The following is a 60948-nucleotide window of genomic DNA, read 5'->3' on the forward strand; positions in this document are numbered from 1 at the left end:
TGTATTAAATAGTCGTGGTGTTGGATCTTGGGGTGAGGGTAAGAGTGACTGGCAGTTCTGCAGGGTAGAGGGCCGCAATGAGATTAACTTCCACTCTGAGTCTCATTTAGAAATGTCTCTTGATTGTGTGGCTGCCCCCCCCACTTCAGCTGTTGGGTGTAGTTCATCACCCCAGAAGCAACTGCTTAGATAGCTGCCGTGTCTCCCCACAGACCCCTGACAGCACGCTCTTCCGCCTTCCTCTATCTGCCACAGTGCTGGTAGAACATGGTTTTGAAAAGGTTGAGGTTGTACTGTTCCGTGCTCAGAAACTGCCCACGACACCAGGTTCTTCAGTCTGGCATCTAAAGTTGTCCATTGTGCAGCCTCAATTTTCTTTTCCAGAACCATACACACACTAATAAAACCCCACACCAACACGCGCACACACACACACACACACACACACACACACACACACACACACGCACACGCACATGCACACACACACACCAGTACAAACGCCATACCAACACACCACATACATACCACATCAACACACACTAAACACACACATCAACACACCACATACACACACACCAGTACAAACACCACACCAACATATACCACACATACACTACACACACACACACCAATACAAACACCATACCAACACACACTGCATACACACCACACCAACACATACCACATACATGCCACACACACACACACACACACCAATATAAACACCACTAACACATACCACATACACACTGCACACACCACACACATATACTAACGCACATGAACCACATACATACCACACATACTGCATATATACACCACACATACCAACACACAATACACATAACAACAACACATGTACATCACATATCACATATAACACATAAACATCACACACCACACTCACACACCAACATATAGCACACATAACCAACACACACCACACACATACCCTACCATATACCACACATACACTAACACACACCACACAATACACTAACGATATACTACACTGCTGTGGCATGATGTGAAAATGTGTTGCTTTGATTGATTAATAAATAAAACGCTGATTGGTCAATAGCCAGGCAGGAAGTATAGTATAAGCGGGACAAGCAGAGAGGAGAATTCTGGGAAGAGGAAGGCTGAGTGAGGAGACTCTGCCAGCCGCCACAATGAGAAGCAACATATAAGATACCGTTAAGCCACGAGCCACATGGCAAGGTATAGATTTATAGAAATAGGTTAATTTAAGATATAAGAACTAGATAGCAAGAAGCCTGCCACAGCCATACAGTTTATAAGTAATATAAGCGTCTGAGTGATTATTTTATATTTGGGCTGCAGGACTGCTGGGGCTTGGCGGAACCTGGAGAGAAACTCAAGCTACACTACACACATGCCAACATGCAAACACACTCACACACTTCTTTTCTTCATTAGGTTAGGTTAAGAGGGACAGATGTATCTCTCAGGTAGATTTGGGTCTGTGACAGTTAGCCTCAAAGATGGTCCCCAAGAGTATTGTTGCCTGGTGTTGATGCTCTTGTATAATTCTACTATGTTCTTCCATATGGCTAGGTCTGATCTATACAGCCAATCAGACATTGTGAAAAATGGCGGCATGTGTGCCATGTTTCATTCCTGCATCAACTTGGCCTGGCAATGGGTTGCCCAGATATAGGTGAAACACTATTTCCAGATATGTCTATGTGGATGGAAGATTCCAGATGAGGTTAACACTTGGAAATGGTGGGCCCATAGAGTGGAATGCTCTCCCTCACATGAGTAGCTGCAATCTACTCTACTCAGGACCTTGATACAGAAAAGTCAGAGGAGGGACAAGGGAGACTTTAGGCTCTCTGCCTGTTCGAGATGAGATGTTGCTCTTCTCATCCTCAGCCTGGACTCACAGGGCTAATGTGCCTGGCTTGAACCTAGACTTGGAGGAGAACTCACACCATTGGTGTGGACAGAAGCAATAGTTTTTCCTCAGCGCAGACAGCGGATCGGCGCTTCCAAGCTTGCAGTCATGTGGCATCGTGGGAGCCATTGCTACGCTCCTGCTTTGGTCTTTTGGGGACCAATCATAGAACATTTATCCCTTTGATCTGATTCTCTTTTTCTCCCCTTACCTTTTTCCTCTGGATTTTAGGAAAAATTTAAATCCATTCCTTAGGTTCACCAGCTTGACGGCATTGACTAATCTACTCACTATAGCTGCTGCTTCTGGGGCTGCATGAGCCCCATCTCCAGATGTTTTCACGTTCTAGGGATTGCTTTTGAGACAGAGTCTCCCTGGGTGGCCCTGGCTGGCCTGAAACTTGATCCGTGGATCACACTGTCCTCAAATTCAGAGAGATCCATCCACCACTGTCTCCTCGGCGCTGGGGTTAAAGGTGTGCATCACCACACCTAGTGGGTTCTTTTCTCGTTAAGAACTGCTTTAGGGATTTAGTAGTCTCACATCTGGGAAGACTACAGTTTAGTTCACCTCACTTAAATACTGTCCCCTGGGCAGGAGCATGAGGTATCAGGTACATCTGCTCTAATTCTTCCATTCAGTGTCCTTTGCCCTGCTTTATAAATGATCCGGCCCTCCTTCTCTGTTTGCTCGTCTTTACAGAAGGAGGCCCGTGTTTGTTCAATGCTGGCTGTTAAGATGGGCTAAACTCTGTTTAAATATTTTTTGCCCTGCAAAGGAATGAGGGAAAGGTTTATATTTACTGTGCTTTCACTTTGCCCTTTTAAAGAGTCAGCAAGCTGCAAGGGGAGGGAGCTTCACACCCGCAGACGCGGGGAGGCCTTTGTGCCGAATGTTCTTTTTTTATCTTCATGATTGTTGAAGGACTCAGATTTAGCTGGAGCAATGGCACCTTCCTTACCACAGCCATCTGGCTTTATTGGGGGCCATGCTTCATGTGGCCCTATTTTGCTTCTTATGACTCGTGGCTTGAAAACACTCAAGCTTTACTTCTCCATAAACTGTACTAGCAATGTGTCCCTGGGAGAGACCATAGAGATATTTTGGTCATTGTTTCTTCTTGGTGAGTGTGTGTGTGTGTGTGTGTGTGTGTGTGTGTGTGTGTGTATGCACTCTCACATATGTGTAGGACAGAGGTCACCCCTCTGGGCTTTCCACCTTACTGTGTGTGTATATATATCGTGTATGCTCACAGTGGTGTGCAAGTGCACGTGCCTATGCATGTAGATACAGGCAGAGGACACCAAATATTCTGTCCCATCACTCTGTCTTACTGTTTCCGAGCTAGGGACACTTGCTAATCCTGAGGCTCTCTGATTCTGCTAGGTCAGCGGGCCAGCAAGCCCCAGGAATCCTCCTGTCTTCCAAGCTGGGGTTATAAAAGCTCATATCACACCTAGTTTTTTATGTGGGTGCTGGGGATTTGAACTTAGGTCTTCACCATGCACACTACTTCCTGACTGAACCATGTCCCCAGACTCTCATCTCTCCTTCCCCTTTGACCTTTGACCTTCTTGCTTCCTTTTCTTTCTTTTTTTTTTTTTTTTTGTGACAGTCTCACTATGTAACTAGGCTGGCCTTGAACTCACAGATCCTGCCTCCATTGCCCCAGTGCTGGGATTACAAGTGTGGACTCCCATACTCAGCCTTTACTTCTTTGAGGGCTTATCTTTTGCCTAAAGTAAGCCATGGTTTGGCATCCTCTGTCCTCAGTCCGACCTAAGTTCCATGTACTTTACAGGGATTCCTTCGTGGTTCTAGACTGTTGTAAACTCTGTTTGCCCCATTTTCCATTGTGAGATGGAGGCCTTCCTCTCTTCAGAAACCTACTGTCTCTTTGTCCTCATTTTTCTTGGCCTTAGACTCCAGCTCAAGCCCTGCTTCCTCCAGGAAGAGTTCCAGGAAGATTACCCTCATAAAATCCAATAGTGTCCTCTTAGAAAATGTTCTCTGCTGATGGTGGAGCTCATCACCTGGAATTCTATCGACTTGTCTTCTAGACTGTAAGGTACAGAGCATGGGCAGTATCCACGTACGCACCCATTCTTTAATTCATCCATTCAATCACAATATAGGCAGAGAGAGTGAAGCGCATGTAAAGCACAGTGCTGAGTATTTTCACCTCCTTTCTGATGTCTGTCACAGTTTATTATTATTCCTTTGAGATAAGGTCACATGTAGCCCAGGCTGGCCTTGAACTCACTATGTAGCCAAGGATGACCTTGAATCTCTGATTCTCTTGCTTCCACCTCCCCAGTGCTGGGATTACAGGTATGCAACACTACCCCTGGTTAATGAGGTGCTGCCAATTGAACCCAGGGCTTCATGCACGCTAGGCCAGCACTCTACAGCTGAGCTATATCTCCAGTCCTGTCATAGATTATTTAGTGAATAAATTTATAGCCAACTTCAGGGAACTATGTCTGCAGAGGTGGTCGATGAAGAGAAAAGAATGTTGGGACCCTAGGGGGTGGGATATTGCCACAGGCCCAGGGAGCATGATAGGAGATGTCATGAAATGAACTGTGCTTTCCTAATCAGAGCTGGTGTTCTGCAGCTGGCCAACAGGAGCCACTGGGAAGTCACTCAAGAATGCAAGGCCAAGGGCAAGGAGTGAGCCAGGGACGGGTAATGGCCAGACTGTCTGATATTTATTGTTGTTGTTTCTGAGGCATGATCTCACCATGCAACTCTGGCCAGCCTGGAACTCTCTACGTAGACCAGGCTTGTCTAGAATGAGTGGAGATATGCCTGTGTCTGGCTCCTGAGTGCTGGAACTAAAGGCATATGCCTCCATGTCTGGTGTGATCTTCTTTGGTTGTGCTGAGCAATCTCAGATAGGCACAGAGAAGCAGTGTGTCTATGGCTGGATGCTCTATGGCTGGAGCTGGGCGCAGATGAGTCACTGTCAAGTATAGTGAAGAGCTAAGGCTCTATAATTTGGGTTTGGTCTCTAAAACATATGGAACTGAAGTTCTCAGAGCCTCTTTCCTTTCTCTCTCTCTCTCTCTCTCTCTCTCTCTCTCTCTTCCTTCCTTCCTTCCTTCCTTTCTTCCTTTCTTTCCTTTATTCCCCCAGCAGAATGGGATGAAGATAAGGGCCAAGGTGAGGACTGGATGTGATCCTGAGCGTTTGCTGACACGGCCTGCATAAGATCACAGCTTAATGTTGACACTTACTCATCTCAGAATTGAGAAGAACAAACTTTTGCTTCACTTTGGAGGTAAGAATACAATCACTTCCTCCAGCCCCTGGTATGTATCAGCCAACAACAGCACATTGCAAGGGTCTTCCATTTCTTTCCCAAATGTCCCTGTGGCTTGGTTGCAGCTGTATCTTCTCCAACATGCCATCTCTGTAGATGAAGCTCAAAGCTGCTATTCCCCATGAAGAAGAAAGAAGCTCGGTGGTAGTGTATCTCCTCTAATTGCAATAATTATCCCAAAGTAACAGGTGATTCCTAGATAGCTTTTTTAAATAAAAATCACAAATACATTTATTAAACACACTGTGAGTCTGAGTGTATTCATGCCTGCAGCTCTGCACACAGGAGGTTGAGGCAGGAAGGCTGTGAATTTGAGACTAGCCTGGGCTACACTGGGAGAGATACTGTTCCAAAACAACAACTCCCAAACCAGTCACCAATACAACACCAAAACCTGACACATGGTGAATAATTTCAGTGTTGTTTGTTTGTTTGTTTGGTTTTTTGTTTGTTTGTTTGCTTCTGTTGTTTTCTCAAAGCAACAAATCTCATTCTCTAGAACTGAATGTCTTGGGAAACATAGAAGTGAATTCCCTATCTGACAGCAATAAAGACATCTTTCCTGAGGCATGGTTTACTCATAAAAATCCAGTTTTTTTCCTGTAAGTGGGAGAAGACATATTTTGGATAATCTTTTAAACATAATACTAGGTTTAGCTAGTGAGTAGTTGTCTCGGGGAACCAAGTTGAACAGAGTATAGCCCAAAGGAAAGAACCACTTACAAACAATTTGAGATGTCTTTCCACAAACCCACATGTCTAGATAGGGCCATAGTTCTAACCATCAGGCCAACTCTTTTTGAAGCTGCTCAGCTCCTAGGGGTTGGTGACTATGATGCTCAGCTTTCTCTCGCTATCTCCTCACAATACCTGAAGCATTCAACTTATCAAGAGAAAAGGATTATTTCGGCTCATGGTTTTAGAGACGCCACTCCATACTCTGATGGCCCCAGTGCTGTTGGTGGCGGTAAGACAGTCCATCACAGCAGGAGCTCATGGCCAAGCAAAGCCACTCACTATATTGCCAGGTGAAAAAAGGATGGAGTGGGCTTCCACCGTCCCCTTCAATGATATGCCCTCAAGGATCTCCCCAAAGCCTCTCTCCCAAAGGCTCAGTCACCAACCAGGAACATCCTCATGGGGATCAAGCTTTTAGCATCTTGGTCTTTGGGGAAACAATGAGATCTAAATTATAACAGTGACTGGGTTGGGGTGAAGCTAGAGTGACTCCCAGGTTTTCTGCTTTACTAACTGGGTGAATGAGGGGCAGGGTCTCAGCTGATACTTAGAGAGGCTGGACAAGTTTGCGAGTAGGAGATATCAAGTCAAGACTAGAGACTAGTTTAAGACAGCTGCAGGGTGCTGAGGGGGATGTGGATCTGAGGCACCGTAAGAGTTACTTAAAGATGCAGAATGAGAAGTCAGAAATGCAACCTATAGTGGAAGGCACTAAAGGTCAAACCACAGAGCATTGCCATTTGGAGAGGGAAATGGGGCGGGGCGCCAGAAAAGGTGACGGAAAAGGGAAAATAATCAGAAAAAGATGGTAAGATCTGGGAGTTGTGTGCTACATTGGCCATGCCAGGGGAAAGTTTAATCCATTGAAAATGCGATTGAATTCCAAGCACCAAAAGTGCACCCAGCCTCATTCATAATGGAGAAATGCTTAGAATAAAGAGGTGCTGTGATTTTAGGGGGAATGTGCCCAAAATACACTATATACTTGTTTGAAAATGTCCCAATGCAACCCAGCATAATATATTTTTAAATAAATCTTTAAAATATATAAAATATATTTTAAAAGAAAGGGGGAAAATTAGGATATTTTCAATATTTCCCTTCCAATAATTTTAATGGAGAAAAATAAAATAATGAAAAATGAAATACTCGGAGAATAGCAGCAAACAAACAAAAAACAATGAAGAGGTATCAGTTTGTGTGTGTGTGTGTGTGTGTGTGTGTGTGTGAGAGAGAGAGAGAGAGAGAGAGAGAGAGAGAGAGAGAGAGAGAGAGAGAGAGAGAGAGAGAAAGGGTTTCTCTGTGTATTCCTGACTATCCTGGAACTCACTCTGTAGACCAGGCTAGCCTTGAACTCAGAGATCTGCCTGTCTCTGCCTCCTGAGTGCTGAGATTAAAGGTGTGTTCTACTATGCCCGGCTTAAGAGGTATCAGTTTTTGAATATAATTCTTATAGAGTAGCTTTGCATTCACAGAGAAATAAGTGGAAGGGAGAGGGACATGGGTTTGTCATGTGCATCTGTCCCCCACACATGCACTGACTCTTTCCCTCCAGTGCCTCAGCCAGCACTGTAGTTGCTGCATCTGGTGAACCATGCTGTGCTTCCTCACTATCACCTAAACCTGCAGTCATCATTAGACACTTGGGGGTTGGGACAAGTATACGATGGTCTTTATCCACAGACAGGGCAGCAACCAGAGTCTTCACCACTGTCACAACCCTCTGTGCTCTGATATCCCTCCCATCTCTCCCCAAATTCCCCAGCAACATCTGTCTTTTCCTGTCGACAGAGTTTTGCCTTTCCCAGCAAGCTACACAGTCGCAGTGTTGAAAGGCTGCCTCTCCCACTTAGCCAAATGTGTCTGAGTTTCCTCCATGTCATTTCATGGCTTGATATCTTGTTCCTTCTCAGCTCTGAACACTGCTCTCAGCTCTCTCTCTCTCTCTCTCTCTCTCTCTCTCTCTCTCTCTCTCTCTCTCTCTCTCAGCTCTGGACACTCTTCCATGGTGTAGCTAGGGAAGGATATCTTGATTTCTTTCAATTTCTCTTCCAGTTTGGCAATTATGAATAAAGCTAATTGTTAATACACTTGTGTAGATTTTTGTGCAGATGTAAGCTCTCAACTCATTCAGGCCACTTTTCTCAAAAGACCTACCAAGTTGACAAGAGTGAGAAAGTTTAACACTGTGTGTTAGAGAGTATGTGGGGAAATGGGCATTCTACAATGGTCAAGACACACACCCCTTGGCCCTGGAACTCCCCTTCTGGAAATATATTGAATAGAAATGCTTACACACATGTATAAAGAGTTTGTTCAAAGATACTGTCATGGTCAGAGATTGGAAACAAATGTCCTTCAAGAGGGACTTGCACGGTGGCACAGGTCTCTCATCTCAGCTACCCGGGAGGTAGAAGCAGGAGGATTGCAAGCCGAAGGCCTGCCTGGGCTGCAGAGTGAGTCCACGCCTGGCCTGTGCAACTCAACAAGGCCCTTCCAAATATCACACCGAGTGAAAGAACCCAGGGATTTAAAAATTACCACATAATTTCATTTATAAACAGTTCAGAAAGGGCAGAATTACAGGGATAAAATAGATGAGTGCTTTCCCAGGATGAGGGGTGGGAAGAACTACCACAGACCCTCAGGGAGCTCCAGGGAGAAGACACTTCCTCCATGACATAGGAAGGGACTGGTACCTGGTTTCCTTTGGTTACATTTTAGTTAGCATTCAAAATAATGGACTTCATGGCATCTTCAGAGATGTAGATCATTGCATTCTGCTAATATTTACCCCAATTTCTTTCTCATGTCCCATTCCCCTCCTTCTGTCCCTCTTGCTCCCCCAAATAATCTTTGTTTTCATGTGATATATAAAATATATGTGGTGATTTGGATAGGAATGGACCCCACAGGCTCATATATTTGAATGCTGGCCACTAGGGAGTGGCACTACTTGGCAGGGGTTGGGAGGTGTGGCCTTGTTGGAGGAAGCATGCCACTAGGGGTGAGCTTTGAGGTTTCAGAAGCTCAAGGCAGACCCAGTGTTTCTCTCTTCCTACTGCCTGAGGATATAGATGTAGAACTCTCAAGCTCCTTCTCCAGCACCATGTCTGCCTACATGTCACATGGTTTCCACCATGATGATAATGGACCAAACCTCTGAAACTGTAAACCAGCCTCAATTAAATATTTTCCATTATAAGAGTTGCCATGGCCATGGTGTCTCTTCACAGCAATAGGACACTGACTAAGACATGTGTATACAATTTATTCATATAATTTAAGCTCATAATTTTTATTTTGTGTGTTGAGTGTATATGCATGTATATGTGCAGATGTGGACGCCTATGCATGTGTTTGTGTCCACACATGTGTGCAAAGGCCCAATGTCAACATTGGGAGTCTTCTGTCTCATTGTTTTTTGAGACAGGATCTTCTACCAAATCTTGATTTAACCATTCAGCTGGACAACGTGGCCAGCAAGCCCCGGGGGATCCACTTGTCTCTACCCTCCAGCACTGAAGTTACTGATATAGCTCACCAGACCCTGCTTCTTTGTGAATGCTGAGGAGCCAAACTTAGCCCATCATGCTTGTCCCTTAAATTAAATGTAGAGTCCACATATGAGAGAGGATATACTATAGTTCTTTTACTTTCCTCCATCACTCTCTCTTCTGTCCCCTCCACTCTTCTCCACGACTGTGCTTGTCAGCTGAACACCTTCCAGAAGAAGACCACATATCCAAGAATATTTGGGCAGCTTGTCTTGAAGGATTTTTAAAAAATGACACAAAGTTGGGTGCATAAAAAAGGAGAGGACTAATAGAGACAACTTCATTTTATAATACATTTTACATTTTGAGCAGAGCATGGGGGCACATGCCTTTAATTTTAGACTTTGGGAGGCAGAGGCAGGTGGATCTCTGTGAGTGTGAGTTCGAAGCTAGCCTATCTATATAGTGAGGATTTTTTTTTGTTGTTTGTTTGTTTGGTGTTGTTTTTAAACAATGTTAATTCTATAACAGAGCTAGATTTAACAACAACATATTCAATTTAACAGCCATAAAAAGTCTTTAAATAGGCTGGCCTGGTCTGCAGTGCTCAGGAGAGGGGCCTGATCTGGTCAGTGATGCTCAGAGGCAGGAAATTTAATAGGGTGTGGCTGGAAAGGGCTCATCTGCCTGTATGCTTACAAAGCAGCTCTTGCTGCCGAGTCTCAGTATGAGAGGGACTGAGCGAGGACTACCTGTAAGGAGTTGAAAAGTCAGTGGGGAGTGAAAAGAGGAGGAAAGGCTTATTCCCAAGAAAATGGTCTATAATGCATATGGAATAAACATGTTCCAACCTTTCTGGTTACCAAAGAAATGCAGAATAAAATGCTAATCCCATGGTTCACGTGCCTGCTACAATCTGATAACCCGAGTGGGTCTGGATGCTTGGAAAGAATGTGCAGTCTTCACAGAGAGAAATTGAAACCAAAAGCCTAGACACCTACTCTGAGAAAATAACCAATGAAGGGCAAGGAAGGATGCACACTGTGTGCTAAACCAGGCCTGGTTAAATAGCCCAAGTGTTTAGAAATCAAGGGCTGACTGAGTAGGATAATAGTTTATCCCCAAATTTGCCAATTGCTTTAATTTTTTTAAGATAGTATCCTATTATATACTTAGGCTGGCTTTGAACTTAGGGTCCTCCTGTCTCCACCTCCTGAGTACTGGGGATTATGGAGGGGTGCTACCATCAACTATTTCTGGTCTTTGTAATAGTGTAGGAGAGAACTAGGTGAGTGGGAAATAAGGATAGGAGGAAGATTTTGACTAAATTCCTTTGTCTACCTTTCGAATAGTGAACCCTGAAACTAACTCTATTATCTGTTCAAAGGTTAAAATTTTAAAGAGATTTATTTATTTATTTATTTTCATGTGTGAGTATGTGTGTCTGTGTGCATGTGTGTGTGTGTATGTCTGTGTGAGTTTGTATGTGTGTTTGTGTGTGTGTTAGAGTATGTGTCTGTGTGTTTGTGAGTACATATCTCTGTGTGAGTATCTGCATGTGAGTGTCTCTGTGTGTGAGTGTGTCTGTGTGTATGTGTGTATGAGTGCCTGTGTGTTTGTGAGTGTGTGTGTGTCTGTGTGTCTGTATGTTTGTGAGTGTATGTGTGTCTGTGTCCTCAGACGCTGCAGGAAGGCTTCAGGTCCTCTAGATTTGGAGTTAGAGGTGGTCTTGAGTATCCTAGGAGTGCTGGGAACCAAACTCAGGTCCTCAGTAAGCACTCCTTACCTCTGAGCCCGCTCTCCAGCCACAAAGGTTTACATTTTAATAAAATGAAAACATTTATTTAATAAATAAAATACTTAGTTTTTAGTAAAATGAAAATAATCAAATAAAATTGATCTACAGCTATAATTGCTATTTTGGACAGCAATATAGTATAATTTTTTTTTAGTGGGAAAAATAGATTGCAGGACACAATGAATATATTTTTGCTCTATAATTGGGTGAGCGTGTGTGTGTGTGTGTGTGTGTGTGTGTGTGTGTGTGTGTGTGTAGCTTACCCAGTGTTATGAGAAGCAAACAGTTGTATGTTGTTGATCTTTTAACTTTTTGTTAGATTTATCTATTTTTTTATTCATTTATGTGTGTGAACACATACACTCCTGTGCCACTGTGTATATATGGAGGAGAGAAGACAACTCAATTCTTTCCTTCTATCATATAGGTCCTAGAGATGGAACTCAACCTTGACAGCAAGCAGCCTCATCCACTAATCCATCTTGTGACCTTAGATAATATGTTTCAGTGCCCATAATTTTTTTTTTTTTTTTTTTTTTGGTTTTTCGAGACAGGGTTTCTCTGTGTAGCTTTGCGCCTTTCCTGGGACTCACTTGGTAGCCCAGGCTGGCCTCGAACTCACAGAGATCCGCCTGGCTCTGCCTCCCGAGTGCTGGGATTAAAGGCGTGCGCCACCACCGCCCGGCTCTTTTTATATTTGTACTTTCTAATTATTAAATTAATGAATGCAGTCATTGTAGAATTAAAGACACACACTTTTAAGACATTGGTGGGGAAACCAGTAAAATGTTCAACACATAGTATTGTATCAATGCTCATTTCTGTAGTTCAGTCTATATAGTATTTTATCAACACTCATGTCTTAATTCTAACAAACATTTCATAGTTTCAGGAGATAATAGCATTAGAAGAAACTGACTACAGTGTGTATGGGGATCCCCCATACTATTTTTTTGCAGCTCATCCAAAATCTCAAATGATTTCAGAACAAAAATGCTTGTGTGGGGTGTGTATGTGTGCAGGTGTGTGTGCCTGGAGCACGAGCAGAGACCCGAGGAGGACACTGGGTGTCTTGCTCTAACACACGCCACCTTATTTATTTGAGACAGGCCTTGCACTGAACTTGGAGTACATCACTGTGTTTTTGGTAGGTTGGCTAGCCAGAGACCCCAGTGTTCCTCCTGTCTCCACCGCTTCCCTCTCTCCCTCAGTACTGGCGTTACAGGTGTGTGTGCAGCCACGTCTGCCTTTTTACACGGGTCCTAGGAATTCCAAGTTATGTCATCGTGCTTGTGAAGCAAACTCTCTTGCTCACTGAGCTCTCTCCCCAGCTCCCCAAAAGGCTTAAAAATATTTAAAATGTGTTTTTACTGATGCGGTGATAGCACTTTTCAGTGATAGTATTCTAGGCTATGGAGAGATAGGGGAAGAAAAGATAAGCTTGGTGGTGAAGGAAGAGAGAAGATGAGACACAAGAAGGGAGAAGTTTAGGAGAATCTGAACAGGCAGAGGATGGGCCAGCTATGGAAGAGCTGAAGACCCCATAGAAGCAGAGCTGTCGAAGAGCAAAGGGACTGAGCAATGTAGACAGGATGAGTTCAAGTAGACAAGAAGTCTTTTTCTCCAGTGTTGGAAAGACATAAACAAAGACAAGAGGGCTTGTAAGTAATGTTACAGGCAGCCTTAGCTCTTTCATGTCAACCATTCTGAGTTTGCTTTACAAGGTGGGGGTTGATTCACCTCCTGAGAGTTAAGGAGACTGGGAAAGTATGGATCTATGGACAACAGAGAACTCTGTTGGTGAGTCACACAAACCAAATGACATGAGAAAGCACTATTTCCCCACCATCCCAAAAGATAAGAATCACTTTGAACTTGTTAAAATTACATATTCTATTAGCTTGCAGGATACCCACTGATCAGAAACTCCATGGAAGAACACTGATAGTCTTGGCATCAAATTGTCCCTCTAGTAGATTGTACCCTTAGGATTGCCCACAGAGCGCTGAGCTGAAGGGGTGCCAAGCCCTAATTGCTCTAAGAATCTCTGAGGACAGCAGCTTTGACCTCACACAGAAGCTGCCTAGAACTGCACATCTCTCTCCTCATCTACCAGATTAGAGCCTGCATTTCAGGCTTGAGTCATATCAAAGTCTGAAAAGCCATATGCTGTCATTGCCCTGGCCAGAATAAGTAATTGTTGGATTGGTACCATTATGATTGTCCCCCGAGTGGCTGACGAGGACACTAGCAGGAAGACAAAGTCTCCCATTTGTACGGATCCAGAGTTGTGAGGTTTGAAGGGTGAGGAGGTATTGAGGGAAGAGTGGAATGTTTAGACATTGGGTCTGGAGCGTAAGAAGCCAGTGAGGAGGGCTGATGAACAGGGAAGGCTAAAAGACTGCCAGATTCAGAGTGGGTCAAGCACAAGGGTGGAGGGGAGTGAAGGAGGGGAAAGAGAGGGGCTGAGAGGTGTTTCACATTCCAGGTAAGCCTTAGGAGTAGACACCTCCTGAAGAATGAGGGGGAAACTCGGGGGAGCTGAGGAATGAAGAGACTTGGGAGGTCTCCCGACTGAGTGGGTCATTCAGAGTTCAAGTATGGTTTGCTCAAGATGAGGACTTGGACTTATTTGCTCAGTCACTATTCTTTGGGGATCCATGTGACTTGGGTGAAACTCACCCAGAACAAGAATGGGAATATGATAGGGACATGGCCAATCATAGTATCCCATCCTCTGACCAACTGTGATTGGGTCACAGCTGGTCACATGACCCAACTGGACCTGGTAGAGTCGCTCAGTGAACCTGCTAAATGTATGCTGGGAGGAAGGATCACCTTTTCTTTGACATGAATGAATTATGAAAGCAATGTGGACTGGGGTGTGGGGCCAGGCTTTTCCACCCCATGGACTGATGTGATCTGAGACAGACTAAAAGTCAAAATCAGAGAAACTGGGAAGAGAGAGTCATCCTGTTATCCCATGGCTCACTGACTACCTGGTCCATATGATGACTAAAGCTAGTACATCTGCACATTTAATTTAGCTGACTACTACGTCCTCTGTGCTCATTTACCCAAACTAGTATGAGTCGGGGGTCTGCTGCCCCAAGACGCTTAATACAAGGGAAAAGAGGGCAGTAAGAGCTAGAGTCTTCAGTGAACCTGGGTCCTGCTTGACAGGGGATGGGTGTGGGTGTGGCTGGAGAGTCATGTGAACAAGAATCAAAGGAAAGGTTATCCAAGCCCAAGAGGTTCAAAGGAGGGGAGATTCAAATAGCAGAACTGGGGTGGCGAGCGCCCCGGAGAGAATGTCAAAAGCCATCTGGAGAGACACTTGCAGGTAGAGAAACAACCTTCACCTGAAGCCACCAGGACCAGCCACCTGGACACCAGTGGGGCCTGGTTGACCTCTGACCCAACAACAGAAGGATGAGATCACCACCAGAAACACCTTTATTATTTTATTTTAAATTAAAGATAATTAAATATTTCCTTCCTTCCTTCCTTCTTCTCTCCCTCCCTTCTCTCCTCCCTCCCTCCCCTCCTCTCCCCACTCTCAAATCAGGAAGTCCCAGAATACCTTGTGGTCCCAACACTTCTTATAGCCAAAAACTGCCTGCAGGAACACAGAGAGAAAACAGTGGCCTGCCCCAAACAACCTGTAAGTTGCTTTACCAACACCTGGCGTGTGGTGTTTAATGTTGAGAAACAACAACAGAAACTCAACACTAAAAAAATTCTGCCAAGGGACTGGAGAGATGACTTGGTCGGTAAAGTGCTTGCCACTCAAGCATGAGGACCTGAGTTCGATCCACAGCATCCACATAAACATCCAGATGTGGAGCTGGGGAGATGGCTCAGTGTCAGTGTTTGCTGCATAAGCAGGAAGACCCCCAAATCTATGTAAAGAACTGATGTGGTGGTATGTAGCATGAATCGCTAAATGGTCTTTTTAATAAAAAACCTGGAGCCAGACATTGGGGTTAAAGCTGAAAGATCAGAGAGACAGAATAATCCACAGCCAACCTCACCCCGCCAACTCCTCAGCTGACCCTGTTTCCTCAGACTGAAAGCCTCTGAGTCCTCACCCCTGAGGGTCTCTGTTGAACTGCTGCTAAAAAGCCTCTAGTTCCTGGTCCTCACACCTTATATACCTTTCTGCTTCCTGCAATCGCTTCCTGGGATTAAAGGCGTGTGTCCTTCCCAAGCAAAGGCATGAGATCTCAAGTGCTGGGATTAAAGGTGTGTGCCACCATGCCTGGCTCTGTTCCCAGTGTGGCCTTGAATGCACAGAGATCCAGATGGATCTCTGCCTCCTAAGAGATAGGATTAAGGGTGTGTGCCTCCACTGTCTGGCCTCTATCTAATCTAGTCTAATCTAGTGGCTGGCTCTGTCCCCTGATCCCCAGATTAAGTTTTATTTGTTAGAGCACAAATAAAATATCACCACAGTGGTATGTACCTATAACCCAGGGTTTGAGGGGAAGGTTGAGATAGGCAGACCCTGGGACTCACTGGTCAGCAAGACTGCCAATAGGTGAGTCAAGGTTCAGTGAGAGAGCCTGTCTGGAAAATTAGGTGGAGAGCAATAGAAGAAAATATTTAATATTGACCTCTGGGTTTCACACACACATGCACTGGTGAGTGTCCCCTAACACTGATACACTGATGTGCACACACATACATAGGCTACACACACACACACACACACACACACACGAATAAAAATAAAAAGTCTGATACGGTGGTGCCTAATACCAGCACTGGAGAGGCAGAAGCAGGTGGATCTCTGGGGATGACTGGCCAGCCTAGCCTAATCAGTGAGCCCCAGGTCAATGAGAAACACTGTCTGAAAAAAATGGGGTGGATGGCACCTAAGGAACAACACCCAGAGTTGACCTCTGGCCTCCAGGTGGATATGTGCACACATGCACCTTCACACGTGCCTGCACCAACCTGCAAACACACCCACACCCACATCTCTCCCACACGCACAAAGAAAAACTCTGCCAAAGATCTTTCACGGGCCCTTCCCTTAGCAAAGAACTTAGTAACTGTCTTCTTCTTTATCATATATGTGTATGTATTTTTATCTGTTATTATGTTTTTGAGGTGCTGGGACTGGACCCAGGGTCTCATGCTTGCTAGGCAAGTGCTCTACCTGTTAAGTTGTATTCCCATGCCTCTTCACACTCTGTCTCCTTCCTTCCTCCCTCCCTCCCCCTCTCTCTCCCTCCCTCCTTCCCTCCCTCCCCCTCTTTTTCTTTCTTTCTTTCTTTCTTCCTTCCTTCCTTCCTTCCTTCCTTCCTTCCTTCCTTCCTTCCTTTCTTTCTTTCTTTCTTTCTTTCTTTCTTTCTTTCTTTCTTTCTTTCTTTCTTTCTTTCTTTCTTAAATACATGTCTCTGGCATTACCAAAATTGGCCTTTAACATATTTTGTAGCCCAGGCAATCCTTGAGATTGCAACCCTCCTGCTTAGCCTCCCGAGTGGTGAGCATTAGAGGCCTGAGCCACCAGATCTGGCTCAAAACAATCTTATATAGCAAAATTGGAGTCATGTACTGATCAAAAATTTTTCCCAAAGTCACATATCTGTAAGTGCTATTACTTGGATTTGAACTAGATAGTACAACTTCAGAGTTTAAAAGAAGCCGGGCGGTGGTGGCGCACGCCTTTAATCCCAGCACTCGGGAGGCAGAGGCAGGCGGATCTCTGTGAGTTCGAGGCCAGCCTGGTCTCCAAAGCGAGTACCAGGAAAGGCGCAAAGCTACACAGAGAAACCCTGTCTCGAAAACCAAAAAAAAAAAAAAAAAAAAAAAAAACAGAGTTTAAAAGATAATTTTTGGATAGGTGGGTAGTTGGATATATATATATATGTATATATGTGGATATATATATATATATATATATATATATAAACATGTGTATGAATGGATGGGTGTAGGGATACATAGATGGGTATGTAGATGGAGAGTTGAATGGGTGAGTGGATAGATGGATGGATGGATGGATGGATGGATGGATGGATGGATGGATAGATGGGTTGGAAGATGGATGGACATATGGATAGGTTCATTGATTATGGATGAGTAGCTACAGGTAAAATTTAAAGTGACCTTAGAAGTTGGATCCAAGGTTGATGAGACCTGGTGGTTAACTGTCTTACAGGGCTGTCAGGGAGCCGTGGTCAGCCTCATTTCTCACCCCAATGTCCTCTGCTTTGCTTTCTCATGTTTACACCTCGGTCACTTTCAGATTCTTGGCTTGGGAACCCCTCCAAGCTGGACTGATATGAAAAGATGGCCAAGGTGACATATCTTGGAAGCCTGACATCATAGAATAATAATGGCCTTTGTTTTCTTCTTCCTGCTTTTCCCCCACTTCCCATTCTCTATCTGTCACCTGTATCTATTATCCGTGCTGAGTGCTGGAGGCTCCTGGAGAATCACTCTTTACCCTACTCTCTTTCGATGCTGCCTTTAAAGCCCAGGCTGCTCCCCCAGTTCACAGAAATAAGTGCAGAAGCCAGGCCTGGCAGGTCACGGTTTCATCCTTTGGCTGCACTGTTTGATTTAGGAAAGGGCTGATGGCCCAAATACGTGAACACAGCTCACTCGGTAAGTCAGAAATCATTTAAGGAGAGAATCTTCTTTTCTCTTAGGATGCTGAGAGGTGGGGCACATGCTAGGACTATGACATCATCTTGACAAACTGTGGGGGGGGGGAGTATGTCTAAGAACGGAGCTAACATCACAGACGAGAAGGAGAAAGTCCAAGTCCTGAGCTCATGTTCTGGGCTCTGTATCCTGCAACACCTGAAACTACAGACCACTGGGCTTTTCAGTGATGGGAGCCAAAATTTATAGCATTTATTGTTTCTCAACTCAAACTGAATTAGGGTTTTGTTATTTTTCAGAACAGATTTCTAATATATTATTTATTATTTTTGTGTAGATCAAGGAAAATACTTTTCAATAATGTTATAAAAAAGAACAAAAGGTGCCTGTCGCTCCCTGAGTCCAAGCAGGCAATTAACAAACAGAGCTGCTAGATAGCAGAGTTTTTCAAGCTCTTAGCTGGTTTGGCTGGAGCTATGAGGAGAGGAGGCTGGGAAGATCCCTCGGGAATGTTCCAGGAGAAGGAGCAAAGTAACCAGCGGGGCGGTTTCACCTGCTCTTCCTGCTCCTTGATTCCAGCTGGGCACAATGAGGCTCCTTTAGCTGGTAGCCTGCAATTAGGGCACGTGTTTCAGGAATCCTGCTGATCCAGGCCCTTCTCCACCCTAGGCTGGCCCTGCCTTGGGATCGAAGGGATTTGCTGGGATGGACTGGCGGCTGCGTGAGCCAGAGCTGGAACACGCAGGAGATGTTCCCAGGGCCCAGAGGATGGCTATGCAGCTATTTCTCAGGAGTGCTTCTCTAGAGGAGGAGGGGGTGTAGCAGGGGGTGTTTATCTTCAGGACATCTCATTCACTGTCAGCTACATTTAGGGGTGTCAGGTTGCTTTTAGGACGCATATAATGCCTGCATTATCATCCACATAATTTTCTTTCTTTTCTGAAGTGTGTATGTGTGTTGTGGTTTGTGTGGTATGTGTGTGTTGGGGGGAGGTGTCTGCAGGTGTGTACTAGTATACTTGTTCATGCACACCTGAGGCTAGAGGACCAACTTTGGGTGTCATTCCGTTAGCACCATCTACCTTGTTTTTTGAGATAGGGTCTCTCACTAGCCTGGAGCTCTTCAGCTACACTAGCCTGACTGGTCAGTGAGCCTCGGGGATCTGCCTGTCTCTGCCTCCCCAGAGCTGGGGTTACAAGCATGTGCCACCATGCTTGGCTTTTTCACACGGGTTCTGGGAATTCAACTTGAGTCCTCACACTTGCAAGACAAGCACTTTACAGACTGCGCTTTCTCCCCTGCCCTTGAGACCTTTTAAATGGTGTAAATTCATGCTCTATAGCAGAATGCATAGAAGGTTTCTGTGTTATCTAATAGGAAAGCATACACCCATATGTGATGCCATTCAGGATGAGAAGCGGCCATTCAGCAGCCCATGTCCACATGCCCTCGGTGCCGCTGAACACCTTTGCACCCCTTATCCACCCAGAAGTTTCTACTGTCTTGGCTTCTGCAGTTGGGGCATCTTGCCTTTTTTGCATTCTCATTTGTAGTTTTTCTTTATTTTTATTATTTTATTTTTTCGAGATAGGGTCTCACTTTGTAGTCCTGGCTGTCCTGGAACTCACTCTGTAGACCAGGCTGGCCTCGAACTCAGAGATCTGCCTGTCTCTGCCTCCCAAGTGCTGGGATTAAAGGGGTGTGCTGCCACCACCCAGCAAGTCATCTCACTTTTAAAATATACATTATATATATATATATATATATATATATATATATATATGATGAGACAGGACTTTGTTACATAGCTCAGCCTGGTCTTCAACTTCAAGATCCTCCTTCTTCCCGAGTACTGAGATTATAGATGTGTCTTTACGTCCATTCTTAAATTTACTTTGAAATTTTACTGGAGTAAAATTCACATTCTATAAAGTCAACCCCTTTGAGGTTCAGTGGCATCCAGCATATCTGCAATGCTCTACAAGTGCTGCCTCTGTGTAGTTCCAAAATGTTTTTATATCCGCGTGGGAACCCCAAGTCCATTCAGCCACAAGCATTCCTCTGGGGAGCCATCAATCTGCGCTGATTCTCTGAGTTTGTCTCTTTTTGAGTCTTTGTTGTAAGTGGAAACAAACAGTTATGGTGATCTTTTATGTCTGCTGGCTTTTCAGTTGGGATGATAGTTTTGAAATTCATCCATCTGTCAGTACTTGATTACAAATTACATTTATTTATTTATTTATTTATTTATTTATTTATTTATTGTGTTTGTGTGTGTGTGTGTGTGTGCATGCACACAATCAGCATGAGCATGTATGGAAGACAGAGGACAACTTGAAGGACACAGTCCCCTTCTCCTACCACGCGGGTCTTGGGGATTGAACGTAGGTCTTCAGGCCTGACGTCAAGCGCCTTCATGTGCTGACCCAATTCACTGGCCCCACTTCGTTACTTTTTAGTGACTGAATAAAATCCTATTATAAAAGGGAGTATTTTTGCCATTGCTGGTGTTTCCTTCTTTCCAGAACATTCTTCTCCATGGTATATCTATCTGCATGAATGACTACTTCACTACTATACTTTGAAGATGAAATGTCCTCCCTGGGCTCACATGCTGAGTGAGAACTTGGTATCCAGCTGGTGATGCTCCTTGGGTAAAAGGTGAAAATTCTAGGAGGTAGGGCCTGATTGGTGAAAGTAGGTCGTGGGCATAGGCTTCTGAAAGTCCCACCCCTCCCTGCTTCCTGTCTGTCATGAAGTGAGCAGTCTGCTCTTGCTCCACCCCAGGCCCAAAGCGATGGATCCAGTCAACCTGGGAAAGAAGCCTCTGAGACCATGAGTGAAAATCTATCTTTCCTCTGGTAAAACTGCTTGTCCAGGTTGTAGCAGCACCTGGGCCAGCTCCTCCCCGACAGCATGGTGGTGGTGGGGGGATGGTCTCTTTTCTCACAGCACTGGCCACTCACTGCTCTGCCCCTGACTGTTGAATGGTTTCTGTTTGTTTCCTTTGTTTGAGACAGGATCTAGCTATGCAGCCCTTGATCTCCAGGCCTTGGATTGCAGACACTCACCACCACAACGTGATGGAGCACGTGCCCCAGCCGTGAGCCAAGATGCCTTCTTACTCCTGGGAACTGCTTCATTTGTAATTAGTGAAGTCACAGGTTCCAGTGATCTCTCTGCCCGTTCCACCTCTGGGGTCCCCCTTTCCTTCTGATGGCTTGTCTTCCCCATCTCATCCTTTTACCCCCTTTTCTCCAGTCCCGAGGACCACTTCCTAGATTCCTGACCTTTGCCCACTTGCCAGCCTAAAGCCTAAAGATTTGACAGTTAGAGGCAAGATCCCCACATGAGATGGACATATGGTGTTTGTCTATGTGAGCACAGATCACCACACTCAATCTGGTAGTTTTTCAGTTCCATTCATTTTCCTACAAATTTCACCTTTCTTTATGGCTTAGTAAAATTCCATTGTATATATGTACCACATCTCCGTTATTGACTCATCCATTTTGGACCCTGTCTCAAAAATTAGAAGGAAAGCAGCTGAGGAAATCACTTGGCCATCAGACAAAGCAATCAATAGCATCGAAGTGCTAAAGGCCACGTTCACTAGCCTTGGTTTTTGCACAGTTGAAAATGGAATAGTTTGTTTATTCTGAGTCAACACCACATGGTATTCCAGCGTGCTAGGTCAAGGGCACGCTGTGTAAGACTTGGCAGCATCGTACCTATTCTTGATGGATGGATGAATGAGTAAGTGGGGAATTTGTAGAGGTAGAGAAAGGATGGTGGGTGGCAGGTGTGGCAGTGAAGCCCTCCTGCCATTAAACATCCTCACCCTAGAGCGAATTCATAAACCCGGCCAAGGTGATGGGGAAACATCTAAGTGGGAACTCCCATGTGCCACATTTGTCCCGTGGAGACATCCTCTTGGAGGATCCTGGAGTGGGGATGAAAAGGAGAGCTTTGCAGGCAGGAAGCCTTATGTTGCTTTGCCTTTTGTTCTGGGAACTTCCAGTGCTGCTGCTGCTGCTGCTTTTCTTCTGACTGAGGATGTGACCATTTTCCTCCCTGGTGACCCAGTCCACACTTGACCGCCAGGTCATTCATGCCTCCCATGTCTGACTCCATTCTCTCTCTTGAGTTTCAATCTCAGACAAACTTGGGTCTTAAAAAAATTTTTTGGAGCCGGGCGGTGGTGGAGCACACCTTTAATCCCAGGACTTGGGAGGCAGAGGCAGGTGGATCTCTGTGAGTTTGAGGCCAACCTGGTCTACAGAGCAAGATCCAAGACAGTCAGGACCATTACACAGAGAAAAGCCTGTCTCAAAACAAAACAAAACAAAACAAAAAAAGCATTTAAAAGTTTTTCTTTTCGAGACATGGTCTCATATGTCCCAGGCTGGCCTTGAATTTACTGTGTAGCTGAGTGTGTCAAGGGCTATAAGTAAATGCCTCCATGCCTGGCTTAAGCAATGCTAGGAATTGAACCCAGACATTCTTGCATGCTGGACAAGTGGTCTACCAACTGAGCTATATTCCCAGCCTGGAAAAACATAAGTCTTTATTTAATATCATCCTTTGGGATGCAGGTTCCCAGGGAGTCTCTGAATCATTAAGAAATGCTCGATGGGCCATGGGGTTGCCCTCATTCTTGTCTTGATGTAAGAAGTTCTCTGGACCTAAAGCCAGAGGACCAGTGACAGTTTCCTCCTGGGCAGACAAGCCTGACCTGTGGGGGAAGCTTCTGAGTGAAAGGCACTTTTCAGGGTGGCTGGTTGCTAAGCCCACAGGCTCTACTATTGGGTGGGGCTCATGAATTACCAGCTGTGTGGTTAGAGGAGAATTCTGTGTGCTTCAAAGAGTACCCAAGGGGCTAGCACTACAGAAGTTGATGTGTATGAGACACTTCACAGAATCCCTAGCAAACAATAAGATCTGGAAAACTGCCATTCTTATTGTTCTTTTTTTTTTAAATTACATGTATTTGTTTGCTTTGTATGGGCACACATGCTGTGGTGTACATGTGGAGGTCAGATGAAACTTGAGCGAGTTTTTTTCTCTCCTTCCACATGTGTGTTCTGGGGATTAAACTCAGGTCATTTAGCTTGGCAGCAAGCTCCTTTACCCACCGAGCCACTTTGCAAGCCCAATTATTATTGTCCTTATAAGCTTCATACAATTAAGTGTCAACAGTGTGTTCAGTCCTATCTCAATCTGAGTACAAAGAAGTAAGACTTTATTCCTGTTTTCATAAAGTTCATGATCTAATGAGAGACACGGATGGATGAAAACTTACACCAGGGGTGGAAGGTTCGTAGTGTTAACAGAAGGGTGAATGGAAAAGGAGAAAAGGCAGCATTGCAGGAGTCAAGCAGGCGTGGAGATGGCTGGAGCCGGGAGGTGTGCCCGCCCATCTGCTAGAGGACAATTGAGCCAGATGCTGTTGGTCTCACCTTCGACACACCCAGCAGCAACTTCAGCCTTGCTGGAAGTGTTCCTGCTAGTGACAGCATGCCAGGGCCGGCCAGTTCCACGCCTCTGAGGGCACAGTCCCCAGCTCTCTTTAAGGGGTGCCCAAGTGAGCATCTGCTGCGTGTTCCCTGTCAGTACCAGTTGTAGCCACCAGGAGCCCAGCCAGGCTTATGCCCTTAATGCTTGGCTGCATCAGCCCACTGCCCCAGGAGAGTGCCATGTCAATCAGTCACGTAGGCTGGTGTTTGTCATGCCCTAGGGTGATTTTTGTAAGTGCTTAGCACAGCTCCCAGTGTACCACATCTGTTAGCTGACCCCCGAGAACTAGTGGAAATACTACCTGGGGCAGAGGTGGTGACGATAGGTACAGGCATGGGATGGGGTGGGACCTGTGTCCTGGGCTCATGTAGGGTCCCCACAGGCTCTTTCATGAAGACCCTGGACTCCACCAGTCTCTGTCCCTGTGTGTCAGTGAGTCCCCAAATACAGGTCTTTCTGATCCGTGTACAAAGGACCCTCTTCTAGTCTCGATCCTGAGTGCTAAGCCTCCTCCTCTTTCCACCACAAGTGACATCAGCTTTATACTTAAAGCACATAGGGATGGCATTCAGGATAGGGGAATGAGAGTGTACATGCCAGCAAGTCAGACTGCTTGGGTTCAAATCCCAGCTCTGCAACTTTCTGGCTATGTTGTCTTGAACAATTAACTTGCTCTAGTTTCTATGCCTCCTTAGTGGACTAATCCAGGAGTCAGTAAACTATTTCCAGAAAAGGCCAATGTTGATTACTCAGCTGTGTTAATTCAGCTTGCATAGCATCCATGAACAAAGTATAAATAACAGTGTATCAATAAAACTTTATTTATAGACACTAACATTTGAATGTCATATAATTTTCATGAGTCACAAAATATTCTCTTTTTGATATATATATGCATATATTAGCTATGTGTACATAAAAAATTATAAACACACATATACATTACACACAAAAATACACACACACTCATATACACACACATATTCTCAGTTCAAAGACAAAATAAAGGATTGGGCCTGTAGGCTGGTGTTTGTCATGCCCTAGGGTGATTTATGTAAGTGCTTAGCATAGCTCCCAGCGTACCATTCTTGAGTTGAGATTATGGGAATATCATTTGGCAGGAGTGTCTAGCTATGCCCTTTAACTGGCCCTTCTCTACTACCCCACCCTGCTCCCAGAGTGGGGACATCCTGCCACACCCTTTGGCCTCTCTCTACTGTGCCCTCTCCAAACATGCTCCCAGGCCCTGGGCCAACTGTCTGTCTGAGGGCACAGAGTACACCTTGTCCCAGTGTCAATGACTTAGGTCAGCGACCAACAGTTGGGATCCAAGGATGGTACTAATTTCTTTTGTCACACGCATCAGGCAGTGGCTGGCCAGCCTTGCTACTCAAGATCACATGCTTGGGCTGCAGCCTAGGCCAGGGACATTGCGGGTGAACTCCTGAGCTCGGGGCTCTGGAAGCACGCTTCTCTCAGGATCCTGTGAAGAGCTCACCATTGGCCCAGGCCATTGCTGTTGGCTCTTCTGCTCAGAAGTGCCAAGTCCAGGTTGCAGGGTAGAGCTCATCCTGGAAGTTATGAGTGTTGGGGCAGGGCCCATCAGATCCTTCTGTGGGTTCCCAGACCATGTTCTGTTCACAGCAGGCTGTTAGTCATGTATCAAAAGCCTAAAGTAAGGATAGGAGGGCCTGTCTGTGTCAGGAGGAGAGTCTCCTTTGACTACGATTGTTCTCTGATTCTGTCTCAGGACTCATTGGTCAACTGAGTGTCTGTGAGCTGGGAGGAAAAGGCACTGTCCAAGCGTAAGGTATTGTATCTGGGGGGTGGCGTGCCAGGCACTATGGCCTCCGGAGCTGGAGGTAGGCGCATAGCAGAGGTGAAAGTGGGCAGGTCATCATCTGTATCCAGAGCGGGATTATCCTGGCCCTGATGGCTGGAACGAGTCTCAGGGGAGGGAGGTGCCCGCCTCCGGGCCCACCAATCCTTGGCTTTCTGCCACTGGTGGCGGGCAATAATAGAGAAGAAGTCAATAAAGAAGACTTCGATGATTTCGATGACACAGACGACCGAGCAGCTCATCCATAGACCCAGTTGTCCACCAAAGTTGGACAGGAGCATCTCAATCTGCAAGGAAGACCAAGTAACTTAAAGGCCAAGAGTAGTGGCACATGCCTGCAATCCAGCACTCAGGGAGCAGAGGGAAGGATGATTGCCAGTTCAAGGCCAGTCTGGGCTACTTAGACCCTATCTCAAAAGGGGGATTGGAGGGCTTTTCCCAGTTGGCCTCAGCTACAGGCCTGTCTCCTCTCACTCTGCACTTCCTCTCTAAGGCTTAATTGCTCTCTGGCAGCCGTCCTACATCAGTTCAGTCCCCCTTAAGTTGACTGTTCCCCTAGACCAGGTAGATAGGCATATTGATGGGCCTGGGACATGTTGGATAAACAGACTACTCACACTGTTGGCTGGACTCTCCATGATGGATCTTTGGTTCAGGTCTTTGTAGAATATCAGGAGCTTGGCCAGGTCAGTCCTGCAGAAATTCCAACAGGGGGGACTTAGGTGGCTGGAAAGCCTTGGCTTCCTGCAAAATGGCAGCCCCTCAGCATGGCTATCATCTTCCTCCTGTCCAAGCCCCTATCATGGCCTGTCCTCTGAACTCCCTCAGGCTGTTAGAACCTTGTCCCCAGGTCTCTTTCTATACCTCAGAGTGCATTTCCAACTTGGGCCTAGTTCTCAGGCCATCCATTCACTGAAAAAACAACAAAAAAATATTTCTCAACCTCTGGACGTTCCAGTTCACCCGGCCACCCTCGCATTAGATTTTGACATTGGTAATTGTTTGACTGCAGTCTCAGACTCCTATAGGAAACTGGTCGGTGGTGCAAGTGAGAGAAGCAGGCAGGCTAAGGTAATAGTGATGATGAATGTAATAGCACCTAGCATCTATTAGGCATTCTGATGTTGCCAGACACTGTTGGAAGACCCTTGAGTGAATGAATGCAATTCTCTCAATGTCTCTCTGAGGTAGGGGGCTGTGTTTCAATCATCCCTCTACCATACCAGTGTGGAAATTGAGACACAGATTGGGTTCATTCACTGCATAGCTGACTGATGAGTGAGCTGGTTCAAAGCCAGACCCATTTGGCTTCAAGGTCATGCCCTTAACTACCATTCTAAACTCTCTCCTGATAGGACAATGGAACTGGAAGGTTCATGCTCAAAGTTTTAACTGTTGCATAGCCATTTCATGTGACACAAGAATGGAAGTTACATGTTCATAGAACATTTAATCTTTCAGGAAAAGCTGAAAATAAAGGACTGCTTTATTGGGCTAGATTTGGCTAGGGGGTTCACTGGTCTGCAACAGTTGTTTGCAAAATGCTCAGTCTCGTTCTATTTGTTGTTGTTGTTTCTTTTTTTTTTTTTTTTTTTTTTTTGGTTTTTCGAGACAGGGTTTCTCTGTGTAGCTTTGCGCCTTTCCTGGGACTCACTTGGTAGCCCAGGCTGGCCTCGAACTCACAGAGATCCGCCGGCCTCTGCCTCCCGAGTGCTGGGATTAAAGGCGTGCGCCACCACCGCCCGGCTTTGTTGTTTCTTTATTTGTTATATTTATTTGAGACAGAGTCTCAAGGTGTAACCTAAGGTTGCCTTGAACTCTCAATCCTCCTGCCTTGGCTTCAAAATTTGGGGTTTTACTGATGAACTAATTCTATCTCTATCTTTTCAATGCAAAGCCCATGCGGAGGCGGGGGCAGAGAGCATGCTTGGTCACCTGGATGCCCCCATTTCCCCTTAAAACTCACACACCTCCTGGTCCTTAATGGGATGCTCTGGATTGGAGACCAGATTGGCTTTTACTGGGGAAGACCCTATGCTGGGACATAGTAATGGCCAGAAGTATGCATTTACATTTCCTGGGTCACAAAGGTGAGTGTAGTCTCTCCCATATTTTCTTCCACCTGCTGAGATTCCTGATCCCTGGCCTAGATAATTTTTGCCAAAAGTATCTCAAAAATGGATTTCTTTGTGAACAATATAAGTAGGATGAGAAGATAGAATACTAAAAGGACTATTCTGTAAGTCAGGATACACCAGCAAGTCGCAAAGCAAGTTTACTGGACTATGGTAGTATCTGCTACACAACTGAATAGATTAGGCAAAGTTGGGCATGCTGGTTCATGGCTGCAATCCCAGTACTTGGTATGTGGAGAAAGGAAGATTAGGTGTTCAAGGTCATTCTTAGCTACATAGTGAGTTTGAGGCCAACTTGGGCTACATAAGATCTTGTCTAAAAAAAAAAAATTTAAGAGAAAAGAAAAAAATGAAGAAATATCAGAATATATTGAAAGGCATATCAAAATGTTTGCCAGTTGAGATGGTATAGGTACTAACCAATCAGACTGGTGTATAGTAACCAGTTAGGGTGGAAACTCACCCTCCATCTGTGTCTCTTGGTTCTGAATCTATATGTTCAACCAACCATGGAGGGGGATTTTTGAGAGGAAAAATTGTTACATCTGGATTGAACATGCACAGACTTGTTTAGTGCCAGGTTCCCTGAACAACCTAATGTGATAGCTATTTCCATAGGATTTACATCACATTGAGTACCACAAGGAATCTAGAGATGACTAAAATGGATGAGAGGATGTGGTAGGTCATATGCAAAGGGGAACCATTTCACATACAGGACTTGGGCATTCAGAGGGTTTGGTATTCATGGGGGTGTCCTGGAACAGATCCCCCGAGGGCATGGAAAGACAACTGTAAACAATTGGTTTGGCTAGAGCATCGTGTGCCAACTGAAAACCAGCCCAAGGGCTTTGTACATCATAAGGAAATACTGTTGCATGCTTTATTCCAGTTGTAGACTCAATGGGCCACAATGAAAAATGTATTTCATATGGTGGATCATGGTCAAACAAAAGTCTGAGCAGGGCCTGGTTCATGATAGGAGCTCAGTAAATATTTGTTGACTAAATGATTGAACGGACGAAAAGGAGAGGGCTTGGCAATGAGGAAGCAAGGGCCTGTGGCGGACAGAGGCAGAGGGAACTGGGTGGAGGCAAACTTACTTGTTGAGCTTTTTGTTTATTTGCTGGCCTTGGTCCCAGGTGAGAACATTCAGCAACCATTTCTGTGATGGAGAAAGAAAGAATGGGCCTAAGGCTACCCACTGCCCTCTTCCTCCGCCACACATACTCCCTTTCTCTGGCCTTGGCAGTTTAGGTCTACCCACCTGGGAACCACGCCCCTCCCTGCCATAGTAGAATAGTTGAGGACACCAAGGGCTCTGGGGGTGGGGGTAGGGTACGTGGGAATAGAGCTTACCTCGGAAGCCTCAGATGGCCACTGTGCCAAGCTGGTCGTCAGTGTCCATTCCTTAAAGCTAAGGGGAGAAGGGCATAGGGTGAACACAGGCTGCTGGCCTAGCACAGCCCTGCTTGCCCTATCCCTCCAGATCTACGCACCTGCAGGCTTGCTTGCACACTGATTGGCAGCCCAGCTCCTCTCGAACAAAGGCCTGGTACAGCTGGTAGTAGCAATACACTGGGGGACAGGGTAAAAGGTGGTATGAGCTTTGGGGCACAGCAGCCTTCCCAGGGTTACCGGTGGAGCCCCTACCATCTCGTGCTAGCTATTTATTTCTGCACCTTTTACAAATGCTCTCTTTTTGGGGGGGGGGTAGGGGAAACCAATGTGATGTCAGGAAATTGTATCTTTTTCACGTTAGAGACGTGAGTTGGGAGCTGGGTTTGGTGGCACACGCCTTTAATCTCAGCATTGAAGAGGCAGAGGCAGGCAGATCTCTGAGTTTGAGGCCTGCCTGGTCTACAGAGTGAGTTCCAGGACAGCCCGGGCTACACAGAGAAAGCCTGTCTCAAAACAAACAAACAACAACAAAGACCTAAGTTGGGGGTCAGGCAACCCTTGGGTCCAGTTCTGTGACTTCTTTCCTGTGGGTCCTCAGGTAATTGACTTAATCTTTTTGAACCTTTATTCCCTGTCCTGTGCAAAAGTACTATCAACAATGCCTTTTAGAATTGACTATGTGGGCAAGCTATTAGCACAGGCTGGGACATAGCATTTAGTCCATAATTGAAAAGTATAATCCAAGCCAGGCTTGGTGATAGAAAGCGCCTTTAACACCCTCTTCAGGCAAAAGGCAATCAGGACAGGGGCTCAAGAGATGACAGGTCAGCCCACTGCTGGGCCAAGCTGATTCCCCTCCTGGGATGTGCAAGCCTGGAGGTGCGATCACTCACTCCAGTTGGGATGTTGCTGGTAGTTGCAATAATTGGCTGCTGGAGGCAGAGGCTGGCTGTACTGGGCACAGCCACATTTTTCCACCATCTTCGTCTGGAAGCACGAATAAAGGCAGATCTGAAAGAGAATACCCAAGAATGTTCTCAACCTCCTTGCAGGTGGAGGTCAAGAACTCCCTGCCTGCATATCTTACATTCCAAAGCCTTTTCCTATCGTACTGGGCCATATCACATACACATAAAATTAAAGAAAACAAAAATGGTTAAAGAAAATGTAAAAGTCAAGTTTTTTTCAGGAAGCCCAGCATGGAATTCTCTCGCTTTCGTCAGAAGAGAGCCAAGGGGTGATGCAAACACACCCCTTTACTCATGAAGTGGGACGGCTAGCCTGAGACATCTGCTTACAAGATTTCATGCTATAATCAAATGGACTTTAGACAACCCCTAAAAGTGAGTTCATTAGAAAGATGCCCTGGGTAACATTTAGTGATAAGTTACTGAGGACAAATGTTTTAATATATTCATGCATTTCATGCTCACCACAATCTCGTGGAGTAATGTTGCACTTAACTCAAAGATGAAAAAAGACACAGTCGCAATCTGAGTCCTTTGCCTGAGGTCACACAGAAGGTAGATATCAAAACTGACATTTGGGCCAGGTGTGGTGGTACACACCTAAAATCCCAGTACTCAGAAAGCAGAGAGGCAGGGGGCATAGCAACTTGGAGGGCCAGCCCGAGCCACATAGTAAGTTCAAGGCCATCTTGGGATACATAACAGGACCCTGTCTTAGAAACAACAAAACAAAACAAAAAACAAACAGACAAACAAACAAAAAACTCCTGAGATTTAAACCTGAATAGCTTGGCTTTGAAGCCCCTACCCTACACTAGAAGCTTCCTGGGTAGTGTGGGTAGTGTAATCCTGCAAGGTCCAGTGTGGAGGACTTAGAACTGACTAGTGGACTGTCAGGACCGTGCTTCTCACTGTTGATAGGCAGCTGCTCCAGTTTCCCCTTTCACGTCGGTGTCAGCACTCCCCTGACATAAAATAGCCTGGAACCTCATTTGCCATGTAGACCAGGTTAGCCACCTGGGAGCTTCCAGGGACCCATCTGACCCTACCCCACATCTTGCCATTGCTAGGGTTACAGGCACAAGCCTGGCTTTTCAAATGGGTTCCGAGAGTCTGAACCCAGGTCCTCGTGCTTTCTTGAGGCAAGCGCTTTACTGCCTGAGCCATCTCCTAGGCCCCCACCCCCACCTCAGGCCTTTATACCCCACCAAGATGATATCTGTGGGCTCTCTAGCATCTCACTAGGAGGCCAACCTCAGAGTTCCAGCCTGTGAAAGGAGGTGTCAGGGTCCACCACTGCGATGCCCACAGGGCCAGTGATATCGTTTGCTGTGGGGGTCAGATCTGTGGATCTCAGTTATTCTATAGCTTGTGTAATGTGGCGGCTCCTCCTGTGGTGCATCCTGCTGGGGTATGGCTTTCCAGATCATCACGTGTTTTTTTTTTTTTTTTTTCAAGAGAAGCTAGAAATAGGGATTTTCTTGCAGCATTTCCTGAATTTTATTGCCATTCTGACTAGAGCAATCAGCGTGTGACCTGGAGGAGACTAGGAGCTGCCAATTAGCTCACACTGATCCGGCACAATTCTGTGACTGTCGAGGGGATGCACTTGCCCAAGTCATGCAGCACACATGTGTCTGGAAGCCAAACTTTTGACCCCTCAGCCAGCGTCTCCTGCTGAAGCTTTCCCTCCCGTCCATCCTTTGCCAAGGCCCATTTAGCAAGTAGACCTGTCTGCCTTGTACATTGTGTTCCACATAAACCTTAGTAAGTCAATTAAGCTCTGGTTACAGAGGACCGAAGAAGACTGGAATCAGCTGGCATCATTTGTACTTGAGGTCTTTGGACCAACCCCAGATATCCTTACCCTAGTTCCTGGTCCCAGGCACACCTCAGCTTAGATATAACTTCATCTTTTGGATCCAGGCCATGACCCAGAGATGAGGGCCCTGCCACGCCATACCTGGAGGGAGTAGGCAGCGTTGTAGATATTCGTGATGGGCACGTCACTACCGTCCTCAGTGCACTGGCTGTAGGGTTCACTCAGCTTGAAGGATTCTGTCTGCAATCACAACAGCACACCGTCATCTCTGCCTTCCCAGGGACCCAGATGAGAGGGCCCCTCTGAAGCTGAGGAATCATTTAGTTACTCACCTAAGTTTATCAAGTACCTAGTAGTTGTCTGGTGCCATTGAAGACACCATGAAATCCACACTGAGAAAGGTTGATAAGTGCGCTGCTCTCAGTGAGCAGGTGTTCTGGAAGGGTATGCAGCCCGTGGCCAATACGATACCTTACCTTAGCAGCTTATGAGTCAATCAATGGGATAGGGCTGGGGGGATGGCTCAGTGGGTAAAGTGTTTGGTACATATGTGTGAAGACTGGAGTTTAAATCTGCAGAAGCCACATAAACCTGGACACAGTAGACCTGCGTCTGTTATCCTAGCACCCTGACAGGGAAATGAGAGGTAGGCAGAAGACTCCCTGGAAGCGTCAGATCCAGCGAGCCTGGGATATGACAAACCCCTGACGGGTCTTTGACCTCTACATATGTCCTGTGGCACATACATCAATGTGCACGCACGTGCTCACGCACATTTTTCTTAAATGAGATTAATTTCGGATCATGCTCAAGGATACTGGATAGAAAGACACAGGAGGATGAGACAGTCTTCCAGAGCAATTAGGAAGGCATCTCTGAGAAAGGGCCCTTTGGTAGAGGCAAAGACCAAAATGAAGAGCAAAATGCATACACTTTTATGATTAGGTCACGGTCGTCTGAATCCTGATCTCTAATCTCTCACATGCACATCTAGAGCCATATGCCTGACCTGTCCGGGCTCCAGAAAAACTGTAAAATTGACTACTCAACAAGATAAAGAAGGGTTTGTTTGTCCCCTCAGATACGGGCCTGCTTAACGGTGAAATGAAATAACTTGCCACTTAATTGCTGTAAAAGAACGTTTGTCCCTTCTGAGTGGTCTGGGCTCTCTCTCTGGGACATTACTTGCTTTGCAAGGTATTTCAATACATCCTCTTTCTCTGCTTTATGTCTTGGCAAATTCTTGGCCTACAATAATTAGTTTTAAATATCAACTTGCCACAAGTTAACATCACCAGTGAAGAGAATCTCAACCGAGTAATTGTCTTTATCAGGTTGGTCTGTGGGTGTGAGTGTGGGTGTTGGGGGGGTGGGGTCTTGATTATTGCTTGAAGTAGGAACACTTACCCTGAATGTAGGTGGCACCTTTCCCTGGCTTGGCCCTTGGACAGTGTAAGAGTAGAGAGGGATATCTGAGTAGCAAGCAAGCAGGCAGCATGGGTGCACTGTTTCGCTCTGCTCTTGACTGAATGTGATGTGACCAGTGCTTGGGATCCCTCATTTCTCGGAAATGATGGACTGTAACTTGGAGTTACGAGCCAAATAAGCCTTTTCTTCCACTAACAGCTTCTGCTCAAGGTGAGTTTGGTTTTTGTTTCTTTGTTTTGTCTGCTTCTTTGTTGTTTGTTGTATCACAGCAACTGACTGAGGTGAGGACCAGGACCATGTCACCAGCTTTCCCTACATGGCTTCACAAAGCACCTTTGTAGCACAAATCCTAATTGGTCTTTATAAAAACCCGGAGCCAGATATTGGGGTAAATGCTGAAAGATCAGAGAGAAAGGGGAACAAGTCACAGCCACCTCTCACCTCACCAACTCCTCAGCCGAAAAGCGACCGAATTCCTGTTTCCTCCCGCCTTGTATTCCTTTCTCCGCCCAGTCATATTACTTCCTGTCTCAACCTCCCTAGTGCTGGGATTAAAGGCATGTGTGCCTCCCACGTACTGGGAACAAAGGCATGAGATCCCTAGTGCTGGGATTAAAGGTGTGTGCCAACACTGCCTGGACTCTATGGCTAACTAGTGGCTGGCTTTGCCTCTGATCTTCAGGCAAGTTTTATTTGTTAGAGCATACACAAAATACCACCATACACCTTTCTGTGTTGACTCAATACACAATGGTAAAAGGGAGTTGGCCTTGTGGAGAACTGGGGGAAGAGTGCCAGGCAGAGGGAGCAGCAGAGATTGAAGTAGAAGGGGTCATTGTGCCTGGAATCTGGCAAAAGAGAGAAATCCCTGGGGCTGAGAATGTAGCTCAGTGGTAGAGCTCTTATCTAGCCTGTGTGACTTCAATTCCCAGCACAGGGGCCAGGAAGAAAGATCTCTGGAAACAAATCAGAGAAGGAGTTAAGCCAAAACCACCCTGTGCACCTGCTGAGAAACCAGAATTCGGCTTCCAGAATGGTAAGGAGCCATCTGCTCATCTGCTGGGAGGGGCCTGGAAGGTTAGAAAGAAGTGTGGGGCTGTGAGACACCTAAGGGTCCAGGCCCTTCAGCAGAGCCCATTTTCTTTCCTTCTGGTGCTGGATGTTGACTTTCTTAGAAGAATCGAGGAAAACAGAATAATATCCTGATTATAGGAGGAAGGACAGCATCACTACTCAAAGTTCAAAGCCCTCTCCATCCACGTACAGCAGTTCCCCAAGTTTGCCGCCAGCTTACTATCTGTCAAAGCAAATAAACAATCCAGACACGACAAAGAAAGAAAAAACAAAAAACCAAATGAACAATAACAAACAAACCAATAAACAAATAAGGATGGGGAGGGATAACATCTCTTAAGAGGAGCAAAAACTAAAGAGAAATCGTAGCCAGCCTAGAATGAGGGTCTGCAGTCTGCTCACATGTGAGAACGCATGTGTGCACCATACACTCATGCACATTGTTGTTGCAGCTCAGGGCTAAAGAGGTATAGGATGGCATGTTTCTAAAAGAAAGTTGATAATTGGGCATCACAAAGATTGGGGAGGCTCCACACAGATAGAAACAGACCAGAAGCATTGGAAAGGCTTCTCTCTCTCTCTCTCTCTTCTCTCTCTCTCTCTCTCTCTCTCTCTCTCTCTCTCTCTCTCTCTCTCTCTCTCTCTGTGTGTGTGTGTGTGTTTGTTTTGTAATTCATCTGCTGACCCATTTGTCTCCCTCAATTAACTGCAAGTTCCTGAAGGGCAATTGGCCGTGCTCACTTTGAAACCCTGGAACAATAGAAGCAAGTAAAAGGGAAAGTGGCTGCTTCATCCTGAGGGACAGACAGACAGACAGACAAGACAGCCTTAACTTTGTTGTCTAACCTGTTCTTTTCACTAATATCACTAATAAGAAATGAGCTTGTTTCCAGTCAGTGCAGAATCAATAGACTTACAGCTGAGCGGCAAATCCACTTAGAGATTCTAGTGTCTGCCAAGGCTGGGCTGGGAAGTAAGATGCAGAGAAGCCAAGCTGTAGCTCTCCCCAAGGACGCCTCTATTCCTTGTCACCTTCTGGACTGTTCTGAGCTGCAAGTTCCCTAGGAATCTTGGGGCCCAGGATCCTGTTGACATGGCCACAAGAGCCAGAATCTGACACAGGCTCTACTTGCCTGCTGCAGCAAGAACACCATCTGGCATCCAGGTTAGGGGGTCTGTGTGCTTCCGTGAGCTGAGTAACGACAGCAAAGGTGGCTGGGACTCTGGCGGTCCACGGGTACTCAGAAAGCATAGAAGTCATAGACTCCAAATGACGCCTCAGGACCCAGTGGTCTGTGTTTGCAATGATGCTTGTTCCATAGGAGCCTTAGGTGGTTCAGGGCTTTCTCCTCACTCACTTCTGGTAGGTGGAGGATTGTCCTCCAGAGACTCAGCTGGAAGAACTTTGCCAGGATGCTTTCCAGCCCTGCCACACCTCCAATTTTGATTCATATTGACCAATCCTGAGATTCTATTCTGTGGCAAAAGTCAAGCTCCTGGCTTCCCTAGGTAAAGGTCTCTAAAAAGAACCCAGGCTGCTCAAGGTGGAGCTGTGTTTCCTACTGCCTGTGTCAAAACTGTGCATCAACTACATCTTGTCTCAGGGCCACTACAGGGTTGAGCAGTAAGCAAACTGGTCTCCCAGCGCACCCAGAGCAATACTGCAATCGATTTCCACTGTGCCCATTTCAGGGTGAGACTTTCGGGAATGGAAGATTTTCCCTATTGCAGAAGGGATGCCCTCACTCGGCCTACCTCCAGAGGATGTAACTGAGATGGTGCCATAGGCTGCCCATAGAAGCAGAATCCAGGACCCAACCCTGACTATCTTATCTGACCATGCACCAAGGTGGTAGGATTCTGAGGGGCCCCTTCTGCAGCAACCACATTATGGCCAATGGCCAATTGTCCCTTCCCAAGCTGCAGTGACAGGCTCACTAGCTATGCAGCCAGAGATGGCGAGGAGGGGCACAGAGTTGTAATACGTCGGAAGCCAGATCCCAGCGGTGCTACCTCAGAGTGAAAGACTTGACCTCCCTAAGCTTCAGTGTTTTCTGAGAACAATTTACAGTATGCTTACGGTAAGTCTCTTACCTGCAAGGTGTAGATAGTGTTGATGGTCAGCCTGACAGTGTTTTGAATCATCTAGAAAACACATCTCTGGGTACATTTGTGAGGATATTTCCAGAGAAATGTTTAACTGAGGAGAAAAGAAATCCTGAATATGGCCACACTACTCACTAGCTTCATCCCTGTGTCTCCTGACAGAGGATGAAATGTGACCAGCCACTCCCACTGCCCTTCCTGCCTCACCATGATGAGCTGCATCCTCATACTGGGACACACAATAAGCCCTTTTATCCTTAAGTTGCTTTCCCTGGGTGTTTTGTCACGGCAAGGAGAAAAGTAAGGAAGATACCAAGTTAATTCATTGGACGTCTAATAAAATCGACTTTCTAATAAAACAAGGTATGGTGAGATCTTGCTTAACCGAGGGTTAACTCACTTCTCTGAGGATGAAGAGAGCACTTCCCTCACAATGCATTGCACAGGCTGCTGGGGAGGGAAAACCATAAGCCTGCCCTGGTGTTGTAGCATGTGACATCATCACAGGTTTGCAATTCTCAGCTAGAGAAATGGGGATTGTCAGTGGGGAACTCCTGCCTTCCTGTCCCTACCCATCACTTCTCCTTCTTTTAGTTTGGAGACAAGGTCTCACTATGTAGTCCAGGATGGCCTAGAACTTGTAACCCTCCTGCTTCTTTGAGTGCCCTTTGAGTATTGCAATTACAGATGTGTGTCTCCCTACCTGATGACTCAGGCTGTAGCTTTCCTAGCTCTCAGCACTTTTTGGTTGTAAACTGAATTGTTTATTTTCTTATTTCACTCTGAAGGGTTTTTTGTACTAGTGCCAAGCCCTGTTCTGTGATGGGAAATGTATTTGATCTGAGATTTTTCTCCCTTTAAAAATGGAACACTTAGCCGGGCGGTGGTGGCGCACGCCTTTAATCCCAGCACTCGGGAGGCAGAGCCAGGCGGATCTCTGTGAGTTCGAGGCCAGCCTGGGCTACCAAGTGAGTTCCAGGAAAGGCGCAAAGCTACACAGAGAAACCCTGTCTCGAAAAACCAAAAAAAAAAAAAAAAAAAAAAAAAAAAAATGGAACACTTGCCAAGCGGTGCTGGCACACGCCTTTAATCCCAGCACTCAGGAGGCAGAGGCAGGTGGATCTCTGTGAGTTCGAGGCCAGCCTGGCCTACAGGGTGAGTTCCAGGAGAGCCAGGACTGTTACACAGAGAGACCCTGTCTGGAAAAAAACCAAACAAATCAAACCCTGGGGAGGAGTGAGGCTATAGTTCCATTAGTAGAGAGCTTACACGGAGCTGGGGTCCATCCCTGACAACACATAAACCAGGCATGACAGGATATCCACTCGAGGGACAGAGGCAGGAAGATCAGAAGTGCATGAGACTGTGCTACACAGAGAAACGCTGTCTTGAAAAGCCAAACACACACACACACACACACACACACACACACACACACACACACACACACACAAAACCCACTTGGGTTTTTGCCAGGGGAAAAAATCTTGCAGCAATAGTCTCACATACGGCTGCTGAGAGAAAGTGCCATGGTTCCAGAGCTCCTCTTTATTCTCTGCCTCTGCTAATTGTTGTGAGGACTCATTGAACCTAATGCTAAGGAAGTGCTTAGCACAGAACTTCCCCACAAAGGTCAGTTTTAACTACTAGAGTGTGTACACAGTCTATATGTGACTCATCCTCTCCCCGTACAGCAGCACAAGGGACTGGCGTCCCCAAAGCTGACCTCCAGCCAAAACCTTTCTGCTGAGATGTAATTGGCCACTGGAAACCTCTGCCTAGGTGGTCCACAAATATCTTAAACATACCATGTCTGTGGGAGTTTGCAAAATTTAGCCAAGTCCTGCCATCTCATAAGGAAATAAAGTTTGCTTTTCACCAGTTGAAGCTGGGTAGGTCACGTGACTCACGCTTTGGCCGATGAGAGCCGGATACAAGTAGATACTTGAAAAGTGCTTGCACATCAGAACTAGCCTTCTCTTGCTGACCTTGGAGCTGTGTCACCAATGTGAACATGTCCAAGCCAGTCAGCTGCTGAGGTGAGGCCGAAGGGCGGAGACACCAGGAGGCCCAGCGGACCTTACACGCCACAAGCAGCATTGAGGTTGAGGTCAACATAGTCTGTTCTGGTTCAGAGAGACTTCCCAGATGAACCCAGTGCACTGTCTGCCCCGCAGAATGATCTAATACTTGGTGATTGAAACCACTATTTTGAAGATGGTACATATGGAGAAAGCACTGAGTGACACTGTCTAAATCTGAGCTCAGAATCTCCCCTACCCACCTAAAACCTCCTCAGCTTAGTGACATCCTAGTCTATCCAGCTGTTCAAGCTGGAAACCCAAGCTTCATTCTAGAAACTTCTCCTTCGTTGAGTTCAGTCAGCAGGAGATGCAGAGAGGCATCTTTGAACTAGCTGAATCTCCTTCCCTGTCTGATCTGCTTGATGTTGTCCCTCACTGGGATCGTTGAAAGTCACCCATTTTTTTCTGCCCCCACTTTCTCTTCCTCGGTATCTCCTCCCCCTCCATCTAAATTACAGATCTTGTCCCATCAGTGTCCCCATGGCCTGGTGATTAAAGACTCAATGCATCAGCCTAGCCTGCAATACATTCCTTCACTGACCTCAGTTTACTTTTAAAATTCCACCTCCCTCTTGATTCATTTCAATCCAACAGACAGGCCTTACTACAGCAGCAAGTGGCCTTTTATTACAGAGAAATCAGACTTGTAACCTGACAGTACACAACTGGCCTGGGTGTGGTACTACCTACATCCCAGGTACTTAGTAGGCTGAGGCAGGAGGGTGGTGGGTTCAAGGCTGGACTGGGCTACATAATGAGACCTTGTCTCATAATAAATATAATAATGATGACAATAATAAAGACATGGGGATGTAGCTTACTGGTAGAGAACTTGCCTAGTATACTCAAGGTCCTGAGTGTAACATCGGTACTATTAATAAATAGATAAATAAATAAGCAAACCAAACAATAACATATATAGTTGGCCCTTTGAGTGTACAGTATCTACCAATTGTGGATTGAAGATATGTTTTAAAACTTTATCTTGGAACTGGAGAGATGGCTCAGTGGTTAAGAGATCATACTGTTCTAGTATCTGAGTTCAGATCCAAGCACCTACATTGGGCGGTTTACAAATGCCTGTAACTCCAGCTCCAAGGGATCTGACACCTTCTGGCCTCCATGGGCACCTGTACATCACAGGCACACAAGTAAACAAAATACATCTTTCAAAATAAAACAACAAAACTGTCTCTATTGCACATGTTGATCCTTTCTTTGTCATTATTCTCTAAACAATACAGCATATGTCCATAATATTTACATAGTATTCATATTTATAGGGTGTGTAGGCACTATGCAAATGCTACCTCATTCTATACAGGGACCAACTTGATCACCAAAGGATTCAGCCATTTGTGAATAGGAAATGTTTGGGAAAATGCATGTGCTGGCTAGGTTTTTGTCAACTTGACATAGCAAGAAACATATCTGGGAAGAGGAAATTTTAACTGAGAAAGTGCCCCATAGACTCACTTAAAGGCAAGTCTGTGGTGCATTTTAGTGATTGGTGATTGATGTGGGAGGGCCCAGCCCATTGTGGGTGTTGCCACCCCTGGGCAGGTGGTCCCAGGTGCTTAAGAAAGCAGGATGAGCAAGTCATGAGAGAAAACAAAACAAACAAAACAAAACAACAAGCAGTACTCCTCCATGATTTCTACATTAGCTCCTACCTCCAAGTTCCTGCCCTGACTTCCCTGGATGATGGACTACAAGCTGAAAGATGAAATAAACCTCTTATCCCCAAGTTGCTTTTGGTCATGTTGTTTTATCACAGCAATAGAAACTCCAACTAAGACAATGCATTTATAATGAACATCTATAGGTTTTTCAATGATTTGCATAGCGTTTTTATGGTATTGGGTACTAACAGTAATCTAGACATGATTGAAAGCATATAGGGGAATGTATGCAAATACTGTGCCATTTTCTACAAGGAACTTGAGCAGCCATGGACTTTGGTATCAGTGAAGAGTCTTAGAAGCAATTTCTGTGGTGATATTTTGTGTACCCTAATAAACTTGCCTGAGGTTCAGAGGACAGAGCCAGCCATTAGGTTAACCATAGAGTTCATGCAGTGGTGGCACACACTCTTAATCCTATCACTTAGGAGGCAGAGATCAGCCTGGATCTCTGTGAGTTTAAGGCCACACTAGAAACAGAGCCAGGCAGTGGTGGCACACATCTTTAATCCCAGAACTGGGAAGCACACATGCCTTTAATCCCAGGAAGTGATGCTGGGCAGAGAAAGGTATATAAGGTGTGAGGAAACAGGAACTCATTCTCTTTAGGCTGAGGATTTCATAGCGGTAAGAACTAGTGGCTGGCTGTTCTGCTTCTCTGATCTCTCAGCTTTCACCCTGGTATCTGGCTTCTGCTGGGGATGTCTTTCTGTATGCTGTGAATATGTTGCTCTGATTGATTGATAAATAAAATGCTGATTGGCCAATAGCCAGGGAGGAAGTATAGTATAGGTGGGATAAGCAGAGAGGAGAATGCTGGGAAGTGGAAGGCTGAGTCAGGAGATGCTGCCAGCTGCTGCCACCACGAGAAGCAAGATATAAAGTACTGATAAGTCACAAGCCATGTGGCAACTTATAGATTAATAGAAATGGGTTAATTTAAGATATAAGAACTAGATGGCAAGAAGCCTGCCACGGCCATACAGTTTACAAGTAATATAAGTCTCTGTGTGTTTACTTGGGTACAAGCGGTTGTAGTGCCAGGGGAGCCGAGCAGGACTGGAAAAAACTTTACCTACAGGCTCCTTTATTATTATTATTATTATTATTATTATTAAAAGACCATCTAAGATTCGAACAACAAATTTCCTTCCAATACCAAAGGACAACTGTATACCATAGGAACTCAGAATATCATGATGATATCTACATTTACACAACAAAATTGTATATTGTCATTGAAACTGGAGGACTATCATGCTGTGGGACAATGCTGGTAATATATTTTGAATTCTGAGGAAATAAAAACAAATTTCAGGGGAGTATACCCAGGAAAGTTTCATTTTAACATTAAAATTTAAAAATTAGGGAAGAATTGCAGGGCTTTCCCCTGCATGCCATTATGGGTGGCATGATGCTTAATTTTGATGGTCAACTTGATTGCATTTAGAGTCACCTAGAAGACACACCTCTGTGTATGTGTATGAAGGTGTTTCTAGAGAGGTTTAGCTGGAGAGGGAAAACCCACCTGGAACGTGGTGGAGGCAGCACCATCCCATAGGCTGGGGTCCCAGACTGAATACAGGAAACAACAGAAAGCAAGCTGAACACCAGCCTTCATCTCCCTCTGCTTCCTGACTGTGGACACAGTGTGACCAGTCACCTCACGCTGCTGCTCACATCTCTTCCTCACCATCATGGTCTGTATCCTCAAACTGTGAGGTCCAATTAAATCCTTCCTTCTTTACACTGCTTCTGCCTTTACGTTGTTTTTAGTCACAGCAAGGAGAAAAGTAACTGAAACAGGTGATTTAACTCTGCATTTTGTGGTATGTTATAAATGGTGTGTGTGTGTGTGTGTGTGTGTGTGTGTGTGTGTGTGTGTGTGTGTGTGTGGTGTGTGTGTGTGTGTGTGTTGCAAAAAGCAAAACAATTTGCACTGCCAATTAATGGTGAAAACAAATTGCTCAAAATAAGAAATTAAGACATAAAAAAAGGTTTAGAGGAAGAAATATACTTAGTCTCTACATCCTGCAGAAAAGAAATCAAACTGGTTAAAGTATAAAATGAAGTGGTAAAATAATTGGAAGGAAATCCACTTCAGTATCTGATCTCAAGGGAAACCCTCAGTAGATATACTGACAAGAGAGAGAGAAGAAAGGTCACAACTACACAACACTTAGTGCTTTTCATTGAAAAATGCTTTTCAAAGGAAAGCACAAACCAGGGAAGATGTTTTCAACACATACAGCAAGTGATTAGTATATTTTATATATGTGGAATTAGTATCCTTCATATATATGATACAATAGGTAGTGTTATATAGTAATATGGATATGTATCATGTACATATTACATATGTATCTCATAAAAGAAAGGGTTATTAAAAAGAAAAGATAAGCCTTCCCTAACATCTCTGCTGTCCCTCAGACAAGTCTTGATGTATCCCCCAGGCTGGCATCAAGTCTGTGACTGCTTCCATCTCCTGAGTGCAGGGATTGCAGGCATTCATTCTCATGCCTGGACACATCTCTTTTCTCAAAGCATGTACAGGAATGCCAGTGCATTTTTTTTCTGAGCACTTGTTATATGCCAAGCATGTAGTGCATGTCACACAAGTGCCTAGCAGACATTAACTCACTGAACTCTCCCAGCCACAAAGCAGCATTTCTGTCACCATCCCATTATACAGATGAGGTAACCAAGGTGTGGAGATCATATAACCGAAGTGCAAAAATCAGACCCCTGAGTCCTCAATCCCTGAGATACCCATCCTTGAGAAAAGAATGTATGAGCACACTTGGAGGTAAAGGAATATTGTGGGGTTTGCAGCACAGTGCAGTGTCTCTCTGCAACATGACTCAGTCCTACACCTCCAGGAGTGAATGGTCCACCCCTGGTCACTTCCTCAACTCCCATTCACCATTCAACCTATTGTACTCTAGTTTCTGTTCCACTCCTTCCACCGCAGGCCGTCTTGGCAAAGAGTGCCAGTGCCCTCTTGGTCTCCAAACCCAGAGAACTCCTCTCCTCTTTCATCTTGCTTGACCTCTCAAGTGCACTTGACACACCTTCCCGAGACTATTAGTTATCTGACACAGACTCCTCCTGGCTTCTGTTTCTCTGCCCCTCTATTTTCTTTCTGCTCAGCTCCTAAACAGCTCATGTTGAAGGTTCTGTTTCAGGTCTTGGGTAATGGCATTTATTTCCAAGCCTAGGAATATCTTCCAGATTTTCTTCTGAGCTCCAGGTTCACTTACTGGACATTTTATCTTCACCTGCTTTTGCCCTCAAGACACAAGTAATTGGGCAAGTCTTGAACTGACGTAGTCATCTTCAGCACCCTCTCTCTTTTATTCCCTAATTCCGAGCCTGGCACTGACCCACCCCACAGCTCAGCCAGGACCCAAATATCTATCTAGCTTCCCCTAGCTGGTCTCAATAACATCAGTTGTGAAGCCCTGCTGCTTCCACATTCTCTCTACGTCTAACTCCCGCTCACCTTCACAGCCATTGCCCTAGTGAAGATTCTTACCGTTTCTCTCCAGAATTGCTATTAATGTGCTATCTCCAGCATATTGATTGGACTTTAATCAAAATGTTATTTTTAAAACAATGTCTCACTGTGTAGGCCAGCCTGGCCTCAAACTCCTAATCCTCCTGTTGTAGCCTCCTGAATGCTAGAATTACAGGCATGTGGCACTGTATCCAGCTTTCAAGGTTCAAAAAGCTTTCCTATGTGTCTTAACATCTTACCCATGGCCCTTTTATAGTTGCTGTGCTCTCTATTTGGACTAGCCTTTCCTGATATCATTTGGCAGGAACTTATTCTTTAAGAATTCATCACATAGGAAGCTTTTCCAATAGCCTCCATTTGACTATCCACCCATCTAGCTACCCATCCATCCATCCATCCTTCCATCCATGCATCTACCCAGTAATTACTGGGAATATATTACATTCTAAAATCTGAGACTAGGTAAAAAACAGACAGGGTCCTTGTTTCCCCAGACACAGTCTCTATGTTGCAGATGTATGTTGAGCAATGAATCAATCAACAATTGATTAATTGTGTGTGTGTGTGCATGTGCATATGTGCATGTGCATGTGTGTGTGTGCATGTGCGTGTGTGCATGTGTGCGTGTGTGTGTGTGTATATGTGTGTGTGTGTGTTACTAGAACCCAGCACTAGCAAATGTGCGCACTAGGCAAATACTCTACCAGCAAGCTGCCTCCCCAGCCCAGGTGTGTTGATTTTTGTCTTCTCCTCTTAAAGTTTGGGTTCATCTTTTGATATTCAGAGTCTTGGACATGTTAAGCCATATAGGCCTTAAAAAATAAGAAAAAGTTTGTTGACCAGTTCCATGACGAAGTCTATCAGCTTACCATGCCTATCAACAAATAATAAGTAAGCAAACAAACGTGAAAGATGAAAAAGGAAGGAAGTCTAGTTTGTTTGGATTTATTCTTCGTGATTCCCTGCTGACCTCTGAGTAATCCTTGTCTTTCTGTTGTTGTTCTGCGTGGTCATCAATCATACCTCTGGCTGACTGACCCTGCTGCGTGCCTTTGATTTTCTACAGGTGTAGCAGAAAACTCAACCAGATCCTTGTTTACCCACCATTCGTATAGAGTGTTTGCTTAATAACATGGTGGGTGTTTCCAAGCTCAAAACAGAGACCTCAAGGACAGAATCCATTTTGTTTTGAATTTTTGAAAGCTTGCTTAACTCCTAACCATTACAGACACTACAGGAGGCAGGAGGCAGAGAGAGGGTAAAAGAGTAAGGAAAGAAGCAGTTGAAAAGTCCACGTCCTTCTTTGGAGTTCAGAGAAAGCAGTATGGGGGATGTTGGGTGTAAATGTCCACTGTTGTCTTCTGAGAGCTTTTGGCTCTTCGGTGAACAGAGAAATTAGTGGTACCCCAGGTTTTCCAATTCTTCATTTGAGCATACTGAAGAATCAAGCTGCTTCTGTCTCTTTGGAAAATCAGCATTCATATAGCCCAAGCTGTACACATTACCTATCTCCTATGTTAGAACAAAGGTCTCAAGCCATATGCATCTGAGAGCATCTGTATCACCAGACGACTATCAGAATGGTTTCCTCCCCTACTGAAGGAACAGATGTCCTGGGTACCACCGCCATTCTACTTCGTCATCTCCACTAGTAATGCTTAAATCACGTTTCTTCAGAATAGCATACCCTGAATCTCACCTTCCCTTGGGTCAGTATCCCATTCCTATGGTTCAAATGTATCCCTTCAAAATTCATGTGTTAGAAATGCAATCCCCAAACTCATGTGTTAATAACATTTGGGGATGGGATCTCTGGAGATCATTAGGAGATAAAGGCATAAAGTGGGTTCCTATGATGGCATTAGCAGCTTTATAAGAAGAGGAAGAGCAACCTGAGCTATCGTGCTCACTCTGTGAGGCCCCTGTCTGGTCACAATGCGGCAAGAAGACTCTTTACCAATGGTCACCACTGTGCTGGACTTTCCAGCCCCAAATTACAAGCCAAACAAAATTCTCCACTTTATAAATAATCCAATTTTATGTTTTTAACCAGAAGACTAACCAAGACACCCATGATATGCTCTTACGAAGCCCTCCTACCACTTGTCTTAAGAAGCCGAGGCTGAAGAGTTCCAGGCCAGCCTGGGCCACATGAAAAGACATTACCTCAAAAAGCAAATGTGATGTCTTTCCACTGTTGAATGACTACATGATGGAGGGTCAATCAAGCCTCGAATGCCCACCACCTCACCTCATTACCTCTGACTGAGAATCGCTTAAGTTTCTAAGTCACATTTCCTGATAGTACTGACTCTTGTGATCATCACAGGATTTTGATCCTTGAATCTTTCAGAGATTCTAGTTTAGAAAATCTGAGCCGATGGCTTAGATTTTTGAAACCACGGCTCTGGAGACTAAGTTTGTGAGATGCAATGGCTGGGAGTTTACAGTGAGACATTAAACACAGATGCTGATAAAGATGTAAGCAATTGTCCCTAAAGAGATTGTTTGTCTAGTTTTTCCACCACACACAAGCAAAAAAAAAAAATTCTCCATTAAGGATGAATATAAGAAAAACTACAATGGGTAGAATGCCCTCTTGTCAGAGCGGCAAAGATTAAGAGTGGAATGATAAGGTATGTTATTTGGTGTCTGGGGTCCTTGCATGCTTCTTTTGATAGGCATGTGGGTTCCAGTACGCACTTAGGTTACAGAAGGTCAGAGGCTTGAGGGTAGAAAGAGTTCTTGGCAGATGCAGTGAAATTGCTGGAAGTGCGATGGGCTAAACAGACCTTTGAAAACTCCATAACTTTAAGTGGGTATCAGCGTGTCATCGTTGTTTCCCCCACCATGTGCCAGGAAGCATCCTAGAAGGATGGTATCTGTTCTCCTTACCTGTCTGACCAATCTATAGCTAGTATCGGATGCTTCAATTCCATAAACACTGGTGTTTTTTTTCTTTGTTTTTTTTTTTTTTTTTTGGTTTTTCGAGACAGGGTTTCTCTGTGTAGCTTTGCGCCTTTCCTGGAACTCGCTTTGGAGACCAGGCTGGCCTCGAACTCACAGAGATCCGCCTGGCTCTGCCTCCCGAGTGCTGGGATTAAAGGCGTGCGCCACCACCGCCCGGCTTTTTTCTTTGTTTTTTAATGAGGGAGTTTCCCTGAGTTACTTCCCAGATGGCATCCTGTGCTTGCTAACTCACATGGAAGACACAAGCACAAACTTGAATATGACTCCTGGAATGACCATTGGGGTAGCCATTGGAAAGCACAGAATCTATGCTCCCTTGGAAAACAGCATCCTTTTTCATTAGCTGTACCTCTGCAGCCATCATTCAAAATAAAAAAATATATAAGCCTTTCTAAACATAAGTCAGTGAATATCCTCTTACCAGGTGCATTCCTATGGAGGTGGACATTGCTGTCTCAATCTCTGTCCCCACATCTTCGATGAAGGGGTATTCATTCTGCTGATGGATAAGCACCTTGGCTCCCGTGGAGGACACCAGGAAGGGGTTGTATTCATCTTCATTTATGTATAAGATGACTTGCAGTCCTGAGAGACAGAGCAGCTTGCTGTAGTCAAAGGCTAGCAAAACAGTCCCCAGGGCCTTGGGGGAGCCTCCAATCCAAGACCCAGGGACTCCCAGAAAGTAAAAGGTAGGTGAAAACCAGACTGGAATCTCTAAGACAGTAGGACTTGTGTTTGATCTGCTTATTACAAGTTCAAAATAGTGATTCAAACACATCACAGTCACAGCACCGGCTAAGACTAAATCCCTGCTAAATAAAAAGGAACTGGCCGAGACATGTAAATCTATGTAGTTGCTGATAAAGGAAGTTCTATTGGGCATCCAAAGGTACCTTCAGTGCTGTGGCTGTTTACAGAGTGGAGCTGGGGAAGAGATAAAATGTGATCGTGTATCTGGTTGTTGGTCTAACCTCCTTTCTTCCCCTGCTCTTGTTCTCTATGCAGAATATATTCTGTACCCAGCTGCCAGATGGAACATTCAAGACTGGAAATCAAGTCAGATCACCACCTGAAGCCCTTTAGTGAAATCTCTCTGGATATAGGGGAATGCCATGGATTCCCCCTGCCTGTCACCATCAAGACTATGAAGATTAGTCTGATCTATGTCTTTATCTTCAACTTATCCCATTCTCTCCCTTTCTGGCTCAGCTCCAAGCACACTGCTCTTATGTGGTAATTTGAATAAGAATGCCCCCATAGACACATATGTTGAATTTTTGGTCCCCAGTTGGTGGAACTGTTGGGGAAGGATTAGGAGATATGGCCTTGGAGGAAATGTCACAGGAGTAAGCTTTGAGGCTTCAGACACTTCCTGCCACCCCTAGTGTGCTCTCTGCTTCCTGCTTTCAGTTCGAGATATGTGCTCTCAGCTGTTCCTATCACCATGTCTTTGCTCCGTCACCATGGACTCTAACTCACTGAAACTGTAAGCCCAACTGAATGCTTTCATACATTGCCTTAGTCATATTGTTTTATCTCAGCAACAGAAAAGTCACTTATATACCTTATTTATCTCTCTAGAACACATTGGATTCATTTCCTTCTCTAGAACCCAGACTGCTCCTGTGAATGCAAACATGGGCCTTCTCATCTTTAAATATCCCCCTCAATGAGGTCTTTCTGAGTGCCCCCTTTTCCAGCTCTTTTCCCGTTCTGAGCCCAGCCACTCTGTCATCCCCCTTTCTGCTCCCTCCCCCTCCTACCTCTCATTAGTATTGTGGTTAAATCATGTCTCTGCATGTTTATTCATTTTCCTAATGTCTCTTTCCATGGGAATGCAAGTTCCCTAAAAGCAGGAATGGCATCTCTCATTCCCCACTGTATTCCTAGCTCCTCAAAGTGGGACCAGCAGATGGTAGATAGTAAGTGTTTAGCAAGTGAATGAATGAATGGGTAGAATCTGTGTGAATTGAAAGATGGGAACTTCAGAGCTATTCTAACCCTTTCTATTTGTAAATAAGGGAACTGAGCCCAGAGAGGGATGTGGTGTACAGGAGGCCACACAGCTTCTACAAAGCAGAGCAAGAACTCTGCCCCTGTTCACTCAGTTCCCACCCAGCCTCTTGCCACTGCAATGTGCATTGTGGGTCACAGCTTCTCAAGGTCTTGGAAAGAACACCGATTTCAGAGTTATGAAAGCCAGGATTCTGTGTAGATTTCCCCTATAACAGAGCCTGGCTATTCCTAACAAGAGTATATCTGTGTAACAAATTAAGTTCTATTCACGTTGAACTTTTCAAGAATTCCCTTTGCTTGGCCATGGTGGTGTATGCATGCCTGTACTCTCTGGACTCAGGAGGCAGTGGTAGGAAGCTCACATGTTTGGGGCCATCCTGGGCTTTCTAGTGAAACCCTATCTCAAAACATGTAAGGGCTAGGGGTGCAGCTCAGCAGCGGAGCGCTTTGCTCAGCATGTGCAAGGCCCTTGGTTGGATCCTTAGCAGCACAGAAAAGGCATGGAGGAGCTCCTTCTGTGAGGAACCCAACCTGGTCTGCCATGTTCTTACCTCCCCGACAAAGTAGACATAGCAGAAGTAGTAGTGTCATAAACGGTTGTAATGGTGGCAGCAGTGATATCAGTGATAGTTGCCCACATGGTGTGTGTGGCTAGAGTGTGTACCTTCCCCCGGCCAGGTTCACAGAGTGAAGTGCCAGCCTCCATTGTGAAGGCATCTGGAGATAGGACTTTAATGAAGGCTCAGTAAGGTCTTAAGGGCATGGATCTAATCTGACAGGACTGGTGTCCTTATAAAAAGGAGAGACATCACAGCACCCTCTTGAGACAGAGGAAAGGCCATGTGAGGATACAGGAAGAAGGCAGCTACCTGCAGCCAAGAGGAGAAGCCTTATCTGAATCCACAAGTGCCAGCACCTTGATCTTGAACTTCCAGCCTTCAGCATTGTGAGAAATTAATGTCTACTGTTGATGCCACCCAAACGATGGTATTTTGGTATGGTAGCTTGAGTGTGTTCCAGATCGTATTCTACGTGCTCTGAATAACATTTATGGGAGCTACTGTTACTGTCCTCATTTTATAGTTGAAGGGCAGTAACCAAGGTCACACAGTGAGAGGCAGAGCTGGGGTTTGGCTCCAGAATCTGTCATCTTAACTAAGTTAAAGGTGTGTCTGCCCGTCTAATCTCCTATTCAGCCCATCTGGGTTTAGCTCTGTTTAGACGCCACCTGCCCAGTATTAGTCACCCCAGCAACGAGCTTAAACCAGAGTGGTTTGTCAGCTAAAGGGAGCCCAGCAGTGTCCCTGTGACTCTCTCAAAGGTAGAGACGTTAGAAAGGCAAACACACCCATAGCGAGGAAGAGAATGACCATGGATGCTCCTGTATGCACTGGGAGAGGGTAAGTATGCCTTTGCTTTAGAGCCAGGTGGAGGGGGTGGAAGTTCAAACTTCCCCACTTGTACTGCTGCCATCAAGATAGTTACTCCAGTGTCTCAGGGTCCCCTCCACTCAGGTTTCCTTACCATACTCACTGCCCCCCATGGAGGTGCTGAGGATGGTGGCGTTTTCTCTGTTGTTGAACGTGTAGCAATTTCCATACATTGGATGGTGGAAAAGCGTGAAGTTCCTATGGAGGAAGAGAAAGGCTCATACGGAGCTGGGCTGGGGCTTGCCCTTGTGTATCCCAGTTGAAGTCAGGAAGCACTGTGTTGATGGAGAAAACTTTCCTTGGGGCTAATGGATATGAATGTGACTCAGTTTTCCCATTTTCCTCTGGTAAAATGAACAAGCCCCTCAGCCAGGCTGACAGACCTTGAAGTAGAATTAGACTATGCCCTTTGTTCTCACTCTTAATCCTCTCACTGCCATCTCTATTTTGATTTGATATTATTTTGTCTTTGAAATAGGGTCTCATGTATCCCAGGCTCACTTCAAATTCCCCATGTAGCCAAGAATAACGTTGAACATCCTATCTTAATGCTTCCTTCTTTGGAGGGCTGGGAGTACAGGTGTGTACCACTGTACTTAGGGGTGGAACCTGAGGCTTTGTGCATGTTGAGCAATCACTCGACCAACTGAACTACATCCTCATCCCTGACATGATATTCTTAATGTCACATGTCTGTCCCCAAACTTCTCTACCCTTGAATTTCTCAGATAACACTTGAAGCTTTTCAAATCCCCAGCCCCATGAAATGACCCTCAGAGGAGTCTCATCCTATGGCCATTATGCAATTTCAGGACTTTTACCCTCAAGGGGAGATTACCCCAAACACTCAATGTTTGCAAGGACCACTATGTATATTAATGTACAGAAGGGTCAGAAAGGCTTGGAACTCAGAAAAGAAGGTAGTTAAACCATTCAGACTGGTGGGGTCACCTCAGAATGTCCCATTGACTTAATCATCACCACCAGGGATGATTATTGTATTCAAGGTGCAATGGTCTGAAGAATCACAAATATAAACACTTAAACACTGCTGCCTGCCTCCCTCCCTCCTCCCCTCCCTTTCTTTTTTCTCCCTTTGTCCTCCTTCCCTCCCTTCCTCCCTCCCTCCCTCCATCCATCCATCCATCCATCCCTTTCTTCTTTTCTTCCTTCCTTCCTCCTCCCTCTCTCTCCCTCCCTCCATTTCCCCTCCCTTCCTCCTTCCTTCCTTCCTTCCTTCCTTCCTTCCTTCCTTCCTTCCTTCCTTCCTCTGTACTAGAGTAATGGCTCTCATACATAATAGTAATATACAAAGCTACAATGCATACTATTGACTACTTGTGTTGTAACAGGTAATTTAATGGGTTTAAAGATATAGTGATTTGCCAATGTGAATTCTAGGAAAGCCAGAGCTACACAGAGAAACCCTGTCTTGAAAAAAAAAAAGATATTGTGATTCCACACCAGGTATATTTTCCCAGCGGCCCTGGAACCTAGCTCCCGTGTAAGTGATTTTCCAAAGGGCAGAGTCAGTGTTCTTAAGACCTACAGGTGATCTGGAGGTGCATGGGAAAAGGCCTAAGGTTAGAGCCTCTGATTCTCAGAGAGTGTCCACTCCTGACCTGGCATCACAGGACATCCCATCGTAGAAGCAAGTCACCAGCAGTTCTTCGGCAGAATAGCTCATGTTGATTTTCTTCTCTAGAGGAACCTGAGCCATGATATTCATGTAATGAAGCTTGTACCACTCCTGGATGGCATTGATTCCCGAGCTGAAGGTGTAGGTGGCACAGTCAGAGGTGTCATTTGAGCACTGTGAATAAGAGGAGACACCAGGCTGTCAGTTCCATTACTGCTGAGAGAACTGAGATGAGTTACAGATGCCAGCTTAGATCCTTGAGAACAAGGTTGGTTTCCCCTTACTTCCGGGAGCTTGAAGAGGTCAACCTTAAGCCTCAAGGATAGATGAGAGAGCAAAGAAGGACACTGAGGTCAACCCCTATGTCTTCCTACTACTGTCTGCCATTGGACAAGAAGAAAAGTATGTTTTTAGGGTCCCCATATTTCTAGGGTTTAGCTAATTAACGTCACTATCTTCCTACTGAACTCTTCCATTTCTTATTATAGACACAGTCTAGAAATCTGGATTCTAGCCCAGACTCTGACATTACCTCTCTGTAGGATCTCAGCCAAGGCACTAACGTATGGAGTATGTCACTGACAGAATGTTAGTTGGAATACCAGCCTACTCAACTACACTTAGCAAATGGTTGGAAGGGCTCATGTTTGAAATACTTAATTATGAGGGCTCTAGAGAGAAGCCATGGAACATTCCAGACATTTTCATCACTCTGGGGTTGGAAAGTGTCCTAAAAGGACAAATGTCCAAGGAATTTGGTATCAAGAGAATCATGTAAATATCCTATGAATGGAACCAGGAGGATTTTGAAGTCTCAATGATTTTGATGAGGGGCCTTTTTCGTTCTTGAGAATTTGTTTAGATTGATAGGAAGTATTGCTATGTTCAAAAGTCTCATAATCAAGGCTACCAAGGTGAAGAAATAGCCCCTGTCCATGCTCCAGTGGTGGCATAGAGAGGCACAGGTAGTGACAGTCTTTACCCAGGAAAGTAATAGAATTCATTTTCAGCGAATAGCTGCTTCCTATTTCCACTGGAGTGGGGTCAGAGAGGAGATGAGAAGCCTGGCCATGGCACCTCATGAAGGCAAGTACTACTGGGACCCTGGTGCATTTGCTATAGTTTATTTTCCCCTTTCTGATGTCTGTGTAGCAATTCTGCTTCGGGACCCTGTCAGGAGGTACTCCCCAAGCTTGGTTAAGTAGATTCCCAAGACAGAATCTGCATCTTAGGCATTAACAGAAAGAGTGAAAATGGTCTCTTTAATTCAGGATCAGTATCCAAATGAATCCCATCATTTTTTGCTCCCTAGATCACTAGGTCTCCCCAAATTTCTGTCTTTAAAAGGCCTCCTGTGAGTCAGTGGTCTTAAGACTTCGCCCATGCCTAAACCTGCTTGAGATTGGTTTCAGTTGCTTGCCAGCAAATCACTCTAATGAAGTATAAATCTTACAGTTGGCCTATTGGCTATAATGATTAAGAAGAGACTCTGAGTCCACCACCCCCAGCTCCCCTCCCATACCTGTGAACTGTGACGAAGTGAGTCTTACCAATTGAAATCCCACCAATTTCTTTGACTCATGAACATGCATGACATTGGAAGCCTTGTGAATGATTTTCCCTTCGATTTTCCGCTTCCGACCAGTGAAGAAGTCCGTGGCCTTTCCCTTCTCACTCTCACTGAAGACCAGCAGTGGGATCAGGTTGAGGAATCTGGGTGGTGAGCCTTCCCAAGTGGATCTTGCTTCTCGGCGTTTCTGAGCTTTAGCATCTGGAACATCTTTGACTCCATACAGGGACAGCAAAGCCTGTTTTGTCTCACTATCCAAGTCAGCCAGAAGGTCACTCACAGCACTGTACCTACCAAAGTGGAAAGGAAACGTCATGGAGAAGAAAGACCTTTGGCATGGTGCTGTTGCTTCTACGTGTTTGCCTTCCATCTTGGTGTCAGCCCTGTGTCTCCTGACCACTTCCTTGGCCAAGGGGACCAGGTCTTTCACTATTTGCACCATTCAAAATGACCACTGGCTCCCACCTCTGCCACCTCTATCTACTAGTGCTTGAGTATGTTGATGCCTCCAATCAGTGTTTCCAGAGCGTTGACTCTCAGGTGCCTCCTGTAAAGTAGCCCAAATGAGGACACATAAATAACTGCTAACTGTACGGGGGCAGGCTCTGCTTCCACCCATAACACTCTGCCTCTGCCCACAGAGCATCCTCCAACCAGTGCTGGGAGGCAAGAGATTGGGACTGTCACCTTGACAACACCCCCACACAGAAAACAAGAGCTGACTACGTGAAACATAATGGCATTTTTTTAAAAATAAAATCGTCACTATACCAAATGGTCCCAGTTTCTCTCATAATTCCTTCTTCCCTCTCCCTCTTGCTTTCTGTAGAGGTCTCGACATAGCACAGTGGCTAAGGAGATCAGTTTCAGAGTCAAGCTACCTGCCTTGTTCAAGTCTCCATCCTAATGCAGGCTATGTGACCTTAGACAAGTTTCTTAGCTTTTCTGTGTCTCGAGTTCCCAGTTTGCTTATTTGTGAAATGAGGTTATTGGCAAGGCTCACTGTGTTTATTATAGGTATAAGAAATATAGTTGGGTATGGTGGCACACAGCTGCAGTGCCACCACTCGGGAGGCTGAGGCAAGAAGATCACAAGTTTAAGACCAATCTGACTGTCTCCAAGTATATAAATAATGTTAATTTTTAAAAGGGAGTATATATATATATATATACTCCCTTGTAGTGGCATAAATATATTTGTTAATAGTTCACTCCCTCACTGTAGTCTAAGCTCCACTAGGGCAAAGAGTGTGTTAGAGTTATTCTGTGTTGTGGCCAGAACCCAGCAAAGTGTCTGACAATTTACAAAGGCTAAGTAAATAATTATGGATCCAATATGGGTGGAGAAAGGAAAAGGGAACGATGGGAAAGGAGAGGGGAAAGGAGAAAGACAGTGGGAGACTTTGGAGGCAGAGAATGAGTCTGAGGCCTGATTTGGGTTTTGAGCTTTGCCTTAAGTGCGAGACTGACCAACTCAGCTTCTGCTCCCTCTTGCCTCTTCTGCTCTTCCCTGTTCTGCAGCCTCGCTCTGCAGCCCGGCTCTGACTCCCCGCCCCCCGCCCCCGCGCCCCACTCCCTGCAGCCCCGCTCTGCCCCCCCCCCCGACACCCCCCCCCACACACACAGCCCCACTTTGCAACCCGGCTCTGACTCCCCCCACCCCCCTGCAACCCGGCTCTGCCTACCCCCTCTGCACCCTCCTCCACCCCCCCCCCCCACCCGCAGCCCTGCTCTGCAGCCCGGCTCTGACTCCCCCACAACTCCCTGCAGTCCCACTCTGCCTCCCCCGCCCACGCGCAGCCCAGCTCTGCAGCCCTGCTCTGCATCCCGGCCCTGACAAATTCTGCTGCCTTCTGACTTGCCTCCCAGATCAGTTCCCCATAATCCCGAGGACACCGATGACCCATTTAGAACAGGTCCTGCCACTGACATCAGGGCAGCAACAAGGGTTGATCCTGTCCAGAGCTCAGGGAGCTCAATTACTGGGCTGGGCTCACTGAGATGAGGGGTCAGGGCAGCAAGGATGCTGCCGGAAGTCACATGGGTGTCACTTCTGAGTCAGCCTGGCTTTTGGGGAAGAGTACAGGAGTGAAACTAAGTGAAGCTAAGAGGAAAGGCTCAACCAGGCTACATGTGTGTTTGGGGGAGGCAGAATGCTAACCTCGCTCCAGACTCAGTCTCCAAGCAGGATTGGTGGAGCAGCCTCCCCTGCCTTCCTGCCTGAGACATAGCTATTCAACAGAAAACATTTACAGGTCTGGAACCGATGTTGGAGATCAAATCAAATTTGTAAAACCTGTGTCAGCAGGCTGGTGAGGCGCTCAGACCGCCACTCTGGGGGAGGTGCTTTGGCATCCATGAGAAGCCAGACTTTCCCCGCTCCCAGATGCCAGGGCAGCAGTCTCTTACTTGTAGGGGTTGATGTTGCAGATAGTGACGGCAGGGAAATCCAGCTTCTGGAAGTGGACTTTGATGGAGACAGAGACGGTATAGAAAGAGAAGACGAGGAGGGCACACTGCCAGAGAATGAGGGCCACTGCCGTCAGCGTGAACAGGATCCACAGCAGGCGCCGAAGGCGGCCTCGGGACACCACAATGCGGCGGCAGCCGTGGGTGTTGGTGTTCAGGCAATACCAATGCATCAGGTCCTTGATGGTTGGTGCCTGGGGGCCTCGAACCGGCAGGTTCTTTTTGATTTTGGCTTTGATCTTCTCTCCAGGTGCCATGGTGAGGAGGGGACTTGGCAGTCTGCAGAGTTCTGAAGGGACAGAGGAGACATGTAAGTGAGATTGCAAGCACAGGCCTGCCAGCCAGTCCCTGAAGCCTCCGACTGGGAAACACCAAGCCCACGTGTTCTGAGAGGCCTTCTTCTTCTTCTTCTGAGGGCTGGGCAGGCTGCATTCTGAGCCCTTGGCCCCTTCTCCAGGATATTTGCTTTGGGCCATCCCAGCTACCTCCTCCTCTTAGGGCCCCCAGGCCTAACGCTGTGGGGGCAGGGCAATGTGTCACCTGCACATACTGGCTGGACTGGCTGAAGGACCTTTCCCTGGTGTTCCTGGGGCTGGTGCCCTCACAGCAACCCAGCCAGACTTCTGTTATCAGGCAGGGCACTAAAACCCGTGCCTTATCGCCTCCACTGGCCACCTCTCCTCGAGAGCAGCCCTCTTGTTTTATGACGTCTCATGGTGCCTAGCAAAATGTCCCTTCTGCACAAAGCAAGGGCTAGGCAAGGAGTCACTGGCTGACAAAACCGCCCACAACTTCCCAGCAGCTCTTATAGATCGTATCCTGACCATGTTTTCCCTGCTTCTTACAAGTGAAATGATTTCTGTTTCTTCTCTTTACTGCCTGTTTCTTTCTATAGCACCTGATGTAACAATGGCCCATGGCTGTTGGCCGCTCCGTATTTACCAGGTGTCATGCCATTCTACCTGAATTTTAAGATATTATAATTTGGAGAAGCACCTTGATTCAATGGCAGCTTCAGGAGTGAGTGTTGGAAAATGAATGAACACATTCACAGTGTGTATGATGCCTCTCAGCTGCAGAAACAGTACAGCACAAGATATTCATTTTAGCAATGAACTCACTGTACAGTGGATAGAATTATCAGTCTCATAAATCTCTGTAATAAATCATATGTAATCTCTGTATATAAATATACAGCAGATTTATTTGTTTCAAAAATTACATGAGGTAGATACGCTGTTGTTATCTCCATATCAGAGAGGTAGGGTGACTTGCTGGGGATACACAGCATGGCTCCTCTGTCCTTTGGGGGTCTAAGTTCAGGACAAGGACTTTGATGATCCCCATCGAGTTATTTTCTTTTTCAAGATGGGTTTTGTTAAGGCATTTTCATGCATCCATGCCATTATACCTTGTTCCTATTTGTCCCCCCACGCCATTGCACTTGCTGGTCCTCTTCCTCCTCCCCAATAATCCCCCATTCTGTTTTCATGCCACATGCATTCCGTTACTCTCCCTCTCCCCCTCCTCCCTTACAGTCTTCGTCCATTTGCTCATGATCCCCTTTTAGTCCCCCTGCTACATACACTTAAATCTGGCTTCTGTATATGAGAGAAAACATCTTTTTGAGAATGGCTTATTTTGCTTAACACAAAGATTTCCATTTCTATCATCAAATTCTCCAGGCAGGATTCTAGACCAACAGAATTCATTTTCTTCCATCCTGAATCCATGGAATATGGTCCAAAGTTGGGGAAAAGTTGGGAGAGTGAAGCTCTCAAGCTTACCATGCTAGTGGGTTTAAGGCTTATAATAAAAATAAATAGGGAATGGAGGGCAGGGGTGAGATGTTCTGAGGCCAGACTGCCCCCAATAACCTCTCCCCCAGAGACTTACATATTGTTTTCTAGGTAGAGAAAAACTAGCTCTAATTTCAAAATTATGCTGTTAGCCTCTTGGCAAGCAGTGTAATTTACTTGGCTCTACTTTGCTTTAAATATTGTCATCCTTAAAAAAAAAATTGCACATGCTTTAAATCCCAGCACTCAAAAGGCAGAGGTAGGAAGATCTCTATGAGTTTAAGTCATTCTGGTCTATATATCAAGTTCTAGGCCACCCAGGGATACATTAGAAAGAAAGAAAGAAAGAAAGAAAGAAAGAAAGAAAGAAAGAAAGAAAGAAAGAGAGAGAGAAAGAGAGAGGGAGGGAGGGGGAGAGAGAGAGAGAGAGAGAGAGAGAGAGAGAGAGAGAGAGAGAGAGAGAGAGAGAGAAAGAAAGATAACAGTTTGTCTTTAATGCATAGTTCCAGGATCAATTTGTGTAAAACTGCAGCCCAGAGACGGTTCCTTCCGCTGCCAGAAGCTGAATTCTGGACCTAGCTCCTAACACTAGCTCTTCTCACGGAAGATGATTCTTGGGGTTTCTCTGCCCATTCATCTCTTCCCCAGAGGATCAGCCAGTTGTGTGATGGGGCACTCCAGAATGTCCACATAAACAATTCAACTCCAAGGCAAAGCAGGAGTGTAGCCAGCACTAGGTTGTGGGGCTTGATTCAGTTCCGTTCTTTGGTAGAGGAATTCGACGCTGATACACTCAGAACTTAAAGGCGAGCTCACTGAATGGTCCTCAACAATCTTCTCAGGCAGGGATCATAAGTCCCTATTGTACAAACGAAACAGACACGGATAGACTAAGCAGATTGCCCTAGGTCATAATAGAAAGTGTCCCAGCTAGGATTTGAACCCGAGAACCCACACTAGTTATGCTGTTCCCTAAATAATGACAGTGGTTGCAGTCACAGCCGCAGCAGAGGCAATAATAGCAGCCGGCAGTCACTGATAAACCGAGCCCAGGATTCCTATTCCAACATTTTCACCTAATTTAATTCTCACTGCAGACTAAATGAGGTATTATTACTAGCCCCCTCCCACAGAGGCGCAAAGTGAGGTGCAAAGAAGTTAGGTTGTTTGCCCAAGGCCACACGGTAGGAAAGACTTAAAGAATTCTTGGAAATTCCCGGTCCCAGGTCCTGACACCTGCTCTCTTCTGTCCCCTGCCCCCTAACCTTGCCTCTTCCCTGTAAGGGAAATAAAGCTTGGCGAGGGGTGAGACATTTGCGAGGCTCTGTTCATCCTAGAACTTGGGCACGAAAGCCTGGGACCAGGGAACGTTTCCATTCTCTCCAGGCCACGGTGTTGTTCGGATATAGCTTGAGACTCAGAAGCAAGGACTCAAGGCTACGCGGCAGCGCTGCCCCGCTGACACGCTGCAGGCCCAGTCTGTCCGGCGGCGGGGAGCGACCTGGCGCAGTCTTGTGGCAATAGCCATCTGCTTTGGAGTAGCTGCCGAGAGGGCAGCCGCTTCCAACAAACCCGCTTCATGTACTTGGTTCTTTCTACAAGTCACCTCCAAAGAAAAGCTTTCCCGGGGGCTGAAAGGAACAGCCGCGGTCAAGTGCATGCTCCTCAAGGCTGGGCAGTGGGGTGAGTTGGGCAGAGAAGAGCCGAGACGCGCTCCCTCCGCTCCCCATTGGTTCAGAAGCGCCTGTCGCTCAGCTTTGTATCCCGGGCCGGGGTCTGGGGAGAAGCCGGGGCTAGACCCAGATCGCCTGGGAAATGTCTTAGCATCCCGCCACCGGCGGACAGCGTAATATTTTTCTTGGAAGCCACCGCGCCCCGTGGCTGCTCAGGTACCTGGAACCCCGGAATCGGACCGACTCGACGCGGCTGGACTTACCTCTCAGATCCGAAGGGTCGCAGCTGGCGAGTGCCGGGCCTGGGGACGCTCCTCTTCTTCTGACTTCATAAAGCCAGCATCTCCAGGAGGCACAACCAGGAGCGCCCATGGGCCAGGCCTAGGCCCGCCCCCTCAGACTCCGCCCACACCTGCCCAGGTGTTTTCCCCAGGCCACCCCCGGGCTTGGCTGAGCCCGGAGTGAACCACGACCCCGCAGCGCCACCTCCCGTCCTGAGTCAGCTCTGCGCCGCAGCCTGGGCTGCGCGGCGTCTTGCTGTGGCCCCGCGCGGGCTTGCTGCCGCCCCGAGGCCACTCTGCAACCTGCATTCCTGCTGGGTCACAGCCCCATCTTCTCCCAGGTACTTAGCAGAGCCAACGACTGTGCAGCTCCTGGGCCTCACTCTGGCCCAAATCACAGGAAAGCTCTTATACCAGTTCCAGCAGAGGTTCCACGCAGCCTCTTACTCCTCACCCCTCCGACCTTGTCAGGACCTGCAGCATGAAGCTGCTTCAGGGTCCTCTGGAGTCTGGCAGCGGGCAGCAGGAGCTGTTCAACCAAAGCACTCATTTTTGGGGCCTGCCAGCTGCCTTTCTGTAGGAACTCACACAAACGACTGCTAGACATAAGTTTAGAACACTGAAACTGTGAGGGACCAAAGATAGGTAACCGAGTGACGATCCCTTAGAGCTGGGAAGAAACATGGCCCCACAGAAGGGACGGCATTAACAAGAATTAAAACGCCTTAGACTCGCCGGGCGGTGGTGGCGCACGCCTTTAATCCCAGCACTCGGGAGGCAGAGGCAGGCGGATCTCTGTGAGTTCGAGGCCAGCCTGGGCTACAGCGCGAGATCCAGGAAAGGCGCAAAGCTACACAGAGAAACCCTGTCTTGAAAAACCAAAAAAAAAAAAAAAAAAAAAAAAAAAAAAAAACGCCTTAGACTCTGATGTGTTCATACCCACCTACAGACTGTTAAAATTCAGGTTCTGGGGATGCGGATGTAGCTCAGGTGGTGGAGTGCTTGTCTAACACACTAGAAGCTCCGGGTTTGAGCCCCAGTATCAAACGAACTGAGTGTGGTGGTGCATGTCTGTAACGCTAGAGCTGGGGGTGGGGGTGAGAAGAGAGCTCAGAAGCTCAAGGACATCCTTAGCCTCATAGTGAATTTGAGACCAGCCTGTGCTGCATGAGACCCTGTCTCAGAAAAGGAAGGGAGGGAGGGAAGGAGGGAGGGAGGAATGGGAGGAAGAAGAAAGGAAGACTCTGATTCAGTAGGCTGGGGTGGGTCTCAGAAGTCTGCATCTCTGGCTTCCTGTGAGATGCCTCTTTTGCCTGACCAAAGATCGCGCTTTGGGTGGGCAGACACGTGTCAAGCATTATTGAAGAACAGTTTAAAGAAACCCCCTAACCATGATTTCTTGCAATAAATGCTCATGATGGAGAATTAACACAATAATCCACACTCCTCACTAAATCCAGTTAGTAGCATTATTGTACTGGCTAGTTTGTTGTTAAGGTACGTGATAGTTATTTGGGAAGAGAGATTCTCAGTTCAGAAAATACCTCCGTAAGATTTGCCTGTGTGCAAGCCTGTGTGCATTTTCTTGGCTGGTTGGTGACTGATGTGGAAGGGTCCAGCTCACTGT

At 46.0% G+C, this 60948-nt stretch overlaps 1 protein-coding gene across 1 annotated transcript; it reads right to left on the bottom strand.

The window, feature by feature from the left end:
• Positions 1-24214: 24214 nt before the first annotated feature.
• Scnn1g (sodium channel epithelial 1 subunit gamma) lies at positions 24215-60076 on the bottom strand. Its single transcript, XM_052712944.1, has 13 exons — positions 59304-60076; positions 55509-55857; positions 53080-53389; positions 51513-51703; positions 49985-50088; positions 46866-47029; positions 31725-31823; positions 29687-29804; positions 28892-28970; positions 28752-28809; positions 28496-28557; positions 25875-25950; positions 24215-25544 (listed from the first exon to the last, which is right to left on the bottom strand). Exons 1-13 carry the CDS (start codon positions 59410-59412, stop codon positions 25164-25166), a joined length of 2100 nt encoding a protein of 699 aa, XP_052568904.1. The 5' UTR covers positions 59413-60076; the 3' UTR covers positions 24215-25163.
• Positions 60077-60948: the final 872 nt, after the last annotated feature.

This window comes from Peromyscus californicus, unplaced genomic scaffold, assembly GCF_007827085.1.
Source record: "Peromyscus californicus insignis strain IS unplaced genomic scaffold, ASM782708v3 Scaffold_4__1_contigs__length_199733344, whole genome shotgun sequence".
In the NCBI taxonomy this organism is placed as follows: Eukaryota; Metazoa; Chordata; class Mammalia; order Rodentia; family Cricetidae; genus Peromyscus; species Peromyscus californicus.

Coding starts and splice junctions, on each gene's coding strand:
- Scnn1g (XM_052712944.1), bottom strand. CDS start 59,412: ATGGGCGCTCCTGGTTGTGCCTCCTGGAGATGCTGGCTTTATGAAGTC. Junction 51,704..53,079: donor AATTGGTGGGATTTCAATTG/GTAAGACTCACT, acceptor TCTTATTCACAG/TGCTCAAATGACACCTCTGA. Junction 25,545..25,874: donor TGGAGAGTCCAGCCAACAGT/GTGAGTAGTCTG, acceptor TCTTCCTTGCAG/ATTGAGATGCTCCTGTCCAA.